Here is a 72,089-nt window from a genome sequence, read left to right on the forward strand (position 1 = left end):
CCCGCAGGCCTTTGCCTAGCGCAAACGGAACGTAGTTCACACTTTAGAGAAATGACGCTCAACACGAACGTTCTCCGGGAACGGTTAATTTAGTATTTGTAGCAATAGCTTCATGGCGATACTTGGAGGCACAAAGGGAAAAATGTTGAGGGTTTTGAAAGTATACACCGGTGGAACTACGGCTTATGCCGATAATCATCATTCTTATCAGCATATCAACGTCCACTGCAGGGCAAAAGCTTCTCCCATAGACCTCCAATTATCCCGGTCCTGTGCTAACTGTGACAATCTATACCCGCAAACTTCTAGATCTGATCTGTTCATCTAATCTTCTACCTCCCCATGCTACGCTTGCCGTCTATCTACTTAGCCGATATCTACCATGTATCTACATCAACAATAACGACCCCGGACCCAAACCATGAGGCAGAGATAATTAGAAGGTTAAGAATGGGGTGGAGTGGATTATATAGGCATTCTCAGATCATTAATGGCAGCCTGGCATTGTTCCTGAGGAAGAAAGAATATGACAGCTGCATATTACCAATACTCACCTACGGGGCAGAAACTTGAAACCTCACTAAAATGGTTCGACCTAAACTGAGGACGACTAAGCGAGAAATGGAACGGAAGATGATAGGTGTAATGCTGAGGCAGTGGAAGAGACCGTAGTGGGTCAGGGAATAAACCCGCGCTAAGGACATATTAATATAAATTAAGAAGAAATGGGCGTCGGGAGGGCACGTGATGCAAAGGCAAGATTAAGGGTCGCAGAGTGGATGCTTATAGTAGCCGAGGAGAGCTATAGAGATTCTGTATAGTAGCCGCCCCATACATGATAATAGTAGTTCGGAGGAGATAGACAGCCCACCAGTAATTACACAGGTAAAGAAGGTTTGCCAGAAAAGCAACAAGGCAAACTAGAGGGTGAGGATCAGATAAAAGCAGACCTCTTGAAGAAAGATAGGCAAATTGTGCTAGACGAAATGGCGAACGTGTATACGCAATGCAGAATCACCGCGAGAACATTGAAATCATGGGAGAACGCGATAATCCTAATTCCTAAAACAGGTGACGTGATGGACTAAAAAAGTCAGCAAGGTAATCGCTAACAGAATTTCCGCAACCTTAGATTTTAATCAATCTAATGCACAAGGAGGTTTCATAAAGACTATTCAGAAATGAACCGTATTCACATGATCAACCAGGCAATAGAGAAATGCTCGGAGTATACTCAACTCCTATACATAGCCTTCAAAGAGCATTTGACTAAGTCTAAACCTAAGAAGTCATTTAGGCATTGCGGATGCAGGCTGTATACGAGCATTACGCAAGACTATTACAGGATATCTTCAATGGCTCCACAGCTACCATCATCCTCCATAAAAAGAGCAGTAAAATACTTATAAGGAAGGGCCTGAGACAAGGGTACACAACCTCTCCAATGTTATTCACAGCATATTTACAAGAGCTATTGAGAACACTAAATTGGGAACATGTGGGCGTAAGGGTTTATGGTGAATACCTCAGTAGCTCCAGATTTGCTGATGACGTGGCCTTCCTAAGTAACTCGGAGGACGAACTGCAGAGAGGGAGAGAGAGATAAAATTTTAGTGGGCCCATGCATTTCAGGTAACGCTTGCAGCCGGTGGCATCCTCCACTCACCGGCGACATCCGCGGCCTTCTCGATTAACCGTACCTGAAGGTCCAAATCGGAGCTGCGGAAAGCGGCCTCCCATTGCTTGAAGATGGTAAAATACGGACCGTGAAATAGTACGGATTTCATGGGCGCTAATCTTTAAAAGGTAGACATTGTCCCGAAGGTTTAAGAGGTGTACAAAAACGAAATTAGTGCGACGAGAAAGAGGCAGAAACAAAGTGTGAGGGATATAGGCTATAGTGAAGAAGGAACCACTGCCCCCCTGGCCCGCTCTCTGGGCCATTCAGAAATCTGAATAAAAGTATTTCCTTCTCCTCCTCCTCCTGCTCTCGCCTATTTCGTCGTCTCGGCGGCGGCAGAGACGGAGAAGTGATCGTTCTCTTGTGGAATCAATCACCCAGGAGCGACCATCGTGCCTCCACCTTTTTCAACTATTCTCCGTAACCTTGGCGCTTTTACGCATGCGCTTGAGCCGAATTATCGAATTAAAGAAAACATTTTGAAATTCTTTTTTACTCCTTGACTGCACAAATAAAAATAATATTTCGTAAAAATTGACGCTTTTTGTTGAACAGAATGCATTGTAAGGTAATAATAAGGTTTTGTAAACCGGATTTTGTTTTGCTTTTTCATTTTCATACACAGTGCTTGCCTGGAAAAAGCGTTCGCACTGCGGTAAGCATAGAAATAATATTGCCGCAATCATTAGTATTCATTGACACGGCGGATGGTCAACCCCCGCACAAGCGCGCGGTCGCTGTTCTTAGGACCCGACGAGTTCGTGGCAATAAAGCCAATTCCTTCATCCCTAAACCACCAAGGTCCATCGTCCTATCGGTGACATTCTGGTGGAGGAGCTGGGTACGTTCACCCTATGTCCAGCGGCTCTCGGCGACCCCGCGAGGCGAGTCCAATTCTAAGCCCAGGCCGGCGCACCTTCTTGGAGAACCAGGCTCGCGCGAGCAGGCGGCTGCAAGGCCGTACTCCTGAGTTCGGACTGCTACCAGACGGCCCCAGGACCACTGTATCTTCCAGGATGACGTCACAGGCACAGCAAACCGATGCACCTTTCTACCCCGTTGTGCACTGGCCCATTATCCCAAGAAAACCTGCCCCATTCCAAGGCGATGCCTTTGAGGACGTTTATGACTGGATAGATCAGTATGAACGGGTGGATCGTCACAACGGATGGACCTCAGATCATTGCCGGCAAAGCTTCTATTTCGCATTTGAAAATACGGCCCGGATATGGTACGAAAACAATGAACGATCGCTAACCTCGTGGGAGGTTTTCAAGGAGCGACTGAGGCGAGCCTTCGGCAACCAATACCGACGGCAAAAGGCTGAAGACCTCCTTCAACGCCGAATCCAGGGCCCTAACGAAAGTCTGATAAGCTTTGTCGAAGAAGTCCTTCGGCTGAGTACCCGCGCCGACCCACAAGCTACACGAAAAGAAGTTACGCGCATTGATGAGGGGCGTGAGAAGTGACATCTTTGGTGGCCTTGTTCGCAATCCACCAACAACAGTCGAGGGATTTGGGACGGAGGCAACGAACATTGAGAGAGCTTTGACAGCCAGGAACGATCATTACCACCGTATGACAGATGCCCCGACGATTTCAGCTTTTGCATCGGCACCCTTCTCAAACCATGCATCCGAGGGATACAACCGGGAGCTCATCCGGGACGTTGTTCTGGAAGAGCTCCAAAAGCTGCTGCCATCCTCGAAGTCGCCACCTTCTATTTCTCTCGTTCAGACTGTCCAGGAGGAGGTGCAACGAGCTCTTGTTCCTGGTGGCCTAGTCGATGTAACCCCTCAGCGCCCGGCCACAACCTATGCTGCCGTTACCAGCCAACCGCAGTTGCTTACTGCTAGGGTGGGAACGAGCGCGCAGCGACGAGAGAGATTTGCCCATACAGGCTACCAGCAACCTAGGCAACAGCAGCGTGGACCCCGAAAGACGGATTTGTTGAGGACGGCCGACAACCGCCCACTCTGCTTCCACTGTGGTGAAGCTGATCATGCGTACCGCCGGTGCCCCTACCGTGAGCTTGGGCTTCGAAAGTACCGTCCCAACGACCCACGCCCGAAGTATGGCCAGCAGCCTCGAGAAAGCGAGGACTACCTTCGACGCTCGTCTCCGCCGCGCGAGGAGTTCCTTCGCCGCTCGTCTCCGCCGCGCGAGGAGTACTTTCGACGCTCGTCCCCGCCGCGCGAGGACTACTTTCGACGTCCGTCCTCGCCGCTACCCCCTACTGTACGAGGAGCTCGCTCGCCGTCCCCTCATCGCCCCGCCTCACCTCTTCGACGATCTCGCCGTGAGAGTCCGTCTCCCGTTCCTCACCAGGAAAAATAACCCCGGCAACCCCTGGAGGTGGTGTTGTCGATGTCGCAAATGGTGAAGAGCCTCCACGAACGTCGCGACGCCCGGACCATACCGCCGACAATGCGCATGCCGTGTCAAATAACCTTGACATCATTATCGACGGCCGCAACGTGACGGTGCTCGTGGACACCGGGGCAGGCTATTCCGCCTTGAGTGGGAAGTTATCTCGTAGCCTGAGAAAAGTAACAACGCAGTGGGACGGTCCCGACATGCGCACCGCCGGAGGGCACACTGTGGCGCCGATAGGACGTTGCACCGCCCGCGTCGAAATCAATGGTGAAGTGAGCCCGGTGAAGTTCCTCGTACTGGGAAACTGCTCCAGGGACGTTATCCTTGGGATAGATTTTTTGACCGAATATGGCGCCGTCATCGACCTAGGAGCGAACAGGCTTACGCTTCGGACACCTGCACCTATTCAAGAGATCCCTCCGTTGACGGCAGCACCGGTACGTGTCGTAGCCGATCACGTGAAGCTGCCCCCGCGCTCCAGCGTATTCTTGTCTGTACAGACAGACATGGCAACTAATGGAGAGCCTCTGATCGAGGGCAGTGTCCAACTTCTTGTAGAAAAGGGGGTGGTCGGCATTTCTCGAGGCATAGCAAACCTTCATGATAGACACACGGATGCCCTTGTTACGAACTTCCGGAACGAACCGCAGCATTTGACGAGAGCAATGACCGTAGATTACCTAGCAGGAATTTCCGACTCCATTGACGATCATTTGCTGTCCGAACTGACTACACAATCTGCAGCCAGGAAACCAGGCTAGAGTGCGTTCATCGAATAAGACGTCCATCCGGAGCTTTCGCCCTCAGAGCGGCACGGGCTATCCCAACTGCTCGACGAGTTTCGGGACACTTTCGCTTCAGAAACCGGTGTTAGCAGGACCAGTGTAGCCAAGCACAGAATTATTAATGATGACCTAACATATCCTGTCCGTCAACCACCCTATCGCGTTTCTCTGAAAGAGAGGGAAGTTATCCGGGAGCAATTTCGAAACATGCTCGAGGATGACGTTATTCAACGATCGACAAGCCCATGGGCCGCGCCGGTTTAGCTTGTAAATAAGAAAGACGGAACATTGAGGTTTTGTGTTGATTATCGGCGATTGAACAAAGTGACTAAGAAGGACGTATACCCCCTTCCACGCACTGATGACTCGCTTGATCGGCTCCGTCATGCTCGTTACTTATCGTCTATTGACTTAAAGAGTGGCTATTGGCGAATCGAGGTTGATGAGCGGGACAGGGAGAAGACTGCATTTATCACACCAGACGGCCTGTACGAATTCAAAGTTATGCCATTTGAGCTATGTACAGCACCGGCAACATTTCAGCGCGTCATGGACACGGTCCTCGCAGGCCTGAAATGGCGGACCTGTCTTGTTTACCTTGATGACGTCGTCATTTTTGCTTGCATTTTCGAGGAGCACTTACGTCGGCTGAGAGCCATGCTTGAAGCTCTGAAAACCGCCGGCTTGACACTAAATCCCAAAAAATGCCGATTTGCTTACGACCAGATCAAATTTCTTGGCCATGTCGTCAGCAACGAAGGAGTACGCGCTGACCCAGAGAAGACTGCTGCAGTGAGCACTTTCCCGAGACGATCAGACAAAAAGGCGGTCAGAAGGTTCTTGGGCATTTGCGCCTACTACCGACGTTTCATTCGGAACTTTTCCCACATTGCCGCCATACTAACCCACCTCACTAAGGAAGATGTTCCGTTTGAATGGAAGCATGAGCAACAACAGGCTTTCGAAGAATTCAAAGAAGCGCTTCAGACAACACCTGTTTTTGGGCACTTCGACCAGGAGGCGACGACAGAAATCCACACTGACGCTAGCAACAAGGAGCTTGGTGGGGTACTTATTCAAAACCAGGATGGCGCTGACCGAGTCATTGCATATGCGAGCCGCGTGCTCTCTAGGGCGGAGAGCAATTACTCCACTACTGAGAACGAGTACCTCGCCGTCATTTGGGCTATCACTAAGTTCCGCCCTTATCTTTATGGGCGCCCGTTCCGCGTGGTCACTGACCACCACTCCCTATGCTGGCTGGCCAACCTCAAGGACCCATCTGGCCGTCTAGCATGGTGGAGCCTGAGGCTACAAGAATTCGACGTCACTATAGCGTACAAGTCTGGGAGCAGGCACAGTGATGCCGACTGCCTCTCTCGGGCTCCCATAGGGTCTGGGCAGGCTGTTACCGACGACGATGACGACGCCTTCTTGGGAGCAGTCAATAGTGCGGACATGGTGACACGCCAACGGAGCGACCCTGAGCTCAGGCAGGTGATCGCCTACTTGGACGACCAATTAAGTGCTGTCCCTAGAGCCTTCAAACGTGTTGTACACCCGCTCACTCTTCGGGACAATGGTCTCTACAAGAAGACCTTGCGGCTGGCCGTCGCTCATGGCTCCTGGTCGTGCCGGACAATCTACGCATGGAGATTGTTGAGAGCTGTCACGATGATCCCACTTCGCGACACCTTGGTTACACCTGCACGCTAGCGGGACTAAGGGAAAATTATTATTGGCCTCATCTTCCCAAATCTGTACGTCATTAGACCCGAACATGCCGAGAATGCCAGCGGCGAAAGAGGCCCCCAACACGCCCTGCCGGACTTCTTCAACCGATTGATCCTCCGAAGGCCCCGTTCTAGCAAGTTGGAAAGGTTCTGCTAGGTCCTTTTCCTTTGTCGATTGCACGCAACCGCTGAATAGTTGTGGCAACGGATTGTCTGACCAGATACGCTGAAACCAAAGCCCTTCCATTCGCAAGCACATTGGAAGTAGCTGCTTTCTTTAACCAGCACATTGTTCTACGACATGGTGCACCAGAGGTTCTCATCACCGACCACGGTACCGCGTTTACAGCTCAACTAACGCAAGACATTCTGCGCCTAAGTCACACCAGTCATCGTAGAACTACCGCATACCGCCCTCAAACAAATGGACTGACAGAGCGCCTGAACAAGACTATTACAGACATGATGGCGATGTACGTCGACGTGGAGCATCGAACATGGGACGAGCTTTTACCTTTTGTAACCTTCGCGAACAACACTGCAATCCAGGAGACAACAGGGTTTTCTCCGTTTCACCTGGTTCACGGCAGGCAAGTAACCGCAATGCTGGATGCTATGTTGCCCCTCCTGCCCAATGATGATGCCCACGAGGGCGCTCGGTTAGTCTCTCAGCGCGCAGAGGAGGCCCGGAAATTAGCCAGAATCCGAATTTCCACCCAACAGTCAGTCGACGCTGCTCGCTACAATCTTCGTAGACGTGATGTACACTTTAGTCCTGGAGATAAGGTGTGGATCTGGACACCCGTTCGACGCCGTGGGCTTAGCGAAAAGCTCCTTAAGCATTATTTCGGGCCGTATACAATACTGCGCCGTATCAGCGATGTTAACTACGATGTACTACCGGACACAGTGCGTTCTTCATCCCGACGACCTTTCCGTCCGGACGTTGTACATGTTGTGCGCCTCAAACCCTACTTTGTTCGCTAGTATTCCAGCCGTCACTTCCAGAGTAGTGCATTGCAGTTTACGTATCCACTCGCATCGGGACGATGCGTTTTCGGAAAGGCGGGTAATGCCGCAATCATTAGTATTCATTGACACGGCGGATGGTCAACCCCCGCACTATCATCATCGTCTGACGACCAGAGGAAGACGACGTTGTTTGCTCTCGACAAGCACGCGGTCGCTGTTCTTAGGACCCAACGAGTTCGTGGCAATAAAGCCAATTTCTTCAACCCTAAACCACCAAGGTCCACCGTCCTATCCGTGACAATATACTGACTCTAGGGGGAAAGCGCGCCGCTCGGCCAAAGCATTGGAACCGTACGACACACAGTAACTAACATGACGCAACAATTTGAAAGTTGCGAGCTGAGCTTGTGCTCACCAAAAACTGTGAAAGTGACGGGTATTGATCTGGCAAAGTGCTGCTGTGCCGTGTCCGCATCCGGCTAGCGAAGCATGCCGAGATTAATTGTAACATGGCGGCCCGCTGGCCAGGCGGATTTTGTGTTGGCGGCGTCGACAGCATTGCTTAGTTTATTTCTTGTTGGTAGGTAACGAACGTGTTTTCGTTTTAGCATGTGACTTATATGTAGTGAGACATTTTTGGGCAAGATTGTTGTTAAATCTTTTATTCTAAAAAGAAAGGCCGGAGGCCTTGTGGGGGGGTTGGGATGGTTGAAGGTGTGAAAATGCTCCCACAACACTTGCGGGCGAGCTCGAACGCGACTGATCGCATGCGCGCGGACGCCAAGTAATCAGCTGATACGCACTGAGGCACACAGAAAATGAATCTACGTCATGATCTCCGTGCATTCTTGCACCGTGTCGCTTTATTTCTATTCTGGGACATTATGGGGCGCGCTCAATGCTTTACAAACAAAGTGAAGTGAACTGTGGCTTTAGCTGAATGTGAAACGTTTATTAACACAAAAAAACGTTACGGTATGTGCTAATGCTAATATTTCCGGTGAGTCACGTTAGTCGCGGTATTTTTGAAGCACAGGAACAAAAAAGCGCGGTCAGTCACAGGCCAACGGAGTAGCAGAATGCATGCCCAGGGCAGTATGGGAAATAGTCACCGGTGTCTCGCATTTTAGTTTCTGTCTGTATTCGTCAAGTTCTAGCTGCTTTCCACCACGTCCAAGGGAAATCTTGACGAACTGAATAGGAGTAGTAGTTTGCCGCACAAAGCGAGTAGAGCGAGTAGAACATTCACTAATTGCTACTGATTTAGAAATGAAACTGCGTTTGGTTACATATTTTTTCGTTGTACCTTCACGCACGTTTGCGTGACAATTCGAAGCACGGAGAGTTCTATGAAGTTACATACATGAAACCACTTAAACGGAACGATTATAAAAGCTGCTTTTATTTCTTTTCTAACGGGAAGGACCGCTGGCTGCCACTCTATAGCCTGTAGTGAACTTGCGGTAGTCAAGTGCAGATCGGAATCGCTGTTTAGAGATCAGTTCAGGGGCACTAGATAAGGTGCTTAGCGTGAAGTAACGAATGACAGCACCGAAAGCGCCCGGGGAGGCAATTGAGCGTGCATCCGAGTTGCCCACGTTTTTCTGAGCTGGACACTTACGCACGCACTGCGCCAGTCAGGTGCAAGGGCCCAGCCCTTTTCTAGCGCACTTAAAAAATAAAAACCAAAATTGAACTACAGATTTACTCTTTCTTTCCTTATTACACTGAAAGTTTTTTAAAAGAGCCATGAAGAGAAAACACAAGTTTTGTTTATTCAAAAGACTGCCTTGTTAGAATCCTACTGACACCACTTTTAACGTCAACTTCGCTCAAATAAGCTACAGAGTTAGGAAAAAAGGGAATGACCACGCGACCCCCAGCTCATTTCGGGCAGCACAATCTATGATGTCATACCAGACAGCTCTGCAATTGGCGAAGGGCGGCAAAAGCAAACCCAAATTAGGCAGAGCTTATAATCTTGCCGAACGAGCTATTTGCGCTTAAATTTAGGGCACATTGTTGGTAAAGCACTAAGAATGGTAAGACAAACAGTGGAAGTTATGAAAGCACACGTAAACATAAAAGTACCGATGCGTATACTGCTGCTGGTAATACGCGCACTGTGCTTGGTTTAGCTGCACAGAACTGCGACGCAAGCGACGATGTGTTACGTGACCGTATTTGTCGAGCGAGCACCATGTTTCACGAAACTATTGTCTCCATGAACAAAACAAGCCAGGTGCAAATATCTTCACAAACAAACCAAAGGCAGAAAAGTGCTTGCCGCGGTGTGGTGGCGGCATCTAGGTTCACTAACGGTAAACAGGGCCCTGTGATGTCATTGCAGACCACAAAAACGCAGGATTTAGCGGGAAAATCAAAATTTTAACTTAAGTTAATTATTTCTCAGTGAATTAAGCATCGTTTGCATTCGGACAATTGCTGGGGGCGCTATAAAACACCAAATCGTTTGAATGACACAAACTTGTGTTTTGTCTGCATGGCTCCATTATAGAGCTAGTAATTGTTACCGACGCAATTATTCGTAACTATTTGGCTTCAGTCCTTGTTTTAGTTAAATAATTACTGGGCAACTTTTCAGCGGGCTGAGTACGAGGGCTTTGGCAGCCATGGGAATTGTACCATGTCAGCGCCCACGATTCTTACGGTCTCTGAGCTCGCTTTACCCTCCTGGCGGTAAACATCAGTTGTGCCTTTGTTTTCCGATAGTGGTCGCAAGCAGTCGCACGTTTTCACCGTTCTCTCTGTCTTTTAATCGTGTAGCATGTGTCGCAAAACTGTTAACGCTGCGTCAGATGTGAGCACCGCTACAGTAACGACGACGTGAGTGTGTCGGTGTCCGAATGTGCGTGTGGAGTTTGTAAGCTGTGATAATGCTTGGTCATGTTGCGTACCACGGTGCCGCGAAAACTATGATGGCGATGAAAATGTGCGTGTCTTCACCTCCTCTTCGGACCAAGCAAGAAGGGTTCCATGAATCAAAGCTATCAACCATGCGGACTTCACCCTAGGAAAGGCCTCGGTGGTAAGAAAAACATTCATTTAACTGCAGTGGTTACACCCCCATGAGTGCCAATTGAAAACGCTGCAGGCCGCATGTTGCGAGATAATGCCGGAGTACTGATTCCTTTGGACCGCCTAATTATGTTGAGTCGTAGTGACATAGTATAGCTGACATTAGGTCGCAGAAAATTTATACGTAATTGCCGTCTTTGTATATCTGCGTCCTTCATGTCTCTTTTATAAATTTCAGGTCCTGGAGATTTTATTAGCTTCGTTTTTTCTTATCCCAGTTCTGCGAGCGCCACTTTAAACCATACAGACATTGTAAATACAGCACATTACACAATAAACAACGGAAAAAATACTTGAAGTCACGCTGAAGCTCGCACAGTTGCCACATGATTTATTTCCGACCATACTTCCGACTCCCCGGCGTATCTTTCTGCCCAAATAAAAACGCTGCTCGGGAGGCTCCAGATAAGAAGAGGTCATAGCGAGAGGCAGCTGCTTTACAAGATTCATCAGCAAACCTTTTGATATACACCAAAACGAAAAAGAAAAAAAAAACAATATTTATAATGTTCACTCACTGTTACAGGGTCTGCCATATATAATTGTTTTCAAATTTTCGACAGTGTTTTAATAGCATGACTATATACCCTTCTTTAGTATAACTGTCAATGGTGCCCCAGCATTCAGAAAGGCAGTCAAAGTCACCAAAGACCTCTCTACAATACTGCATTTTCAAGATGTCCAGGTCACCCAACTGGATGGCATGATAATTCCAAAAATTGTGAATAACGTTCGGTGCCTGACATCTCTCCTGGATGCTGTTCAGAGCTTTGATAGGATTCTTGCGTTCCGCAGACCCGAACACAAGACAGGTAGCACACTGAAGCTCGTGCTATCTGTTCTTGAAGACGCAACAACTCTACAAATGGAAGGCGATGAGCGGCAGGATACTTTGACTTTTTTAAAGAAACAAGTCTTTCTCCTTTTGAGCAGGTAAGCCCGCTACTCTTCACAGCTGTTGGAATTTTCAAGCCTCCTATTTACCATCTGTCTTCATGCCTATACCTACTTTATAAACTGCAGTTATCTTGCATTGCCACATAAGTCCACGATCAGACGTGTGCATAATTTACATGTTAATTTCACATGTTGTTAATCCAGCAGCTGAGCTGGAGGATACTTCTTTCCTGCTGGACGCGAAGACGCTCGTGGCTGCAATGAGGGATCATGAGAAGTCCGTCGTTCTCATGATAGATAAACACCATCTACAGGCATATTTTCATTACAAGGGTGGCACGATTCTCCGCACTGCCAGCAACAATTCAAAATGCAGCACGGACATCTCACGACCCGCCGCGTTGGCTCAGTGGCTAAGGCGTTCTGCTGCTGAGCGCGAGGTCGCGGGTTCGTGCTCCTCTTACAACACCCTCTTTTTACTTCATGAGCTGAAGATTGCACTCAGTACTTGTAATCCTTCAGCTCCAGGTGGAGAAAACATTACATACACTATGATACAACACTTACATGCAGATACACTTGAAACAATCCTTCAATACAACAAAATATTTCTTTCGGGGCGCCTTCCAGGGTTTTGGAGGGAGGCCATCGTAGTTGCGTTTTTGAAGGAGTGGGAGGACCCTTCCTCTCCCGCAAGTTACTATCCCATTTCCCTGACAAGCTGCCTGTGTAAGCTTTTTGAGAAGATGGTAAATAGAAAACTGATGTACTTTCTTGAGTACAATAGCCTTCTCGAGAGCTTCCAGGCCGGATTCAGGGTGGGACGATTCAGCAACAATCAACTAGTTGGATTAGAGCCGTATGTAAAAGATGCTTTCCTCCACAAGCAGTATTGTATGACAGTATCCTTTGACCTGGAAAAAAGCCTATGATACCGCGTGGCGGTACGGCATCCTCAGTGACCTGAAGTCCTTTGGCATGTCGGGTAATACGATAAACACGCTTGCCAGTTACTTGTCCGAAAGAACCTGTCGTGTAAGAGAGGGAAGTGCGCTTTCTCGGCTTTATGTGCAGTGAAATGGCGTGCCGCAAGGCGGAGGTTTGAGTTACACTTTGTTTATTGTAAAAAATAAATTCACTCAGAAAGGCATTTGCACCATCAGTTCCCTGTTCAATTTATGTAGACGACTTAAAATTATCCTTTAAATCTTGTAACCTGTCTATCTGTGAGCGCCAAGCCCAGCTTGGTGTTAACAAGATGGCTGCCTGGACAGATATCAACGGTTGTAAATTTAATCCAGGAACGTGTACTTGTGCTTTGTTTTCGAAAAGGCGTGGCATTCGGCCGGACCAAGACATTAAACTCAATGGTGCCTCTATTTCAGTCAGAAATGAACACAAGTTCCTAAATGTAGTCTTTGCTAAAAAGCTCACACTCGGCCCACGTATCAAGCAACTTAGATATAAATGCTCAAAGGCTATGGCTATACTCAAGGTTCTCTCACATACTTCATATGACGCTGACAAACAACTTCTTTTACGTATTTTTACTTGCCTAATAGGTTCACGATTGGACTACGGCAGCGTTGTTTATGGGTCAGCAAGAAAATCCCTCAAAATGCTGGACCGAGTGCTTCATCTGGGGCTCCGCCTGGGATGTGGCAACTTCCGCACTATCTCGGTAGAAAGTCTCTATGTGGAGTGTAATAAATGGAACCTACAACGTCAGCGAGCATACACAGACCTGATTTATGCTTTTAAAATCTCATCAATGCCTCACCATCCTTTCAAGTCAGATGTTTACTATACATTTATAACTAAACTCCTAAATCGACTTCCATTCTCTGCACCCTTGTCTCACAGAGTTAAAGAGGAAGCGCCTGAGCTTCCTGTATTATTTTTAGATACCATCAAAACTTCTAACAGATTAATAGCACCTTGGAATCTCCCCCCTGTATTATGCGAGACATCTTATACTCATATAGAGAAAAAAACCGAGCGCCCACATGCCCAATTCTGCAGCACTTCTTGTATCTGTAGCAGAAATACCAGTGTCCTGAATTCTATAGGCACCGGTCACTGCTCAGAGGGCGCGACGAATAAGTACACCCTGGGCCACCCGCGGAAGCTTGAGCTAACTTTGGGTCGGTGAGAGCCATACAGCGGCTGCGCGTTCATATATTCGGCACCTCTCGGTTGTTTGTTTTTGCGATTCTGCGATTGTTTCTGAAAGGTGTCTCATGCTTTAAAACTGTTCTGGCAAATAGTTTCCCTATGTCTCAAGTGCGTCTGTGCGATTTCCGGACAATTACGGGGCTGAACTACTACTGACGGCCTCGCATGAGCGAGAAGTTAGAGATTGCACGTTCCCGCGCGCGTGTACGCCGTGAAAGACATTGATGGAACAGACATTGTGGCGAAGTCCCATTCAGCAAGGGAAGCTTATTTGCAGCGCCAATTCAGGTCAGTATGAATTTTTTTCTTGTATCACAGCCTAATAAAGTGACCCCAGCGTATACAACGGTGCTCCACAACAGAAGCGTGTTTGTGTTGTTTCCTCTGTTCGCGCAACCACACTAGTGTTACTTTTTCGGTTGCCCTTCTTCAGCTCGGCTGGTGTTGTCACTATTTGAGAACAAATTCCGAACGTTATTAGTTCATGACAAAGTAAACGCAGTTCCACACAGTTGGAAATCTGCTGCGGAGCTGCGGCTGTCTTTACGAAGATTCCGTTTACTTTCGGCTTCTATCTTGTGAGTAATGTTGGGGTCGCCTTAGCGGCTAATTGTGATTCAGTTTGTTAAGGCCGTTCGGAATTCTCCAAGAAAGTATTTCCACCTCCTCCCGATCCTCTGCTTAAACAATAATAACCTCAAATTTCAGAGTGCGCAAAACGCATTAAAGAAGTTAGCGCGAGTAAATGCAAACTTGCCTTTGACAGCTTGCCACGCTCTCGCTTGGAATGCGTGGCCGAACTCTGCACTTCGTGGAACAAAGTAGGGCAGTAAGCGAGATGCGTATTGACCGTCTCGACATTGTTTTGGCATCTCCCGCTCATTGCTGTGAACACGTAACAATATTATTGTGCCGCCTTTTGGCATCAATTCGGTTCTGTGAATGTTGCTAAAAGAAGGTTACTGCTGATAAAAAAAATAGTGGCGGAAGCCGTAATACCCTGTGTTAAGCAACTACTACGACGGCATGCGATTCATCGCAGCGCGCCATGTGTATGGAACACTGAAAAAAACGTTTTAGTTTTACGGCCCTTCGTGTCTGCACTCCGCATAAACCATCACCGTACTCATAATTTTACTTCTTCAACTGACAAAAAATGTCATGGCTTTTTTACTCCTAAAATCCCATTTCTTGTGACGCCTCTTCTCCACGGCTGCCCGAGAAACCTGTACAGAGCGATTGGCACGCTGCCTTTCGCGATTGTGGCTGTCTTTTACGCAGCAGTAGCGGCGCTGCCACTAATTCTTTCCAGCCCCATTTTGATCCTTTCGGACCCTGCAACTTGAAATCATAACTATGTTTCTTAAAAACATTCCGCCACACAACGTCGAGCCGCACGCAGCGCGCGTGTTTTTACGTAGGTAGGCTAAACGCCCGGTCGCGTCATCCACCGACCCAGAGTTGCTAAGCGGCGGCGAGAGGCGGTGCTGTAGTCGCGCGCGAACTTCGGTTTTCGGTGCCAAACTGACGCCTCCAAAACAGCCACTTCTGTGTCATGCTCTGCGCATGAACACAGCTTTATTGTCAGTAGAACTCTGAATAGTTATACTAGTATCAGAGTCTTTCATTGCTTCTCTGGTCATGAAACTCTCGCCCAATTTTCGTACGAGGGCAAAGGCTTCCGCGAGTGGCGCCACCGCAGATCAGAGGGCATCGGGCGGCCGCCGCTGCTCTGTAGCCAGACCGGCATCCAGGAACGCAGTAGCAGCACGCTCCTTCGCACCAAATGTTTTGCCACTCACAAAATGATAGGTCCATTTGGGCGGCCCACGACACGTAATGCGAAAGCGCACTGCTGATAAGGCGGCGAGCGTATGTTTTCCTTTCTCCTTGGTCCGTTTCCTGCCAAACGCGCTCTGACCACGCCCCCGCTGCCCTCCGATCAACACCAGCGCCGCGGCGCGGCAGCGTACGAAGCTCTCCCATAGCGTGGTGGCGAAGTTTCATGACCAGAAAGGCATCGAAGGACTCTGCTAGTATCTTTACGGCAGAGGCCTATGGTATACTTCTTGTTGCTAATCATATCGTTCGAAGTCATAGTCCGAAATTCATTATCTATACAGATTCCCTAAGTGTTGTGCGTGCATTATCGCCAACAATTTCTTCCAAAAACCATGTACTTAATCTTGTCCTCAATGCCATTATGTCTGTTTATTGTTACAAATTCAAACTGGTTCTTTTCTGGGTCCCTAGGCACTGTGGAACGAAGCCGCTGGTCAAATGGCCGCTACTGCTACACTCTTGAATAGAGTAGACATATTAGGGGACGACCCCATAATTACCCACAAGCGTACTTTTAAGTTTTTAGCCAGTCCAGGTTTTACACCTCATGATTTACCATGCATGATGACACCCTCGCCCTTTACACATGTCGTCTACACTGTTTTTATGCCATTTCACGTAATTTTTTTATATTCTTTACATTTTCTATCACTTCGTCCTCATAAAATAAACTTTCCATGGCGCTCTTTGCCCTTATTTGGCCTTGCACCATAAAAACCCAATCATCATCAATATATCTGTCGTTATTAGAGTGAAAACATCTGGTTGGCTTTAAATAACAAATGCGTCAGCTACCCATTTAATGCAACTGATGTGCTGCACCACATTTTGTTGAAGGATCACCGACGCGAAATTTTCGTGTCACGGTTTTTTCGCTGCTATGCGTGCCTACCAGTAACTAATCATATAGTGGCCCATTAAACGGTCGATTGTAGTGTAAACATTTATTTACAGCATCATTTATTGGTTTAAGTTTTGTTTTCGACCGCAGGAACACCGAGGTAGCCGCCATGAATGAACGGCGCCCTCGAGGTCACCGTTCTTGTCGCAACGCTGCCGGTCTGAACGTGCACCCAGGACGGTAATGGTTTCCACCATCTCCACGCTCCCGCTCACCATGACGTCAGCATCAAAACTGTGACGCCATACACACGGTGGATCAGCGCGCACCAACCGCAGACAGCGCGTTAGCCGCGTGACAGATGCCCTAACGTCGGCAGTTTGGGGTCAGCCGCAGATGGCTTCAAGCTGATTCCGATCTTGAAAAGACATCCGCTCTGATCCTTCCCGTGCATGCAAAGATTAAAATAGATTTAAAATATGCTATACTGAACGTTTACTCTTACCTGTTGCTGGGGATCTCTGCATATATAACGGAAGCCTTTTACATTGTCATCTCAGAGTTGAAGGTGCATGTCAGTTCTTCTTTAAACGAACAGGGTAGGTCAGTTTATGTTCTTTGTTTATTTCATAGGTCAGACGTGAAGCTTTGAAATGTGACCAAACTGTCTGTGCCTAATGCACCGTGCGACACATACGGAAAAATCAGTGCAATAAGAACGTACCCATTGTTTTGCTTTTATTTTTACGCCAGACTCAAATAGGTACTACAACAATAAGATCACCCTGTGCCAACGAGGGCACGATATGTGCCTTCACGTGCTAGGGCAGGTCTGGATATAAAGCAGCAATATTAGGCGGCGGGGGTCTCATCTCTTATACACTCCTGTAAAAGGGAGAGGGAAAAATATGTTAGTTTTTGTGTGCACCAACAAACCTGAGGAATACAAAGCGGAAGAGTTTTGTCTGGATTTTATAGCGTATACATTACCTCTTCTAATAGGCATGTGAGGCGAAGTTGCATTTTATGTATGCCTCAGTGGGTATCAGATGTATAAAAGTAGAATACCAAGACAACTGTAAACTGATGCCATAATAGTGCAAGATTTATTCCCCGGCTTTTTGTAGCAGCACATGCCAATGAAGGTTGAACGGTTCACTTGCTTATACAGCTCTCTTTTGTGTACATACAGCGGATAATTAAAAGCGGGGCACGCCATTTCTACTGTTCTGACTAGATGTCAGTTTTTGCGGCAGGGAAACCTTGAATCATGCTTTATATAGGCGGCATGCCTTCCGTAATGAATAATGCTTAAAAGTGTATCACATTTATTGTACACATCCTTTAAACTGCAACGACATTTTTACCTTTGACGGGGAGTTATCAAGCTATATAGAGGCGCACAGCACCCTTATCAAAGCGTTTATATGAATATCACGTGTAAAACGTGTAGGGCACTGTAATGCCAGTGCAAGCCACCTGACATCTTGACTCCTATTGTGTGCCTTTATGTTAGCGGGAAAGTGTGTGTTTTGTATATTCCTAATTGCTAAATGGCGCAGAGCAGCAATACAGTATCCGAGCGATTTTTCGGACCTGGAGGCGAACAAAAAATAGTCGGAATAAAAGAGCAGTCTGAAAAATCATTCAGTTATTACTCCAATGGGACAACTGCGGTTCCTCAAGCAAGTCCGTAATATCCAGCAAATCCGAATTTTCGGACTCAGAAGAAACGGCCGGCTACTGTAGTTGGATTAGTTAGTGACATTCTCGGAACAAAGGGGGGTGGGTAGCTCTTGGAGTCATTGCTATGGAGTACTAGCTAGTAAGCTTTGTGCTCTTGAAGTGATTAGCCTCCCATTCTGAAAAGTGGCATGCGTTTTAAAACTGGTTCATCGTGAATATAATTATCATCATATTCATAATCAGGGTGGATGCCGTTATTTTCGTCATCATCCAACTGACTTTTTTTCTCCGCAGTAAAAGGCGAAAAATTATTGCATGGAGCTGAGGAGAGACCTGAGCAATGCCATAACAGCGCTTTACTGCAGGCACAATAAACGTTTCTCCAATCCAATCTCCGCAGTACAAAAAATATTCCAAAGATTTCCGCAGCTTCCATTGTGAGTTTGCCGAGTTATTTCTTCCCCCCGACTATTTTAGTCCATCTCTGTTTAAGTATGTATTTTGCTTAATTTCTGCATTCTCCCTTGGCGACCATTCCCTTATATGGACACTCAGGCCGCTCATCTGCATGACGCCACCGCCCTACCCCCCACCTGTCGCTTAAGTGCATCTGTAATTCATTCAACAGTGGTTTATTTCTGATAACGCTGTTACAGCGCTGCTTTCTTACCCGAAGTGTTACGCCTGCAATTTTTCGTTGCATGGCTCGTTGAACAGAAGAAAGTTTGCTGTCAAGGCTTTTAGGGAAATCACAAATATCTTTTTTTATGTCACAAAAAGCTTTCAACTAGAAAATAAATCTTGCTAGATCAATTGTTTATTCTGGTTAGATATTTGCTATTTACGGGACAGGGCAATTTAAAATCTGAGGTGTATGTGTAACATATGAGAAAGGGCAATTTCTTTTTAGTTGTAGGTTTATGTACTTTTACAGTTACATGATAAATGTTTATTTCCGAAAGCCATTGTGCGTTACAATGGCCACAATGGCCACCGTCCTCGTGCAAACTATGGCAATGGCGTACCCATTTTCCATCATTTGCTGCTACTTCTTATGTTATGAAAGGCGAAACCTACTGCATGGCAACGGCAGCCTGCCTGCCGGATGTTTTATTTCTAAGAGCAACATTCTCACACCTGCCATGGGCGTATGCAAGCGCTGCTGTCTATCAGCCCCTTCACTCGCACACATGCTTTGCGCCTGTAATCTTAAACCGCGGCCAGCTGACAATGAATTTCACGTCAGTAATAACAACCAGTGGAAGGCGGCACTGCTCAGCTCCATTTCAGAAGTCCAAGTTGCAGTCGTCCAGCTGCCGGAATACGCCGCTGAGGACCACGATCTTCTGGCCGTCGTCTGACGAAGCGCCCACCCGGAAACTCGCTCTCGGGTGGTTATGCTCAGCAAAGATGACCAATAAAGTTTTCTCACCCTCGCTCTCTCTCTCTCTCTCTCACACACACTGTGTTTTGGACGTCACTGTAGAAGACTTCACCAGAGATAAAAAGTAACAGCAGCTCTATAAGTCCAACCATACTTTGAACAATTATTAAAAAAAATAGATTGCATTTTTTCCGGCGGGTAGATTAACAGTGCCGTTTCGTTCAAATATCCTTTGGTTGAATGTAATCCCTGTCGGTTTACAGTAATACCTCGTTAACTCGAACTCGGATATCTTGAAAAATCGCCTAAGTCGAAATTTTCCGAGGCACCGAACCATTTCCTATACGTCCCATGTATTCGTAGCCCTTTATTTCGAAGTATTTTTGGGTCAAACTGCGGTTATCTCGAAATCTTTACTGAGAGGGGAACGAAAATTTCGCCGCCGCCGACGGTTTCACAAGATTCGTACGATGCTGCCGCGCATAAGTCCCTCAATTTCTTTCTGGTTTAGCCACGCCTATCACAAAGCCGATGTTTTCCCCAAGCGTGAAGTCTGAGCCTAGAGGCATATGAACTTCGTCACGCAACCCTGTGGCACGTCATGTGACGGTAGAGACATGCGCAAAGGTACAGCAGTATGCGCGCGTGACTGGAGAATTTTTGAACGCCGAAATCGTTGAAATAGCAGCAAAAGGAGGGGACGGCGAAGACGGGGGGGGGGGGGGGGCGATGACGACGAACCTCCTCGAGAGGTGCCGACATCTCCCGAAAAGGTGAATTTGCTGCGCTTGCTGTGAAATAAGGTGGAGTGCAGCGGCGGGGAAGATCGGCTGATGATATGCGTCAGGCAGCTAGAAGATTCTTACTAGGCCCGAGTGCGACCGCAAAGCAGACCAGCATTACGCAGTTCTTTTATGCTAAGTAAAATTGCAGGGCTACAAAACCCAGCCCGTGATCGTCTCCTGTGTGTTCTTTTTCTCTTTAAAACCTTTATGAAAAGGAAGATTGGAAGCCGCTGGTGAAGAGCTGCTAAGTAGCGCCTTTTCTGCAAAGAACTCGACATTTCATGGCAATTCGTGCAACTTTGCTTATCTCGAAAATCCGCTTATCTCGAAATATTTCCCGGTTTTTACTACTTCAAGTTAACGAGGTATTACTGTATTTTTACTTACATAGGAATGAGCACATGGTGTGAGAATCGGGGTTAAAATGGTAATGGAAGTAATTCCACTGCACTCTAAAGTGGTCGTCAAACTACGCTGTAGGTCGTGAAAGAGTAAAGCCAAGGTCGCTGAATTCACTAAATATATCCTACAGGAGTCAGCATGACATGTTATGTGTATATTGCCACGTAATCAGTGCCTGTTTGGGTATTCTCTACTTTCTGCCCGCAGCGGAAACGTCCGTTTGACCTGGGTAAGCAAGAGCTTGTCAGAAGAAATGGATTCTCCCTGTAACTTGGTGCTCGCATTTTCTTAGATTGCGGACTCGTATGATGACAACGAGTAACCCGGGAAAGCGAGAGTGCACCTGCACTGTGTTCACTGGTTAATAGTTTCGTTTGCCAGGCTGTCCAATCGCCTGTGCTGTTGCATATATTCACCTTCGGTAAGAGTGTCATCATCAAAGATTATTTTGTATTACTACAGTAAAATCGCAATAACTGGAACTCGTATAACTCGAAGTGTCGGTTAATTCAAACGAATATAAAAATTTAGTCGGCTTGCATGTTTTCAGTGGTTTTTAATGGTGTTAAATGGAAGCTTCTGCATTGCGTAAATTCGGTAATTTCGTGCTCTTTCTTTGTTCTTGCCAGGAAATATCTGCTGCATGTGCGATATATAACTGTTCAAACCTGGTATTCAGCGCCCCTTATTGCACCAGTGCCACTTTGGCCCACTGCCTCCAGAATAAGGATGCCCAAACCCGTCTTGTGCTTTCATTCCTGAGAGCAAGTACCCGACGAAGTAATTGCCATTATCACGGATTATGCGGCTGCAGATGACGATCTGTGCGTATGCACCCTTGACGGTATTGTGAAGAAGGTGTTGCCAGCACATTGCGGCACTGACAGTGAAGAAGAGCCACAACCAACAATGGCATTTCAGAACACGGGCATTTAAGCACATAGCTGAGATACGCAATTTCTTGACCACTAAAAATAAAGAACTCTCGCATTGACCTGGCTTCCCTTGTTAGCATCGAAAACTTAGTTTTGAACTCTTATGCAAAGCAAGACAGTCAACCATTTGTTATTTGTTCACTTGTTTCAGTGGGTGAATGGCACTTGAGTTTTTTTTTGTGAATGTTGCATTGCTAAATATTTGTGAATGTTTCAGTACAACGCAATTTAGTATGCTGCCCCAAGTCACATTTATGAGAATTTCTGATGATTCAAAGCTATGATAAACCCAGTCCTAGGTTCCTCCGAGATTTATTTATGGCGAGTCTACTGCATCTGTGCTTCGAGGTTTTCGAGAGCCATGAGGGTACGGAGTCGCCGCCATGGTTTCTGGTACAGATAAACCTGGATGTAACGAACGACTGTGTAAAGAATTCTTCTAGTGAACGATATTTTTCAATTCCACATTGCCAGCCCCATTGAAACCTATGTTTTTGCGACGTATTGGTAACGAATGCGTCGCAACGGTTAACGTTGATGTAAAGGATTCGCTAAGCTGATGAGCCATTGTTTTATCTACTTTTTCTGAAAAATCGTCCGGATAAATTCACTAATTAACAAATTTTGCTCGCACTGCAAACTCCCGTGCATTTTCACGAGTGAGTGCAGTGTCGATTAGGTGCTAGGCCTACTTTCGGCGTGGAGTCGCGCGTCTCCACTGCTATTTGTGGTGTCGGTTCGTCGGGGATGATTTGTGCTGCCAGAAATCAAAAAGTGTCGTGTTTACAAGACAAGCTGACAATTTCAAAGGCAGTCTCCGCCGGCGAGAAAGAACAGCGCCACCGCCCGGTGCAGTATCCCAGTTAGCACCCTCTCACCATTTTCGAATGCGGAAAAGAGCAGGAAGTTAATGAAAAGGCGCCCTTTCAGCATACGTTTGGTCATTGAAACCCGTTGGAGCACCGAAAAGCATTAAAAGCAAAAGTTACTCTTAAGTTACGTTTCTAAATAGGTGGGTGAGTGACCTTGCTTATTTGGAATGCTGTGTAGCGGCTAACTTCGTGGGAAAGCAGCAGGCGGAAATCACACAGTTTTTCACAGTTAAGTAAACCCTCCAAGGGTGAGTTCACCGTCACTGATGTCTAGCATTTTGGTTACGTTTCTACCTAATTCACGCCAGCCTTTACTCGAAAACTGCAATTCTCAAAAACCAGAATGTAACGAAAAACTGCGAATTTTGGTAGACTTCGTTACATGTAGGTTTAGCTGCACTTGTATTCAATTTTTCTTTGATTCTTAGATAAAAAATGAACACGCCCTTGCTACCCTAACCTTTGATTTTCAAGCTTGCCCTAGGCTGAGCGTCGTTTGACTTAGAGAGTTTAAAACAAAAGTACAAGGGTTAAAGGCACCACACTTGTTGAAGATGTGCTCATGTACTTGCCGTGAGTCTCCCAACCGCCTTGGCACCCTTCGGCCCAACAACTTCCTTCATAGAAACAAAACATTTCGTGAATTATTGGAGATAATCCCGAGAAAGTGTTCATTTATATCAGCATTACTATAGTAATGGTCGACACTATGCCCGCAAGATATTTAGCAGCGCTGACGTTTACCAGAAACTCCGGATTTTCGGCGCATTCGATGCCCTGAAACAAAAGAAATAGAGCTATTAAAGAAACCGCACACCGACCACAGGTATTAGAACATCTGAAAATGGGTAAATAAATCCAAAATAAACCAAGTTCAGTGGCATAACAACTTAAATCGCAGTGCGTAACGTACACGTGGGTAAAAATTTTGTTGATGGTTTCGGTCAAAATCGTAGGTGTAAGCGGGCCACTGCGATGATTTCGTTGGCTTACTTATTGGCAAAAAATGGCGGCGAATATGTAAAACCCAGCAAATTCTTTATGCGCCGGAATGCACCGGAAGAAATGTGCGGATTTCTCAAACACATATACCATGCGGCAGCAACCGAGAAATACAAAACAATGAAAAATAAATAAATTCTCAGAAAAGGGGGTTGACGATTACCATACTCCCAAACGCGGAGTAGGAGCACAGCTGTTTAGCTGTTTCGCCTGTGCAAATATGTTGAGGCAAAATATGTCACACAGATATATATGTCTGGTTACGCACCACTTTTGTTCTTCACACGACGCTCCTTTTTCATAAAACACTCCTTTCCCTATCATTAATAATCCCGAAGGAGGTTGTATGTTCATAAAAGGCGACAAATATATGTTTAGCTTGCTGTAACTACGCACAGATGTCAAAGACGAGGTCTATGCAGGTATTTCGCGAGGTGGTGACAGTCTTGGGAGGCATTAGTACGACAGAGACGAACGGGATGTTCTTGCACAGAAGTAGTAATAAATTCTGTTTTGCTTTGAATTCTTTTTTAAATTTCCCACTAAAAACATGGGTGTAGGTTGATGGCCGCTTCATGCCAGGTTAAGGCGAGGAAGTGCACTACGCCTTGTGTGACCGTGGAAGGCGAGAAGTAGACAGCCTCTACCAGCAAGCTGCTGTTCAACTGCAGCACGCAGACCGTCAACTTCATCAAACGTGCCCAAGATTTCGATGGACATTGCTGACACACCTAAGTATACGTATGTAGAAAGCCAGTTCCTCAGGTCTGTTGCGGTCGCTGCGCGGCGCCGAACTGCTGCTTCACAGGCGCGCACATGTGTATTCTGACACCGGCGGCTCGTTTTGTTGCAGCCTCAGACAAAGCATTTCATTCGCCCCAGGAAGAAATCGCGTCATGGTCAAAGCACCACAGCACGCGCAACTATTGTGTCATCTCCAAGCTCGTCGCGACGTGCCGAAAATGTCTGGTGCGGCCTCCGCATTCTGCCCTCCCGCTCACACTTTTGCCGTTCTTTTATCATTCACTTTCTCGCTGTATCTCGTCTATCTTCGGCGTCCTCTTCGTTCGCTCGGTAATTACGAGACCGACAGCGCCGCTAAACAACAGGATCGGGCGTCAAATAGCTGTCGCTCTTTAAAAAAAAGCACAATATTCATATCTCAAAGTTACCAAACCGCACAGTACGACGATGCCTACGTAAATGGCGTCCCCGTGGAGGTTTGTTTTTAGGCGAAAGACACCATTCGGCCATACAACACCAGCATCTAAGAAAAAATCTGTTGGAAAAGGGGACGTGGAAAGAGGGACGGGATTGAAGATAGGCACTCGCCTGCAAAATGACATCGTAACTAAGAGCTGAGATGGTACATTGTGCTTAGCAGGAAGTCCCTATGCTGACTTTTTGTTTTCTATTTACTATATATTCACACGACACTACCTGAGAAAGCCGTTGCAAACGTCTGTGTTTTTAATTCATTTTTAATTGTGGCATATAACTCGAAATTTCTGAAACTAGCGTACACTACCTTGAGACATTCGTCGCTTACTCGAAATAAATGTTGAAGTTTCGTGTATCGAGCAGCATGACACAGAAAGCGACCCAGAATAAAATAGAGTTGAGTTAGCTGTAGTGAAGTTCCCACAAATAAAAAAGGATATAAAGCGCATGCTGATACACCTAAGCAGCTGATTTGGACCAATGTTATTCCGTGCTTCTATGATTTGCTTTCATTCTCCTATGCTTCGCGCTTCACCACTCTTATTCAACGAAGTTCTCCGCAATCGTTATTTTTAGTTGGGTTCAATCCTCTCACTTCGCTCACTTTCTTCGCCCCCTTTCCACATCCGTTTAACCTCCCTGTGGAGTCAAGTGATTACTTTAATTCTCAACTCTCTACTTTGACGCTTTCTATCTTCTGTTGCCGGCCATACGACCGTGACGCTGAATAAAACCCGTTGAAATGTGTACAGATCACCTGTTAGAATAGACACGCTCAATTGATTGTATATGCATATACGCATAAGGCATCCTGGTTGTAACGTTCTCAAAAGAAATGTGCGTTACAAAGCGTCTCAAGCGAAACTGTCTGCTCCGCTGACGATAATGAAAAGCACAGTCATACAACGCCTCGTTCGAGACTTTTTGAGGGCAGACGATAACTGAAGTGCCCGCTACGGCTGCAGACGGATAGATGCGTGATGCAATCTGTGGAATCTATGCCCGGCGAACCACCGAAAAGAAAGGTGAGCTCAGGGAAACATGTCTCCAGCGATCGTATTGCGCACACATCGACTGGTGGCGGTAGATGGTGCGGTCACTACCAACGCTTCCGTGCACTCTGTCCGTCGCGTGTAAGCGCAGGGCACACCACACTCCGTCTTCGATGGTCATTGAGCGAAAGTCACCTCGAAATAGTACATAACGGTGCTCGGTCGCCAGATGAATGTACACCCAATGCACAGTACTTTTCCAAAGATAAAAAAAAATTGACCGCCATCCCACCCTGCAAACGTGAATGTCCAGCGAAGCTGTATCAAACACGCAACATGCTGAGGGGGGTGGGGGGGGGGTATGTTTTATTATTACTTTAGTGTAATGGTAGTGATAATCACTTTGTGGTCGCTGTGGTAGACCGTGATTGGTTCCGCAAGCATTTTCGCTACATTTGTATGCAACCGGGAAAAAACACGTGAAGGAACGTGCTCCCATTGCAGCAGGCGCGGTTATAAACCATTATGCTGTTGGCACTTCACACGAGACTTTCGAATTACGTCAAACGGCCCTTTCGAAAGCAGCTTCGACCTAACCTTTACCAAGAACGCGCGCGAGGGTGTTTGCCTCTAACTTTTAATAAAAACGTAATCACTTACTGCAGTCGACAAAAAAGTTAGTTGTTGAATTTAGGTCAATTGGGCGGCTGATACCGATAATTATCTCACTTTGTGTCCCCCTTCCCAGGTAACTTAGTTGCAAAGGTGACCTTTGCGTGCCCCCAGTATCGAATTTTAAGAAAACCATTTAGGAATTTTAAGAAAACCATAAAGCTTGGTACTTCTCTCCCAATGCCCCATCCGTCCAACCAAATATCAATTCAACTGCACCTGCATTCAGTCATCCCGCAACACATACGGTAGGGCATGGAAGTGCACGAAAACGCCGGATATCATACCGCCCTAGCCCTCCATAAAGCCGCGGTTCGTGCGGCACTTTCAAGCAAGGATTCCAAAGGGGTGAAGAAGCTTCACGGAGACAGCCGCGTCCAGAGGATCCCCTCCACAGAGAAGATGTTCCAACAAGTTTATCGTTTATCCTCTGTCACCCTTTCCATTCGCTTGGAGTTGCACCAACAGCTGTCAGACGGAATACACGTTCAGTAGGATTGCATAGGTGCAGTTTGTAATCGAGTGTACTCTATGCAGTTCATCATGACATTATGATTTTATAGAAACGCACTGTAAAGCTAATCTTTCTCGCCTTGGGTTTTAAACCACTGAGGATTTCCAGAGAATGAAGAATTAAACAGAGCACTGCAAACTGTGTTTGCTTACCTCGGTGAAATCGGGGCTCATAACACACTCGATGTCGAAGCGCGGGAATCCTTTGGACAGCTCCTTCTGGATGCACTCTAATGCCTGAGAAAAAAAAGTGGTATCGGAAATATTGCCCTAAAATCAAAATAACTCATCATCCTGTACTCACGAGCAGTTCACTTGATTTCTTCAGCAACTGCTCAACTTGCATAACCAGCGGGACGAAATGCGCCTTGCATTCGTTGAATACTGCAGTTTGAAGAAAAGTAAAGATATTAGAATACAGCTACGGTGTTATTATTCTGCGTCACTTCCCATTTACACGCTAAATAATGTTCGGTGCAATTAAGTAAAAGTGCGCACTCCCTGTCAAGGATCCCCTGTTTAGTAACACAGCAAAAGCTCGCTCATTGTAATAGGAAGAAGATGCCGTCAGTGTTTGAAATATAGAAACTTCGAACAAATGAAAGTGACGAATAAAATGTGCTGATATTGAAAAGCAGTAGGTAATTTCATGAAATTGATAATTGAAAAAGCTGTGAGTTCAGCCTGGAATTTTTTCCCAATCTCACAAACAATTGCAGCGCGAAGCCTCCTCTTTACCTTCTTCAGCACTGAAAAACAGTTGGCAGCACTTCATCCGGCCGTGACATTAAGCGGACGGCCGCTGTACGCTTCCCCCTCGTTTTTCTTTTCGTCATTGGCAGCGACAGGTTCTACGCTTCTGACCTGAGCTATGAAATCATGATGCTCTCATTTGTCAGCGCACCACACACACCACTCAGTCATCATCCAAAATGCCCGCCATATATTTATCTTCTTTGTTCCACGGAGGCTTGTGGGTAGGCACGGGGAGCGTTTCCTCCGGTCGCGTGCTAGGCGACAGGGTGCCGCCACCCGCCGCAGTGGCTCAGTGGCTAAGGCGTTGCGCTGCTGAGCACGAGGTCGCGGGTTCGATTCCCGGCCGCGGCGGCCGCTTTTCTGATGGAGGCGAAAAGCAAAAACGCCCGTGTGTACGAGATTTCGGCGCACGATAAAGATCCCCAGGTGGTCAAAATTAATCCGGAGCCCTCTACTACGGCGCGCCTCATCGCCTGCGTTGCGTCGGCGCGTTAAACCCCACAATCAATCAATCAAATCAGCGTGCCGCCGCGGTTGCTCTAGTTCAAAATATCAGTGGCGCAGCCTATTCGGGTTCGAATTGACGGCCTTATTTTTGCATAGATGTCTAGAGAGACATGGCCGCACCAAATACTACATTGTTATTCAATAGATTTAACAAGAAAATGTTCTTAATACGGAAGTGTTTTATCCCGGGATTCACGAAGATTTCACTTACGTCACATCCGTCACGGAAGTGACGCCAGTACAACAAAGCAAGAGGCCTGTAAAGGGTGCACTCCTGCACACAAGGTCATCTTGCGGGGACGCAACCTTTAGTACTAAAGAGTACGATATATTTCGGGTTGTTCGTTTTCGGGTTTTAAACTTTATCAAGTGAGGGTTTTATGCCGGGATACACACAGGTTTCACTGACGTCATATCTGTCACGGAAATGACGCCACTACAACTTTGCCGAAGCGACCCGCCAGCAGGACGTCGCACGCTAAGCACACCCACAAGACATCCGCGCACCCGCAAATCATGCTCAGCTGCAGATATTGCTACATATCTCACTTTCGTGTTTTAGCGATTCCGATGACAGAGGAATCAACCACAGTTTTTTGCTTGAAAAGAGGACAAAATTGCACTAATTAGTTTTGTGTCATGTATGCGATTATCTTTAGTGGTGTTATCTACTTTGTTTGTCGGCATTGTATGCTTTTTATGAAAATAGCGCGCTTGAAACCCTCTGTATTCGTAATATCCTTGTTCGGTTGGATTTTTTTCTCTTGTTTGTTGTTCGGTTGTTGTGCAATTTTCGTGCTTCGCCACCCCTCATGTAAAACCAAACCCATTGGGGTCTTTGAGGTATCTATAAATAAATAAATAAATAAATAAATAGCACACTCACGGAGCACACTGTAGATGGCACGGCGAATTTACCCCGAGTTCCCCGCGCGGAAGTGCCGGCTGGCAAGCGGCAGCGTAAGCGGTACGGCTTTGTCGTCTGCTTTAGCGACACTTGTTTTGGGCCTGTTTTGGCGCAGCTTGCGCCAAGTTCATTGCGCGCTGCCTTCGCATGGCTTGATTTACTTGTTCGACAGTACCTTCAGGGTAACCCGTACCCGAGGGACTCAAGTGGTCGTACGGCAAACATACAATAAGGGTTGGTTTGCAGGGCGGAATAATAAAATATACAAAGCACGTACAGACATCTGGCCGCTAGAGAAACGCTACTTTTTGCGCACTGCTAGCCACGAATGGGACTCTCTTTTATAACTGGGTGAATACCAATTCGGTTGGGGTTTAAGATGTATTACAAAAGGCGAAAGTAGCAACTGGATCGGATAAATAGCGATTATAAAAGTTCCCTCAGCTTTCTCGCCATTCTTAAACTTACTAAACTAACTAGTTTAAATCGGTATAAATGGTAATAACTAAGCTCACACGCCTAATTGTTTCGGTGTCTTCGCTTGTGTCGCGCGGTGGTGTAGCTCCTAGCTAGCACATCAGTATGGCTAGTTTCCGCTGTCTCACCCTTCGAAAGACGCTCATCTCCGTTTTTTCTTTATCCCGACTCACGTTCGGGCTACAGCGGCGGCGGCGGATGCTCTTGCCCTGCCGTGCCCGACGCTGCTGCTACGTCCGGGACGCCACCCCCGCGAATTCCAGGTAACGGCAGGCAGAATCTCTGGTTTCACTCTTTTTAGAGCCACGTGTGTGAATTCAAGTGACGTCGCTTTGGCAATTGTTGTAGCTGTTGTTTGCAGCTTTACTTCACAACTCACAACCACCTTAACAGCGTGGATTGGAGACAATTTTTTTTTCCAAATCTTATGTGCTTGCAGAACGTAGTCAACCAACACATTCAGTACTTAGAATAGCGGTCGCAAAATACCTCAACCAAACATTACAGCTCCATAACCCTTACATAACTGCTCTAAATATTTTTCACATCTTATAAGCCGGATTAAGTAAAGAGCTGCGTACATAGCCCTAAAGCCCCCCCCCCCCCTCCCCCCAACTCCTCCCGAACAAGTCAAGCTGAACACAGCGATACGGCAAGCTCACAAAACCGCACTAGGATAACGCCCAAAAAGTGGCAACAAAAAGTTACTACAACTGGGGGTCCACTATATGTGGGGAGAAATCCAAGAAGCGCATCTAATTTATCAGATAAATTCACACGCCTCCAACTCACCAACACGGATAGAGCGACCTTCTGTCAGCTAGGGTATTAGACCCCCCAACAGCAAGACGAGAGAAGCATTCCCGGGCGCGCATATGCGTTTTTTAGTCAGTACAGCCAGCCGTCATCTGAGCTTGCTTATGGGGGTTATATCAGAGCATAAACGTACCTAAAGCATACAAAACCACACGAAATGAAATACATAACAGCCAAAACGGACCTGCACTGGTTGAAAACCACCGCCCAGAAAAATATTCAACAGAAATATCCGGAACCGACCAAAAGGGCCAACCCGAAGGAACGTAATAGAAGCAGTGCCTAAAACTGACCGAAAGGCAGCGAAGATACCCGAAATCCAACTTATAATGCATAAAAATGTCATAAATAAATTATATGCGTGATAACAAATCCTAATATTCAAAAATGACAAACCCTTGAAAATGAAAAAAAAATCCAGCCGTCTCCACAAAGTGAATGATGATGAGAGGGGCGAAGCTAAAATGCTTATCGGTAAAACCGTGAAACATTCGAACACACATTACATAAAGACTCGACACGTCAAGCTTTCCACCGCTCCGTTGAGAAGCCCGTCGACGACGTCGATGTTTGTGGTGATTATGTAGGGCTTCTTTGGGACGATGAGAATCTCCATGGGTAAGTTGGCGAATTCGGTTTGGGACATTTTAGCCACCTAGGCCGTCGCCTTCTGCAGAGCGTCTTGGGTCGCGTACCCATGGTACGTGTCTTCAGCTCGCAGGCGACGAACGACAACCTCTTCTTCTTCCTCTCCTCCTTGTTGGGTAGCAACGAACGCACTGAACGTTTTGACCTCTTCGGCCGCCAATCATTGGAGCTTGCAGGCGACGAACGACAACCTCTTCTTCCTCCTATCCTCCTTGTTGGGTAGCAACGAACGCGTTCAACGTTTTGACCTCTTCGGCCAATCTTTGGTTGGCCAATCCCTAGGGGGATCCTGCCACAATCATCATCATTCTGCCGTGTACGGCAGCAACGAGGGACGGGACAGGGCCCGAGCAAGAGGAGCTTCGCCCCTAAAAGCGGTAACGAGATTCGAGCCCGGGTTCGGATGTTTGTTTCGCTGGAGCGGAACTACTGCACTATGAGACCAAGTGGTTCTGAGCGATTAAGCCGAGGGTCACAAGCACGTGCACATAGCTTCAAACATGCCCCTAGATGGCGCCATAGGTCCCTTGGCTGTGCTGACTAGGAAACGTATATACGCTTCCCGGGCCAATTCGACAATACATCAGAGTGGCGCCAATCCCACGTAACATGTACGCGATCTATAACAAGGCACGACGAGGAGCGCGGGGACGAGAAATCTATGTACAGTGTGATCAGATCTTCATTTGGTGCGGAGATGAATCTCAATACCCCCAAAAATCTGCCTTCGCTGCCAGTGTGACCGACACCAACAAATAAAAATTAACCGCCTTCACGACCATTACACTATAGTAACAGCTGAAGAAGTTGCTATCGCCATAGTCGGCATCACTTGCGAAGACTGTACAGATATACTCAGAGACTCCGAAGCTGCATGCCGCAATTTCTTAATCAGATGAATATCCTTGCCAGCCTTCGCTATAATAAAGCAAATTAATCAAATTCCAGTAGTACAGATTTTCTGTTGAGCTGGCCACGAATACTTAAGAGAAATGAGCCGGCAGTCACCGCTGCCCGCGCTCATGCACACCGGGCCCTTTCCAAAGAAAGTGATAAAGTGCAAACTGACGACATCGTCAAGTCTATGCCCCTGCGAAAAAACACCAAAATACTCGCCCACTACCGGCACGGGCGCGCCAACAATACCAAACACCGTAAAGTAAAAAACTGCGCACTTTTGGACGACCACAAAAAGGGGGAAACACAGGACAGGCGCAGACTTGCAACTAGCATTTATTAAACCAAAGCCACATATAACTACACCCGAAAACACCGCCACTGCGCATGCTCAAAACTCAACAGATGGCACTTCGCATAATAAATACACTTAAGACAGCTGACATACGGAAGTATAACATGGAGAGGATCGAATACGCTGCAAAGAACGGAGGTGTCCTGAAAGCAGTGAAGAGGCGTTTTGGCGTGGGGAAAAATCAGATGTACGCACTTAAAGATAAGCAAGGCAATGTCATCACAAATAGGGATAAAATAGTGACAGTAGCCGAGGAGGTCTATAGGGATCTCTGCAGCAGCCGGGACATCCAGGAAAATGCCGAACGACAAAGTACTTCAGAGGAGATAGACATACCACCAGTAACGACCGAAGAAGTAAGGGAGGCTTTGAAAGAGATGAAAGGGGGCAAAGCACCTGGTTAGGATCAGATAAGAGCAGACCTCTTGAAGGGTGGCGGAGAAATTGTACATAAAAACTGGCAAACCTGTATACGCAATGCCTAATGACCGCAAGTGTACCGGAATCTTGAAAAAACGCGAACATCATCCTAAGCCAAAAGAAAGGTGCATTAAGGACTTTAAAACTTACAGGCCTGTCAGCTTTCTGTCAGTAGGTTACGATTTACTTACAAAGGTAATCGCTCACAGAATTTCTGTGACCTTAGATTTCAGTCAACCTAAAGAACAAGCAGGGTTCCGCAAAGGCTATTCAACAATGGCCCATGTTCATACGATCAATCAGGGGATAGATAAGTGTGCTGAGTATACTGAACCCCTATATATAGCCTTCATAGATTATGAGAAAGCATTTGACTCGGCCAACACCGCAGCAGTCATTCAGGCATTACGGAACCAGGGTGTAGATGAGCATTATGTAAAAATACTAGAGGATATCTACAATGGGTCCACAGCTACCATCGTCCTCCATAAGGAGAGCAGTAAAATACCTATAAGGAAGGGCGTCGGACAAGGAGACACAATCTCTCCAATGTGAGTCACAGCATGTTTACAAGAAGTATTCAGAACATTGGATTGGGAACAGGTTGGAGTAAGAGTTAATGGAGAAAACCTGAGTAACCTCAGATTTGCTAATGACGTTGTCTTGTTAAGTAACTGGGGGGAGGAATTGCACAGCATGCTTACGGCACTGGACAAACAGAGTATAACCATGGGCCTGAAAATAATATGCTGAAAACTAAAGTAATGATCAATAACCTCGGGACAGAACAGCGGTTTCAGATAGGTGGAGAGGCCGTGGAAGTAGTAAGCAAATATATCTACTAAGGCCAGGTTGTGACCCCGGATCCCAACCATGAGGCAGAGATAATTCGAAACATAAGAATGGGGTGGAGTGCATTCGGCAGGCATTCTCAGATAATGAATGGCAGCCTACCATTGTCCCTTAAGAAGAAAGTGTATGACAGCAGCATCTTACCGGTACTCACCTACGGGGCAGAAACTTGGAGGCTAACAAGAGGGTTCAACTTATACTGAGGACGACTCAGCGCGCAATGGAACGGAAGATGATGGGTGTAACATTAAGGGACAAGAAGAGAGCGCAGTGGGCCAGGGAACAAACGCGTGTTAAGCACATATTAGTAGAAATTAAGAAGAAGAAATGGACGTGCGCAGGGCATGTAATGCGAGAGCAAGATAACTGTTGTTCATTAAGGGTAACAGAGTGGATACCTAAAGTAGGCAAGCGTTGCAGGCGCCGGCAGAAAGTTAGATGGGCAGATGAGATCAAAAAGTTTGCGGGGATACATTGGTCACAGTTAGCACAGGACCGGGGTAATTAGAGAATAATGGGAGAGGCCTTTGTCCTGCAGTGGGCGTAGATAGGCTGTTGATGATGATAATGATGATGATGATGACTTCTCATAATAGTAATACAAACCAACAAATCAAACAACCTAACTCCAGTCATCAATAAATTTCATCTCACTGTTGTGCAACCAGATCGACGTTTCGCTGAAGCACTGATGACCCAGCCTTTTTATGTAATATGCTTCACGTATGTCCCTCGCCCGGCTATCAGGGCACCGACAAAAGACCTTAACCTCCTTCAAGAGTGGCTTATATGGCTTAAACGTGCATGCCGAGCAGTGAGTGGGGAGATGCCCTCTCGCGCTTGGTGCTGCCGTTTTCCCGACGAAATTTCGACCACATTACTTTAAGGTCCCAAATTCTGCGTTGAAATCTCTCTGGAAACTCATGAGTGGCCGAACCTCAACCGGAGACGGGCCAAGAAAGCAGAGGCAGGGTACCAAGTGAGGTGCTTACTGGATGGCGTGGACAGCCTCTCCAAGACACTTGGGAAGTCTGGCGACCAGTCAAAGCGAAAGGACCCCACGTCAGGTATTGTCCGAATTTTTCAACACAGGACCTCAGATTACTGCAACAAGATAATTAAGGGGGGTTTTCCATGACGCAATCAGGGTTTTTTTACGACAAGGCTTCGGCCGCCGCCAGCAAGAACATCGAACCTGTGTCGGGGAAGACTGCAAAGATTAAGGCAAAGGCCGTTTCCCTTTGCAAGGAAATGGAACTGCACAAATTGGCTTCCGCGGTAACAGAAGCAAAGGAGACTGTTTGAACGTGTTTTTCACCGTGAAGACGCACAAAGAGGGTATCCCATTCCGGTCGATTGTGAGCTAAAGAGGTACCTGGCAGCACGAGGTTAGCAGGTTTTTGCAGAAATCTTTGAAGGGCTTAAACACGTACGACCCGTTTGAAACAAAAAAACTTGGATAGTATTATTAGTTTCTTACAGTCGAACGATGCCATTGACATGCTTTTTTCATTGACGTCGAAAATTTGTTTTATTCTGTCCATCACGCTGCATTGTTTCAGGATGGTAAAAGATGTATTGAAGTCAACGGTGAAGTAGCTTTTCAGAATTCAGCCGGGCTCACGGGAGAGAGGTTCTTAGAGATGCTACAATTTTACTTAAAATCTACTTTTATTCAGTTTGACGAAGCCCATTACCTGCAGAAACAAGGTATTTGCATATGCTCCTGTGTTGCTCCTTTGTTGTGCAATGTTTTTTTATCTGAATTTGACAAAACAGTCAGCGAAGGTTTTGACAGTGACCAGGTTCTTACTGTTTTCCGTTATTTTGATGATTTTCTTCTACATTTACAAATCGAGCCATTTCAACGTATGACGACGCCATCGCAGATGCATTTCATGTCTTTCGGCGCCATGTCAAAGGTCTAACCTTCACGCATGAGCTAACAAATAACAGCACGATTCAGTTTTGAGACATCACCATAATCTTCTGTGACAGTCATCTGTGCCGGAAATATAACCGAAGGTCCAAAAAGGAATTGTTGCCGTGTGAATCGGCACATTCTAAAACGGTGAAACGGGTGATAGCTCCCCAGTATACCGCGTGAGCTGTTAAAAGATCACGCTCACACACAGTGCCCCAAAGCTTTAATGCACAAATTGCAAGATTAGAGGAGGCAGAATTGTCCAATTCGGTGGTGTCAGCAGCGATGGAGGTGGTGCTAAAGAAAGTGAAAGCCGAAAATACCAGTCGTGAACCTGAAAGAGAACGCGAGAATAACAAACGTGAAGTTGTGCCTTGTGTGCACAAAGCGCCCCACAATTTGAAGAAGGTCATGAAACGGTATGGCGTTCAGGTGTAATTTTCAGCACCGGTCAAGCCGGGCAGGATGTGCTCGCGCATCGAAAAATGTCGCGCTGGACTAAAAGGGTGCGGAAAAAGCACACCCATTCATGCGCTGATTGCTGCACGGGCGTAGTTTATCAAGTACCGCTGACACGTGGCAAGGTTTACGTGAGCCCTAACGGGCAGATGCGTGAATGTGAGATTACGAGAGCATGCATTATCGATACAGATCAGCGCGAGAGGGCATCTCCCCACTCACTGCTCGGCATCGACGTGTAAGCCGTGTAAGCCACTCTTGAAGGAGGTCTTCTGTCGGTGCCGTGATAGCCGGGCGCGGGAGAGACATGAAGCATATTACATAAAAAAGCAGGGTCATGAGTGCGTCAGCGAAACGTCGATCTGGTTGCACAACAGTGAGATAAAATTTATTGATGACCGAAGTTAAGTTTTTTGATTTGTTGGTTTTTATTGTTGTTAGGCGAAGTACCATCGATTTAGTTTTGAGCATGCGCCGTGGCGGTGTTTGCGGATGTACTTATATGTGGCTTTGGTTTAATAAATGTTAGTTGCAAGTTTACCCCTGTCCCGTGTTTCCTCCCTTTTTGTGGCCGTCCAAAACTGCGGAGTTTTTTACTTTACGTTGAAGATGCGCCAACTCGCCCGCCAACAACTTCTAAAATACCAAACACCCCAGCCATATATATCCAGAACCGAAGCTACAATAATCTGACCACTGCAAAAGAACTCTCACCCCCAGAATACACTACTCTATGCCATGTACCCCACCCTCTACCTCCCTCTGGCAAATACTGCCCCCCATCCTGGCACCCTGTTCCATGCGGTATAGGGATGTCAAAAAACGCCGTCCATTACTCCTAATCTCCAACCTACAAATGAGGAGTGGGTGGCACAGCGGACCAGCCCCAACCTTTCCTTCCAGCGTAGCCTGGTGGAGAGGGTGCGGGTGGCCACCGCAGGACACGGTACCCCGGAATACAGCAAAAACCCCCACAAGGCGTTTGACCGGAAAACAGCACCTAATGCTCGCCCAAATAAGATTTACGCCTGGGGCAATCGCGTAACCACCAAAAAGGGAGCAGACGTGTACAACAGGGCGCAGCAATATCAGTTAACTCTCTGGAATGACCGAACCACCCCAACCATAATAGGAAATAGTGTATCCAGGGGCACAACACCTGATCTCAACTTATGTTATAACATCAGAAATCTGGAGTGGCTCCAACTGGATTAGACGTTAGGGAGAGATGACTATATAATACAATTTGTTGTTGCCCATTACAGAACCCCGCAACGCCTCGGAAAAGCAAAGATCAATGACGGCAAAGCATTCCGTGAGAAGACCCAGCCGCCACACTTGGATTGCATCGAGCAATGGTCAGAAGGAATTATCCAGTCGGTTTCCAAACACTCCAAAATAATTCAGCTTAGCAACGATAACCCTGACACTGATCCGCACCTCCTACACCTATGGAAGGCTCGCAGAAGCCTATTCCCCCAAGCTCTGTGTAGCTCAAATTACTGCCGAGGCCGCCGAATATGCACATAATCTCAGTAGACAGAATTAGAACCAATTTTGCGACCAACTACAAGGCACGCTGAGCAACCGCCGAACTTGGCACATTCTCAAAAAGCTCATCGCAAAAACAAAAACGAAGGCGGCCGCCACGCCCCATATACGCCGTCTCATTGCCGTCACACGTGAAACCGCAAAGGCATTAAATGTGCTAGGCACGATGGTGTATATGACCAAATTCACTCATATTTTAAGACTTTAATGTAGAGAAAAACGTCTTACAAGGGCTACGAATGTTTTCTGTGAAAGAAAACGTTATGAGAAACAGTGTTTTCATAAATATGGTGTGAGCCAATTCTAAAAGTCGCTTCATCAGCTGCCATCGCCTGCAAGTTGTAGCTAAATCCAAAAAAGTATAACGACTTTTGCCGCTACTTCAGGAAACTTCGTCTTCTTTAAAACTTCGCCACTAAGAGCCCATAAAAAATCGCCTTATTTCGAGGTTAAGCTACGTTTCCGCGGCAACACTCTGGTGCTGAGAGTTTCGTTGGTTTCATTTGGTGCTCATCGCGTTCGAGGGTAGGCATATTTGAGGCTTTCGTGGAGGTAAGTGAGTTGTGCGAACCTTTTTAAACCAAAAATGACATTAGAGCTAATGGAATTAGATTTTTGCGTGTAGCAGCGAAATAGTGGCATTAAAACCTAAGGCATTGACCATTTAAAGTAATTTTTTGTGCACGTGTGGCGCGGGTATTAAACGTCGAAACGACATGTCTCAATGCGCTTTGTCGGCTGTCCTCTTTAATCGGGTGGATCGGGTCTGGGTTGACTTGTTACACAGACAGTAGGACGCCTACGAAGGGGAACAGAAACGTACCACAGGTTTGTACGTGAGAATAGAGGTCAAGGGTTCCCAGGTTTTAAATCATTCTGGAACGGATGCATGCCCTTAGTTTGTAGGAAGTGTCGGTCCAAACAGAAGCGCAAATAGGTGCCAAAACAACGGAAAGCTGCTTCAGCCACCGTTACCGCCTCAAGTTCCTGCTCGTCGAATAGCGGGGAAACCCCCCCCCCCCCCTGGTCCCTCCTCCCGCCCCCCTGAATAAAGAGCAACTAGCCCGCTTGGTACGCTGGCGTAAGCCGATATCACTTCTTCAGATTAAGGGCTTTCAGAGGGACATTTTGGACTGTGCCCGTCACTTCTAAGCACGGGCACATGACCTGTTACCGGTTTATGCATGCGCAGCTTTATAGTGGAGAATAGTGGGAGCTGGAGGAGGGCGTCCACGCGCAGCTATATGTGTCATGCCCTTACTGATGAATGACATATCCTGTTGTGCTGGCCCGACGTTTAAATACAGACGTCAAACTGCTCAATGAGACCTGTCCTGTGTCCTTAGTGGTAGTGCGGATAGGGTTGGTGTGTTACACAAACAGTAAGATGCTTACGACGCGGGAGGGACACAGGCAGCTCCGTGTTTGTCCGCAAGTACAAAGCCTGGGTCCTGCGATACTTTATTCAGATTATTGGCGAGGACGTATGCTCCATCGCAAATTACAAACAAACGTGTTTACTTTCGTGTACTCCGTGGACGGCGTCGAGCTTCGCAGGTCATCCTTCTTCACAGAGTGGAAGGGCGCTAATTTTTTGTTAGTGTGGAACTTCTTGGAAGCCGCACACAGAGGGCGCCGCCAGCACTGGTCTTGCGTTTAGGTAAAAAATGTCTTTAAAGCGTGTATTTTCTTTGATATCCCTGTAATCAAGCAGCCATAAATTTGTAATAAAAGGAACAATGCAAATGTCGCTTATGTATTGATGTGTTGTCTCAGCTATGACTGTTTATTTTCGCTCAACAATGTTTGCACATAATAACATTGTCACCAGATGTAGTTATTTAGAGATGCTTCGCCTACATAATCGTCTCGTTCAAGGAGTCTTTAAACTTTTTACTATGCGGCTCAATCGAGGGGCAGAGATACAGACGGACAGACAGGCAGACATACAGACAGACCAAATTTCCGTACGTTCTTTCAAACGAACGTACGTACTGTGTGCTATGTATTGCTGGAGCGAAATTCTATATTTCACGCCACCAGCATCCGAAACGCATTGCAGCGCTACCACGCAAAAGAGCCTCTGCTGCTGAAAAGCACACTATGAGTGGCCTATTTTAACAGCACGCATCTTCGCCATCTTCGTTCGCTACCACGACTTGATACGCCCTTGGTACACGAAAGGACCGAGTGGATTGGCTTTGGCTGCGCCTGTGTCGTGCCATTTTAAAGCGTTCTAGCAGGACGCGGCTTACCTATAAATTAACGTTCAGTGATCGGTGAACGAGTGTGTTTTTTGTTAATCTTTATCACGCCCTCGCCACACATTCTGGCCAGCTCCTTGCATCCTTGCCGCTTCCCCTCACACTTCTTTGCCTAGTATTTTCCTCCTCTTCACTTTGCTGAGCTAAGCTTTAGGCGACGTCAGGCATGGATGAAACTCCTGCCTAAACAGCTCCGCTGTAAAAAGAACAAAACGAAGGTAACCGGTAACGCGCCCCGAGAAATAAAATTGAAATTCAGCCTTTCAACGGGATCAATCTGAAAAGGCGAGCAGCATGCGGAGCCGAAGCGACACCAAGTGGTCTGCATGTTTACTAACAGAGTATCAATCAACTCATGCGCGTGTACGGAGACGCATGCAGATAAAGCATGCTGTCCAGCCATTGTCTCAGCTGGAGAAGCGTTTTCGCAGGGTAGCGCTGCCATGCGTTTCGGCCGCTGCTTCTGTGTAATCCAGACTTCTGCACCCCGGAGTACTTTATTTTCTCTGAAATAGGCCTGAGGTTTCCTTTGCGCTGAATAATGTTCACAAGTATTAGCCATGCCAAGTGTTCTAGTAGTTTTTACTGGTCTTGCCTACAAATACATTCCGTTCAGCCTTTCTTGACCTGATTTTTGGCCGGCTGGTTTCGTAGAGCAAGAAAGAAGCAGGTAGACATACCGATGAAATTATTGCGTTCAAGAAGCACAATAAAAACTTCAGTATTAGGAATGAGGCAAAAGTGTTAGTGCTGTTCGAAGTAATATTCACGGGAACGTGTTGTGGCCTGGGTCTTCTCTTAGCGGAAAATATATGGCGTGATGAATTATTCTTCAACTTCTTGGACTTCATCAAGAGGAAGAAACGTCTGTACACATATCAGAAACTTAATTTCCGTGTCACAAAATGCGTGGTTGCTGAGGGGATATGGTAACTGCTTTAGAACCGCTCGGGCCCGGTCGGGCTTTACTGTGTGTCTGTTTACTTTGAAGCCTGTGCTCAACGTGTCGGAGGACGGCCGCATGCGGGCGCACAAATTTGAACGCAGGTTTGTGGCTACTGACTAACATTTACGTCAGAAATAATAGGCTAATCTTCCTCAGGCTTCTGAAAAAAAGATTGTGGCACCTCTGAGCGAGTCCCATCGGTACGCTACTAATTTATTTAGAGGTTCATTTCCTTCTCCTACGTAAATGGTAGAGTGTCCTATCATCACACTAAAACACGGTGCTATCCCGGTGACTCAGGCTTTATGCTTGTGAGACCGGCCTGTTTAAATCCCCCGTCTTCTGTCTGAATCTAAAAAAGAATGCTATGCAAAACAGCCAGAGTTACAGCCACGTGTTGTTGATTGATTTCTGGGGTTTAACGCGCCGACGCAACGCAGGCGATGAGGCTCGCCGTAGTGGAGGGCTCCGGATTAATTTTGACCGCCTGGGGATGTTTATCGTGCGCCAAAATTTCGCACATGGGGCCGTTTTTGCTTTCCGCCTCCATCAGAAAAGCGGCCGTCGCGGCCGGGAATCGAACCCGCGACCTTGTGCTCAGCAGCGCAACGCCTTAGCCACTGAGCCACCGCGGAGGGTAGCCACGTGTTGTAGACATTCCGCATAAACTTCCATTTCTTACATTTATCCGCTACACTTCTTCAGTTAATAATCACGCACAATATTTAACGATACATTTCTTCGCGGGCTTATTGCCGATTTGGTAGGTTTTAATCAATAAATATTGCACGGGATGTACATTACCCTTTCTGCATGAAGGGGTCAGCATGGAGGGGTCAAACGTCTTCACGACCTCTAGAATGAGCTTTGGATCGAAGCTGGGTGGCGCCGATGACACTTTTGTCGAAAACGCGAAAACGAAGGCCAGCAAGTGCTTCACGTAGGCGACCATGGCGACTTCTTTTTTCAAAAGTAAAAGTGTTCTGCTCTATTCCCCAGCCTTATCCCACGCTACCTCTCTGGTGTTTTCTCAGCTTTACAGGAAAAGGACCAACCCATATTTGAACTAAGCTTCACGACAGTTTTTGATGAGTATTCCGTGCAGCCTGCCTGGCGTGCAAATATGCACAGAAGCGTGCACGTTCCTGTTTCAACACTATACGTCAAACCGGTATTTCCCCACACCTTCGTGGCAATGTGTCGGTAGAGCACTGAGGCCTAGGGCAGTGCAATAACTATTTTATTATGGGACACAATTTCGAAAAAGCTAAATTGAAGCACCTGCTTTAGCAGCCGGTAAACATTCGCAGTTTTGTTTTAATTAGAAAATTGACGTTCCAAGAAAGCGGAAGCCTAAAAGAGGAGACCGAGAGAGAAGAAAACCAACATTTGCTCTAATTATAATTAAATGACTTTAACAGATCGGGGAACACCCGCCGCGGTGGCTCAGTGGCTAAGGCGTTACGCTGCTGAGCACGAGGTCGCGGGTTCGATTCCCGGCCGCGGCGGCCACTTTTCTGATGGAGGCGAAAAGCAAAAACGCCCGTGTGTACGAGATTTCGGCGCACGATAAAGATCCCCAGGTGGTCAAAATTAATCCGGAGCCCTCCACTACGGCGCGCCTCATCGCCTGCGTTGCGTCGGCGCGTTAAACCCTACAATCAATCAACAGATCGGGGAACCTGCTTTATACACGGTGGTCGAACGCAAAGCAATGCAGTATAAAAGAAGGGAACAGAAGGAAACAAAAACCCTCAGAAGTTCATTCTTTCAACGCACAGGAGCGGTAACGGGACACACGTGTCAACTCGACATTATCTCTTTCTCGAAGAGTGAGACACTTTTCAACATAATCTTCACCGCGCTGCACCGCGCAATCTGCCTCAAAATTCTTGCGTGCATTTTGCTCCCGATATTGCCTTAAGATAAGATACTGTGTTTCTCCAACTACGGCGTAGAGCCGTATCTTCTAGATTGCGTAGCAAGGTGGCGGCCAACAGACCCTTTCACAAAATTGGTGTGCGCAGGCAGGGTATCATTAAAGCAACGGCCCCTTTTTTTTGGCAATTAGTTGGGATGCTGTGAAAAACTGGAGTCCACCAATTGCCTCACGTGCTTCGTTTTGCAGACCTCATCAGCGTTGTGGATAGAATTATTTTTTCTGCACTAGCGTGCAAAATTGTTCGATGCCGTGAAGACGACAGGAACGTCGTATCTTCCCATTATTTTTTAATAGTGTGCGAAACTTTATGTATAAAAAGAAACTTGGATGCGTATGCAGAAAGGTTAATACGATCTACAACGTGGATCAGGCCTGCGAAACGAAGCACCCGACCGCCTATTTCTTGAATGCAAATTTTGAGTCGTATACAGCATCCCACTTAAAAGCAATAATGTTACGTACTCTAAACGGGCCGTTGCTATAATTGCCGCCTACGAGATCACGCCAATTCGCTAAGAGGATCTGTTGGCAGCTGTCTTGTGGCATTGCAAAATATGCGGCTGCAGCACTCCGTTGCTCGAGAAATGCAGTATCTTAAGACGACATCAGTAGCAAAAAGCGTGCGAGTCGTTTCACATTGTTCTGTACGGTGGAAATTGTGTTATAGCTCCAAAAGTCTCGCACATCGAGAAAAAGATTCTCTACCTTTCACCTTGAAAACTGGCTACCGTTACCCTTCCTGTGCGCTCTAAGGAATAAAATGTGGTGGTTTTAGTCCCTCCCTTCCGCCCCCCCCACCCTTTTTTACGTTTTATTTTCGGCTCGACCAGCGTGCATAAAGCTGGCGGCCCGATCCAGTAAAATCATTTGGTTGGTAGCAATGGCTAGCGTTGTCTCATTTGCGTTCCGTCCCTGTTTTTGCGTTGCATGTTTATTGCGGAGTCCTTCACTTACCAGATTTAGTCTAAACTCTTCTAGAAACTCTACCGATCGATGTCTCGATGACATATCCCTTATTAGATGTAAGCGCCGTAATCGTTGCATAAAATAGAGGTAACGAATAGGTGAAGCCCTCAACTCTGTGTGAAATATTTCTTTACACTTCGTTCAGAGCCAAGGGATAGTCATGCCAATAACGGCTGTATCAGAACAAAATGCTGTGGGGTAGTCCGTTTTTCCAACAGCTTCATCAGGCATTCTTAAAACAAAAAAACGAGAGTTTTACAATCGTTGAGGTTTTGCGGTGTAGAAATCGTTGCCTATATTTTGTATTGAATAGTAAAGTTTCACCTAAATCTTCGACGACTACATCCATGTAAATTAATGAAGGTTGTAGTACGGACAATGACCTTTTTCGTGTCATCAGACTCATTACCACTTCCGTAGCTGCACTAGAAGGCTGGGGTAAGATCGATTGATTTACTTCTTAAAAGGCCACAATATGCTGTCCAATTTCTAGCGGGCCTGATTCGCTCGAAACAAAAGTGTCGCGGTCTGTACGTAGTAAGATAGCGTGTTTATTAGTAGTTATGAAGGGCTCATCACAACGCAACCAAGAATCACTCCTAAAGCAAAACGGTACAGGTACACCGATTTCCAGAGATACTGTGTCCACCCGCGATCATGGAAACGAACTGAAAGAACCTCGTGTCTTGACTCGACGTTATTTGAGGGAGCTTCTCGTCGCTGGACCGCGTGTTCAGGGCATGAATTCCTACGTATGCGGGTGCTAGTCGTCACTAGTAAGCGGGTACTAGTTGTCAGTGGGTACACCGTAAACTGCATGCAACTTTTTTACGTAAAACAATTCTTAGTTTAAAATAAGATATTCAGTCTTTTGATAGGCGAAGTCTTTGTTTCCTGTAAACTCCTTCTCCAACCTATTCAAATGTACATATCTCAGCCGTTGCCGATCCGAATTTGGGCAGATATTATAAGTCTTAATTGATTGTAGGGTTTAACGCGCCGACGCAACGCAGGCGATGAGGCGCGCCGTAGTGGAGGGCTCCGGATTAATTTTGACCACCTGGGGATCTTTAACGTGCGCCGAAATCTCGTACACACGGGCGTTTTTGCTTTTCGCCTCCATCAGAAAAGCGGCCGCCGCGGCCGGGAATCGAACCCGCGACCTCGTGCTCAGAATATTATAAGTCTTAACAACCTCGCCTTTCTTTTCCCGTCCCGACTAACTCGCCCGGACAAAATGAGTACCCATAGGGACAGTATGGATCTAGTCCTGAGACAGCAGAGTACTTCATAACTTAACAACATGCTGTTATGCACCATTTTAAGCTCATCCGCACTGGCGAATGAAGGAAGTACAAGAGAGATGAAGCGTACTCTGAGGTCCTTTTTTGTGCGCAATAATTTGTTTAGAGGTCCCAGTATAAATACCCATCCCTAAATGCCTTGAAGTAAAAATTTTTGCTGAATAAGCAATTCGGTACACTGGCGTAACACAAGTCCTTTGACAGAGAAGCCACCGAAATTGTCTGGCGAAGGTGAATATACGGGCGCCTTGATTACAGGCGCAAGTATAGGCGTGCCGTGAACCCCTGTCTCCTAATATATTGAGCGCGATAATTTATCAGCCCGAACAGTGGTGTCTGTAAAATGTCAGCCGGTTCTAATTATCTTGTTTGTCAGTGTGACTCTTAAGAAATGAAACGGGATTTAGGACATGTACACCCCTGTAAAACATAATTAAAGCCCTATTTCTACGCAAAAGGATTCAAATTACTCAGTATTACGTAATTTGGTTGTTGGTATCTGTGTTTCGCGGTCATCTACGCTTTAAAAACCAATGCCTTATGTGCTTCCTTGTAAGAAAAACAGCTGTTGTTTCGTTATTAAGACCTTAATTGCCCTTTTAACAAGGAAATGCAGTTGTTGTCGTGGTTGTGTGATAAATATGCACATAACTATGAAAAGTAAATAAAAAGACATGTGGAATCCGGTGAGATATGGTCCCGGGTGTTCACCCTGGCATCCCGATGAACTACTACTGTGCATTCTCAGCAGGTTGTCAGCAGTACAAAGAAAGTGTTGTTGTCGCTGTTTACCATGAATGCGAAGGTTTGACAAAAAAAGTTGTAGAACTGAGCGTGCCACGTGCCACCTGAGCAGTATGTCCGTTGAGTACAAAGGGTGACACCAACCCCGTCGAGCTCTGATTGTAGGAAATCGTTGACACGTGCTATCCACTTTCTGGCGTAATTACCAAAGAAATTCACAATATTTATGAAATGGAACAGAAAAAAAACCCGTAAAATGGGGCATGCCGTTTTGCACCTGAACAAAACGGCAGGTCAGTAGAGCAGGTGCGCAGCAGCCACGCAGAACCCGGATGGTAGGAGAGCTGCGTCATGTGTCAGTGTCCTTGGTGACGTAATTAGAGCCGTAAGACCGCGGAAGAAACCGAAGAAATGGACGGCCACAACGTGTAGCGGGCAAAACGCCGGTCAAAGTAATTAGCACCAAAAGACAAAGCAAACATACTCAAATAAGATGATGCACCGTAGAAGTTATTTATAAATATTGCTAGGCTATCGCCTTCGAATGATCTAAGCAGTCTTACCCTGGTATTCTGAGTCCTTCCTTTACCCGACCCTCCAGTGGAGGGGATCCTTGAAATCGATTTGCCCATGCATTAGCATTGCGGAATCCTCTCCTCAGCCGAGTGGAGGAAGCAGATGGAGTGGAGGAGGGACCCCTCTCACCGACGGCGACACCTCGGTTTTCATCTCCAGCGCGGCAGCCTCACCTTTTTGACGGTACTGGCAGCCGACGACATCGCGGACGCCTACTGATTTCTGATTTCCGAAAGTAATTCGGAAATCAGAAATACGGGCAGTAAGGCAGCGGGTGAGCCTTTGACAACTTACCTGATCACGAGGAAAGGAAAATAGTTCACCGGCTTTGTCATATGGTGGTAAGGAAGAGACTGCCTTTGATTGGTACCTCCGCTTCCCAAAAACGTGATCGGTCTATCTGTAGCGAACGATGAAGTTTTGGAAAAGTATATCTGCTTTATTAAAAGGCGTAACAAAATCTCGAAGCACGTATTCGAAGTCAAGCGTGTGACGGAAAGCAGTCCGGTGGGGATGCATAGTCGACAATAAAAGGTCAGTAAACGGACCAGACATTTAATAGATAAGAAAGTTAACTTTTCGGATCCCACACGCGAACCCTGGACCACGTTGGAGACGAATCGTTTTGTTTTACTATATGAATATTTTTTCGGCATACTGGCCTTTAAATATCCACCAGGAAACGGGTACTGCACAGTCAACCGGTGTTATCCTCATGTTTAATGAGGTACCGCATCACGTCACTGGCATACAGTCAAGGACCAAGTTGGCCGTGACTAGACCAGGGCTGTGACGGCCAAAACTTGTGGCTTCTTCCCTATACCTTTAAAGTCACGGCCAAGGTAGGTGTGTGTTTCTTTAGAGTACCAGACTCTGCGCTCTCTCCATGGACCGTCATCATGGTTGCTCAACGTTCTCCGTCCAGAGAGCCAAACTGTGATAGCCAATGAGAAACGTTTAAATTTCAAACAATTCTACGTGGTTATCCTGAGACAGCATGGTACTGGTTTCAGAACTGCTTCCGCCGAAAAAGATGTTGTTAGGGCGGCTCAGTTTGCGTTTGCGTCGCACGCAGTGCTTGCGAGCAAAAATGAGCCTGGGAGGCAGTTCCACAACGTTCCTTGAGGAAGGAGATCAAATGTTTCACTGCCCACACGGAGTTCAGAGCAGTAGCCATCTCAAGGAAATCATCGAGACAGTGCTTGCTTTGCCTTAATGGCTCGGGCAATTAATGGAAAAAATACATCTGAAAAACGCACACTGATTGTACTTCCTTATTGTTGTGAAGAACCCACAGTGGTGGCTCAGTGGCTAAGGGGGTGCGCTGCGAGCACGAGGTCACGGGTTCAATTCCGGGCCGCGGCGGCCGCTTTTCTGATAAAGGCGAAAAGCAAAAACACCGGTGTGTACGAGGTTTCGGCGCGCGTTCAAGATTCCCAGGTGGTCAAAATAATCCGGAGCCCTTCCCTACGGCGCGCCTAATCGCATGCGTTGCGTCGGCGCGTTAAACTCTAAAATCAATCAAGTTTATTGTTTTGAAGAGAGGCAGAAAGAGGCTGGTTGTAGACCAGAAGAAGCAGGTTTCATCTATGACTGTATTACCAAGGACAACATGCAGCTCTCTAAACTTGATTTCTTGTTTAGTAGTGATCAACAAGCCTTGGAGGGGCCTTCATTTCTCCAGAGCCATCTTATTCCTCGTTTAGGGTGGATTTCTTGAACCGACATGTATGACTGAAAAACGTTTTTGTGCAAAGCTGGCAGTTGGGACGTTCAGTGGTTCCCTTCCCGTGGGAAGGCTAACAGCACAGTAACTGTTCTGATTTCCTCAGGGAGAGTTATCTAGACTTCTTACCGCGTAAAGAGTCCTCAAGCTGCAAGGGTCAGCTTTTTTTCTCCTGTCCTCTTTGGTATTGTATTTTTTACGGTACTGAGTAAAATAAAAGACATCCTTACTTCTTTTGGAACCGATTAAACAGTGTATTGAAGGATCAGGGAAGTAAACTGAGTGTGGTCGAGACACGATGACAGGTATAGTCTGAGGTTATGCGGCTACATTATTAGTGTCGCATAAAGCACCAGCGGATAAAGTAAAGAAAGAAAAATTCAAGGGGAGGGTTAGGAAAATACCGAGAGAGTAGGCGTTGCGAGCAGTAGAGAACAATGGTTCTTGGGAGTTAGAAGGCGTGCCCTGGGCAGTAGTTGGTCGAACGAACTAATTGCTCGCATGTGCAACCGAGGTGCGTCCAGATAACAAAAATCCTAATTATTTCCAGGTATTTGCCCCTACATATATATTGAAGCTGGAGCACTTAGTGGGCGGGAGGTTAACCATGCGTAAGCTTTCTGGTATGCTGCGCAGTTCAGATAAAGTAACATTCTTAGTACGACTCCGCATTATTCTTCCTGGAAATGTTTTAGTAGCTCTGTCGCGGTGGTTAGAAGTAACGGTTCTGAGAGGCATTGGGGTCCGATTTAACACACGGTTTTCAAGTACGATTGTCATAGATCACCATGACGGCCTAAAGCAACTAACAGTTGCCTGCTAACGGCATTTTCGCATCCCCGGAAATTTGCACTAAGATGTACCTGCGAATAAATTTGCTGTTTACTGTTCAAAACATTGTTTTTGATTGTTTTTTTACACGAATGGGATTTTGGGTTTTTGTCTTTTGGCCTAATTCTGGCGCTTGACCCCTCAGATATTGTACTAGTGTTGTTTCTGATGACCTTGTTTTCCAGTTTTTTGCTAAGAAATAACTTGGACGTTTTCAAAATGTGGTAGGTTTTAAGCACCAATCTTTGTTCTCGTATGTTGTACCTTTTAATAGGACGTAATTTTCTCCGAATGCGAACTAATCCCCGAAGGCATTATAGGGAAAGACACTGGGCAGACTTCTACGTTACTTTAAAGATTCTCCGTACTATCAGCTCAAAAAGTGTTGCACTGTCTGGACATTTGTTTGATAAGTTTCTGCACCAAGAATGAGCACATAACGCGACAATAGGGTGCCTAAGATCCCTTGTGTCTAGAGCTGTGATTTGCAGTGACGGCGGCCTCCTCTAAGGCCCGTTTCCAGCACCGGCCGGAAAGGCGGCCTCATACGGGCAATGTTCATCGGACAATCTTCCGATGAACATTGTCAGCTGCGGACAATGTTCATCGGGGTCTCCCTAGCGGTGCGAATACGAAGAGCGGCGAGGCTATGGATATAAGACTTGCGTTTGGGCGTTGACCAACTAGAGAGGTTACCATGGCATACAGCCATTCTGGTATAGATAACTGCAGACTTCGCCGGTTGCTCCTACATCCCTGTACAAGCGGCGACGCTTTGGTTTCGCGCGGGTACCTGCCAATATCGGCGAGCCAAATTCGCTTGTGCTTGGGAAGCTGCATCCGCCCGAATGTAGCATTGATCCCGGGCGGGAAAACCAAGCAGAACTGACTGCGCGGCCTCGGTAGGTTTAACTGAAAGCGCGTGTGATTGCAAACTTATCCTTGTTTGAGGCGGGACGGCTGGAACTCTATCCGTTGTCGAGTAAACCCATGGAGTCAAGAATTCTGAAGATATAATCTCCGAAAATGTTTGAGAGGTGCTAAACATTACAGATACTTGACTTTTTACGTCACCCGCCGCGGTGGCTCAGTGGCTAAGGCTTTGCGCTGCTGAGCACGAGTTCGCGGGTTCAATTCCCACCCGCGGCGCCCGCTTTTCTGATGGAGGCGAAACGCAAAAACGCCCGTGTGTACGAGATTGCGGCGCACGTTAAAGATCCCCAGGTGGTCAAAATTAATCCGGAGCCCTCCACTACAGCGCGCCTCATCGCCTACGTTGCATCAGCGCGTTAAACCCCACAATCAATCAATCACTTTTTACGTCAGCGTATATCTGCTCCGCTTTACTACTATGTCTGTTTATGTCTGCTGCATTGTGTATGGCGTAGGGTAGAACTAAAGTAGATTTCCTTATACTCACGTCTAATGGTGGATAAGGTGTACATTATGTTTTCCCATATTCTTTGTTACCTCCCTGCCGTTGGAAATTTTCGCGTGAAATTGCTCGTTTATGTTGCCGTTACTATTATTATGCAATCAAAATCGTTACTGTTATTATGCAATCAAAATGGTACATAACGTGAAAGTTGCGCGTAACAGTCGAGGGAACTGGAGAACGATCCATAAATGCAACCGCATACTGCTCAAGCTGGCGCTGTTAGTGAGGCTACTGAGTCATCTACCAGGCAATGAATCCACACCTTGAAATAGAAGTACCCGCAAGACAAGCTAATCCACAAGCCTACGTTCTCGCATCACCCTCCATCCAGCCACAATCTACGAGCACTGAATGGCTTGCCTGTCAAGCTCAAGTTCAGACCCAATCATGCAACACGACCTGCTGACTTGGACCCTGGCGGCCAGCCTGGGTACATTGGACTAAGTCTTCCGCTGCACGGGTGTGCTAACATGTACACACGGTGCTCGTTCAATGAAGATTTATCACCCACTCGCGTGTTTTCGTAGTGACCGAAATTATTGTGCTCTCTGTGGATTCACAGCCACCTTTGTCTTGGCGCATGGTTGTTTTCTTGAACCGAGATATATGACACGAAAACGTGTTCGGGTGAAGCTGGCTGTCGGAACTTGCAGCGTTTCCCCTTCTCGTAAGAAGGCGAACACGGTGTTAGCCTGCTATGATATCTGGACCGAGCTTTATCTATAGTTCTTTACGAACAGGTTGAGCAGTCTGTTGGATCCGGGAGGTATACTGAGAGTTGTCGCCAAACCGTCAAGATAAATTCTGAGCATGTGGCCCCAGCGCCCCAAGTGAAGGGAGAAAAATGCAGGTCAGAAGTCAGGAAAACACCATCGGAGTAGATGTTGCAAGCAAGAGAGGAGAATGGTAGTAGGCAGTTTCAAGGAGTGCTACAGGCACGAGGTGCCCGAGCGAGCGACTTGTGCGTAAATGCTACTGCAGGTGCAACCGGATAAGAAATACAGCTTGATTATCTTAAAGGGATTCTTACTGCATATATTGAAGGTGGAGTACTTAGTGAACGTCGAATCGGGTGGATAACTAAGGCGTAAGCTGTTCGTATGTTCAGAGGTTAGGTTTACCTAACACTCAGCTCAAGACTGTTGATTTGGCCCTGTCCCGTCCCTCGTTACTGCCATACACGGTGGAATGATGATTATTGTGGCAGGATCCCCCAAGGGATTGGCCAACCGAGGATTGGCCGAAGAGGTCAAAACGTTTAACGCGTTCGTTGCTACCCAACAAGGAGGAGAGGAAGAAGAAGAGGTTGTCGTTCGTCGCCTGCGAGTTGAAGACACGTACCGGGGGTACGCGACACATGACGCTCTGCAGAAGGCGACATACAAGGTGGCTAAAATGTCACACACCGAATTCGCCAACTTCCCCATGGAGATTGTCACCGTCCCAAACACGCCCTACATAATCACCGCAAACATCGACGTCCTCGACGGGCTTGTCAACGGAGCGGTGGAAAGCTTGACGTGTCGAGCCTTTATATGATATGTGGGCGAATGTTGCACGGTTTTACCAATAAGCATTTGAGATTCACTCCTCTCATCATCATTCACTTCGTGGAGATGGCGGGATTTTTTCCATGGGTAAGAGTAGCGGCTCTGATAGTCGGGGGGGGGGGAGGGTAATTGCACCGCGGTATTCCGTCAGGCGGGTCTGTTATGGATCAAAGCGACGCCACGAAGTACCGAGCACTTGTCTAGGTAATTCATCGTACAAGGGCGATCAACCCAGCGACAGAGCTAAAGAAGTGACGAAACACACCCGAGAACTTCAACTCAGTTTATGCCGCAGGAACTTATTTGTCTTCTAGCCGCATGTATGTGCTCTCACGACTTCCGCCAAAGCATATCAGCGAATTTTTTTCACGTTTGGTAATCAAAACAGCTCTTTCTGGCGGTTCTGTATCGGAATTGCAGCTGTGTTTTTTGTCTTCTGGACCAATTTAGTGAGAATGGCCCCGCAGATATCTCTGCTAGTGTGTTTTTAGACGCCCCTGTGTCTGCTGCCTATGTTTATGATTGCCATATTTTGACAGTTACTAAGGCATAAATTCGACGTTTTTATAACGTGGTACGCTTTCAGCTCTATTGCATCACATTCCTAAGCTATTCATTTTTAGGGCGCAAATTGAAATGAATGTGAACTAAGCAGGGATGATATTAGTTGAACAGGCGTTTCACTTGACCTTTGTATGAGCATTATTCCTTGTTATGTCAAAGGATTTGCGTGCTATTCATTAAAAAAGTGTTCCGCTCGTCTGTAGTCTTGTTGATCGGTCGTGTAGAACCCTAAGAAGCCCATTTCAAGGCAACAGGGTGCCTAAAGTCCGGTCTTTCTAAAGGTGTGATTTCAGGTGAGGCCTGCCTCCCTTGGAGCTAGTTAGTAAGCACCGGCGGTAAAGACTCATACTTACGTAGGCTATAGCCAATGTTCATCGGGACTGCCTCACCGGTTAGAATTCGAAAGGCGGCGCAGCTATGTAAATTACATTTATGAAGGGGCATTTACCCCATTCAACGGTCACCGTAGCATACAGCCCCGTTTGTGTGGGTAAGTGCATGCCTTCCCGGCTGCTCGTACTACTCAATAATCACAGCGACAAGTGGCCGGGGTCACAAGCGACAGCGCAGTTCAGTGGAGGTTAGGAGAGTTCGTTCAACCCGATGAAGCAGGCGCCTCGAGCTGCACCGACCAGTGCCGACTTGGTACGTGTCAATAAGGGGACGTGTGTTTTAGAACGTCCTCACCTGTAGCGCACGAGTCATGCAGGACCTCTATCGTTTGAGTAACCCAGCGAATCTAAAGAGTTCTGTAGGTATATTCACTAAACGTGTGTTTTAAGGAATGTGCTGTTCACTTCGTCATTAAAAGAATTTCTCAAGTACTTATGTCTGCTTGTGTTTTTGAATGCGAAAGCCGGGGTTTTGCAAGAAGATTCATTACTGGTAAACTATAATTCAGTTTGTCTTTTTGCTTTCGCTTCTTGATATTCTGACGCGATGTAACAGGAATACAGGCCGCGAAACACAGCCACATCCGTAGGTAAAAGAAAACTTTACAAACGTTTTATTGTCACTACGCGCTCAAGCGCAAAACCACGCTTCCAAATTACAAACCGAAACAACTTTCACTCAAAAATGTCGAGTTTTGCCTCGGTTCACTAGCTGTGTGCCTACTGAACAAAAATTACTTTGCCTATCATGTACACAACACATAGGTTAGATGAAACAGGTTTCAATAATTGTGTTTTATTTTTACACGTAGGAATTTGTTGTTGAAGGAAGGAATCAATTGTAAGTTTAAGACCTATGTTCGTGCAGTTCACAAGGCTAATCATTTATGTAGCTTATTTGTGGCTTTCTCCTTTTAATATGGAGTTTGAAAACAGTTCGTGTCAGTTCAGTCGAGAACTCAGCTCCCAAGATGGCCTTAAATGTTTTGCTTTGTGACCAATATCCTTTAGGCTCTCTATACCAGCAGAAACGAAATTGTGCTATAGCCTGCTCGGTTCTACTTTTAAGGAGCATAGTTAAATTATGAAGATATCTTTGGAACAATGGCTAATATATCCAGACTACATTTTTACACAAAACACCAAGAACCTAAAAATGGAAAAAAATATACATGTAATTGCCACTCTTTTGCTTACTTTAGAAGGAGTCGCATAGGTATTCTGTCGAATATTTCTCCAGAAAACCTGTTTATGCATAGAGTTAGCTCTAACTGACTGTCCGAGATTTCTTTTTTTTATCCATTTGTTGGGTCCTCCAAAATCTGGTTCTAGACCAGTAATCGTGGTATCTACAAGAGCGACTTTGTAAACCTCACCAATGGTATACTGTTTCCATTGCATGCAGTCGACAGCAGTTTAATCTTGTGGCTTTATGAAATCTAAACAACGGGCAAACTGAACCATATCACGATGAACACTACACTACGTTTCAAAATAGTTGACGTAAGTAGATGGAGTTGACAGCTCTCAACGGATGTGCCGTTCCAGTTTTAGAAAAAACTGAATGTGAAAATATTTTTAATGAGTGTGGTTGATGACACCCTCGTTTTGCGTACACGCGAAAACTCCACAAAAGATGAGCAAAAAATTTTGTAAATATCGCCATCGGTTTCTACTTAAAACGGAACAAATGCTGTCTAAGTTTGTGTGGGGACGCCATATAGTGTGCCAAACAACAGCTCGCAATTAGCCTGAAATTGACAGCTCGGGGGACGCAGAAAGAACTTTATTTGAGGCAGTACTGGTAGACGGAAGAGTAAGACTTCGAAAGTCACGTCGATAGTCACGTGGAGACATCAGCACATGGGATTGAGGAATATGTTCTGGTACTTAGCGAAAGTGTTGCCTGTGCGTAGGATTCGGAAGTGAGCAAATCGGCTACGCATTGCTCTAGTGTCCTGATGACTACAGACCAAGAAAGTCGGTTGCGTTTTCGTGAGAATGCTGTTATGATATTTTCACGTATCGAAAGATGACGCAGCTGTCATGAAAGAAAAGCAGCTTTATTGGAGTGAACTTCTGCTACCCTAACAAACAAAAATACAGATGCGGCGAAGCAGCAGTCACCAATGTGACGTGCGCGGGCGTGTGTCTGCGAATAGAGTGACACGGTGTCTGCTTGGTGAGTTTTATCTTTCGGGGTGATCGTTACCTCGAATTGCATCGTGAACACTGTAGATAACAGAATATTATTCAAGTCCAGTACCGACAGGGCAAAACACTCTCTCTATCAAATGAGAAAACCCCGGCAGCATAAAAGGAAAGAATGGAACCCGCCCTTTGTTCGGCGCACATATAACACTGACGGGCGCGGCCAGGCGGTAAAAGACAACACATACATAAACAAGCCAATGCAAAGTTTGTGGCACTACCCCCCTCTAAGAGTACATTGAACTGACGCTAAAATAAAACAATTGTCCGAACAAAGACAACGTACGTCATCTTGCGTACAAAGGCTTGATCTGAACCACGTGGATGGCTTTGCGTCGTTTGCTTTGTGGTGATGGGCCGGAAGCACCGTCAGAGGTCCCCTCCCAGGTGAGTTGCCCAACACGTACTATACAATCCTGTACGGTCCGGAATACTGTCGCAAAAGCTTCTCACTAAATTCGCGTCGTTTAATCGGGGTCGAAACCCACTCAAGGTCAATTGGCGTATCGACATCGGAGGTTGCAGTATCCGGCATCCGACAGCTGCTGGTCTGTAGTACGTACGCGTGAGAGCTGGCGGGCGTCCTCCGCATGCTGTAGGTATCCGTGGACGCCCGTGTTGAGCACGGCAGCTTGGCGTCGAGAATTGTCGTTGGCTGTCGATCGTAACCAAGCTCGAATGGATCCATCGACGTAGTTTCCTGGACAGCTGTAGTGTACGCGAACGTGACATCAAGGAATATTTTGTCCCATATTATATGATGAACGTCGACGACCATACACATCATATCGGCCATTGTGCTGTTTAGCCGTCCGGTTAGTCTAGTTGTCTGAGGGTAATACGCCGTCATTTCCCTGGCAATTCCTGTTGCTGCAACGTAGTACGCCTTGAATGAGCTCCGCAGTGACTGCCGCTCTGCGGTCCGTGATTAGACTTCAGGGCCTCTATGTATAAGAACAATTTTTTTATGAGCTTCGTGACTTCTTGTCCATACCTTTCGGAAGAGCGGCGGTCTTTGCGTAGCCCGTCATGTCTGTCGCTAGAACAACCCACTTGTTTTATAATCGTGACGTAGGTAAGAGTATGTCCTTACAATCTGTTGAAAAGTGCCTTTATGGCCCGGCGATCGGCTGCAGATGTCCGGGGGACCTCCGCGCACAGTCGCCGCGCACAGTCACGGCCGTTGCGGACATAGTGGTGGACGTCGGATGTAAAGCAGGGCCAGTACTACTTCGCCTTTATGTTTCCAATCGTTCCAGCTCTGCTGAAATGTCCGGAACACCGGTCGTCGTGACACGCTTTCATAACTTTGCCACGAAGGTGTGCGGGGCTCATAAGAAGATAATTTGTTCTCGTTTCCAGGTGTAGATTTTCCTACACGAGAACAAAGTTATTCAGGCTGAATGCTGGTAAGTTGGGTTTGAAGGTCTTAAGATCAACGACGTTGCGTCCTTCGAGGCAGTCGATCATGATGCGTAACTCGGGGTCGGCGCGCTGCTGGGCGGCTACGTCACCCTTTGTCACGACCCCGAAGAACGCGCTGTCTTCATGGGAGTTGTGGTGCTGGGTCGACGGGACGCGGCGCAGGCAGTCGCGTCGGAGTGCTTCCTGCCGAATTTAAAGACAATGATAACGTCGAACTCTTATAGGCGCAAGCTCCTGTGCCCAAGACAGCCGGAGGGGTCCTTCAAATTGGGGAGCTAACGCATAGCATAGTGGTCTGTCACAACCTGAAATGGTCAACCATACACGCATCGGCGAAATTTTAAATTGCCCATACAAAGCGAGACACTCTTTCACAGAGGCTCAGTAGTTTTTCTCTTCCGTCGACAGACCAATGCCGGCAGAGGCGATTACTTTTTCGCGACAGCTTTGCCTTTGGACGAAGACGGCACCCAAACCTACATCACTGGCGTCCGGGTGAAGTTCCCTTTCAGCGCTTTCGTCGAAATAAACGAGCACGGGCGGATTTAGCAGGCCTTGTTGCAGCTCGCAGATTGCTTTTTGGGGGCGTTTTCTCTGGTGAAAAGGTGCTATCTTTCGACAAACGTGTGAGTGGCTCTGCAATTCGTGCGACGTTTGCAAGAAAGCACCAGTAGAACGCGTACAGTACGTGAAATCTTCGCAAGCTCTTCTTGCCTTTCCTTCTTGGGAAGTTCGCTTTGGCTCGTCCGTGTCAGGCAGGGCTCCCGCGGCGTTGAAGACATGGCCCAAAAAGTTGAGTCGAAGTCGATGACCTCGACCACGTCCCTTTGTTCTAGCGTGTTTCTTCGCGGAACGCAATTACAGCGCCCTTGTTTAGATGCTGGAACTGCTCGGTGAAATTAGTTACCAATATGTGGGATTTCCATCGCTCAAAGCGCGCAATGCAACTTGGGATGGACACACCGCGGTCGAGAAGCAAACTTTGGTCACTCCCTACCATAACGTCGTCGCCAGGGACAGCTTCTTCACACTAGACGGTGATTATCAAGCCTGCGCGGGTGCCAGAGTGACGTGATCATCGGTTACTCTTACAGCAGCACGATGTAAGGGGTTCGGTTCCGGCTTCATGAAGCTATCGCAGGAAAAAGTTACCGACTTGGTCTGCCGATAAATTATCGCACCATGGTTCGTCACAAAGTACACTGCGAGAATTACGCCTCGGGAGCAGTTAGGCAAAAGGACGAACGCAGAAGGGTACGTGGTGCCGTTTATGGTGAAGCGCGATGGGCCCGTTTCACTTGGCGTTAAGAGATGACCACCTGCTCTGCGTGTGTGCGCACCGTTCAATCTGGTCTCAACTTTTTTAGCTTACACGAGAATGATCCCCTGGTTACTGAGTAGTCGGCTTCCGTGTCTATGAGGGCGGCTACATCAGCGCCATCGATGATAACCGGAAGTAGGACGCCGCCTTCCTTAAGTTCCGGATGCGTCGGGGCGTCGTATCTCTGCTTGTGCATGTTGACGGTCGGACACTATGTGTCGTCGTTGTCGTGGTATTCTCAGCGGCAGGCCCGGGCATGTCGGGTACTCGTCGCGCCATGTGGCGGTCGTCGTGTTAGGGAGTCACGTCAGGGTTACATCGGGTGTTCAGGCTGAGGGCATGTTGTGAATGATGGTCTTCGGTGCGTGCTTGCGTTGTTGGAGGCTTGCCGGTTTATCGCCATAGAGCAACTTAACCTCCAGAAGATTCTGCTTTTAGTTTCTCCTACGTGGGCTGGGGGATCTTCTACGTGTGAAGTCTCCGTTGATTCGACGGCTTGGTGATCGCTATGGGTAGGGCTACGGCGACCTGTTGAAGCAAGCTTAACCTCGGTTGGTGTTGGAAAAGCTTTCTTCGATTTCAGTAGGGCGCAGGCCGGGTAGGCGTTGTGGTGCGTCGATGGAGCCCTCGCAAACCGAGCCTCTTGTAAGGCCAGTGAGGGTGGATGTGGTTGGCCTCTCCGTAGTGGTAGCACAGCGGACGATTATCGGGCGTTCGCCCCAGGTCGGTCTTCCTCGGCGTCGGGCTTTCGACAACAGCGAATCGGGAGGGCGACAGTGAATGGCGGTACGGCAGGGCCTTTTGACGACGAGTTGGTGCAGGGCGGAATCAACGAAGAGCTGCGGAGTAGGTCATAGCTTGTGGCTCACGGGGTGCTTCTGACGGCGTAGAAATCCCCAGTGCCGGTTGAACCTCTTCTCAGATGACGTCGGTCAAGGCAGCGACTTCAGCTGGAGGCGTCGTTGGAAAAATGTTCCGTGCCTGACCACTACTCGAATGGTCTCGCACGATGTGAGGGAGCTTACAGTTTCGGCTCCGATGGTCCCCAAGAACAGCGCGTTGACAGGGTTGTCCTACTGCCTCGTTCGAATTCGGTTACCGTCTTGGAAGGGGGGGAGATGTTGCCGACAAGGCAGGCAAAAGCTCTTGGTTTGCCCCTCGCGTCAAAATCCTTAGTTTTTTGCTTTAGTCATTTCCGGGTCCACACGGCGACGGCAAAACAATTTCTCCTCCTCAACAAAGACCACAACCCCTTCGTTGGGGTGTTGCCTGCGTGTTTCCAGTAAAAGTGCGGCTCGTTCTCTGCGCACGGCGATGGCGAATGTTTTAAGGAACTCGCTTTTTAGGAGGCTAAAGTCGGTTAGTGAGCTTTCGTGGTTCCCGAAACAAGCTTTAGTTCTATCTTTTAAATAGCAGAAAACATGGCAGAAAGCTTCTTCGTCATCCCTTCTGTTAAAGATGCGGACGCGCTCCAGTTTTTCCAAACAGTCCTCCGGGGCTTCACCGGAAAATCCGCGGACCGATGGTGGTTCCAGGCCTATTTAAGGACGATGGAGGGAGTGGCTTCTCGCACCATGTTGTCTGTTGCAGCGGTCTTTCTCTTTGCTCTTTCTTGTAGAAGACCAAGCACAGCCGGTAAACCTTGCAGTCGGCCCCTGCACCGGCTTCGGCTGGCTTGCCCGCTTCCAAAAGGCGTAGGGAGCATAAGGGGTGCGTACCCAGCATCCTCATCAGATGTCACGAAGCCAAAGACGACGCAGTTGTCTTTAAGAAAAGACAAGTTTAATGGAGTGAATTTGTGCTCACTTAACAAAGAATACACATAATTTATAGGTGGCGAAGCAGCAGTCAACAAATTGTGCGCAGGCTAGTGTTGGCGAATCGTATGCTGCGGCGTCTGCTCTGTGGAAATTTATCATTCGGGGCGGGTGTTTCTCGAACCGTCGAATTACATCGCGAACACTGTAGGTCGAAGCAGGCTATTTTAAGCCAGTGACGTTAGGGCGAAACATTCTCCGCATCAAATACGATGACCAGTGCGGCTTACGAAAGAAAGTATTGAACATGCTCTTCACTTGTGGCACATAACATTGATTGATTGTGGGGTTTAACGCGCCGACGCAACGCAGGCGATGAGGCGCGCCGTAGTGGAGGGCTCCGGATTAATTTTGACCACCTGGGGATCTTTATCGTGCGCCGAAATCTCGTACACACGGGCATTTTTGCTTTTCGCCTCCATCAGAAAAGCGGCCGCCGCGGCCGGGAATCGAACCCGCGACCTCGTGCTCAGCAGCGCAACGCCTTAGCCACTGAGCCACCGCGGCGGGTTGTGACACATAACAGAAATCGGCCCAGCGGGCGGTAAAAACAAAGCATACACAAGCCCAATGCATGATTCGAGGCGATGTACGCAAACCTGAACACAGAATATTTAGAAGCGCAATACTCGAAATCAATGTTTTTCACCGGAGCAGTTATATAGGGTGCTACATCGATAAATGAGCGTCTTTAAGGTAATTTTCTATTACAGAACCACCATTTTGTTCGCGTGCGAACTTTCGACGACGGGCCCATTTGCTGGTTTGTTCTGTCTAACACAACTCACTACTTGCATAACCAATACATTAATAGAAACGATGTTCGCCTTTGGGAGGATGTCAGTCAATTTGAAGGCTCAGTCACAACTCGGGACGGCAGCGCCACCTGCCGTGCATACTACGAAACGGGCGGTGGCGATTCAAGGTAGAAAGAAGCGAAATAAGGCGACAGAAGATCAGAAAAACATTGTCGTTGATAGTCTATACTGGCCACAAAAAATTACATCAGAGTTCATAGGAATCGTAATATAATTATTCCCACGTTTGATTCTTACCAATATAAACATTTTAGTGCTCGGCACTTTGGCGTCCGGTACAGTGGTTTGGTGCGTTGGCGGCGACGCCAATTTCCGCCTAACCGAGAGAGTGAACAAGGCACTGAACGAATGCCGAACGAAAACGAAGGAGGAATGGCTGGCGAAAGTGTGAGGGGAGGGCGACACTGCGCTGCTATGGCGTCATCACCCAGCGAGTCGCCACGGTTCAGCATGTCTGACTGCCTCTCCTCACACTTTCACCAGTGCTCTTCCGCCGTTTGTAGCTCGTCTGAACCATGTGACATGTGTGCGGGAGGTTCAAACGTTTTGCTCTACAGTGTCTCAAGCCTTGCAGCACCATCGCGCACCGCAACAAGGCAGCCAGAGGAGACCAAAAACCCTCAAAACTACAGTAGCACCACCGGACACAGCAACAAGGTACAAAGAGAACAAAGATCTGCGTGGGACGCACGGAGCAGGGCGAGAGGTCGCGGCCTGCCGACAGCGCCGAGAGCATTGCGTACCTTCCTCGGTTATAATACGTTTCTCGAAATGGCGTGGTGCATCGCCTGACCTAACATCATCATTGGACGGAGCACACACGCCTGGCTGGCTTGACAGCGATGTTTTCTCTGCAAAACCGGCAACGCCATGGCCCCAGCAGGTCTGAAACTTGTAAATCATGGCTTGTTGAATTGCGGTTTGAGCTATTATATAGTATAGTTAGGTTCCGATTAACGTGAGTTCCGTGAGTTCCGATTAACAAATAAACGCAAGATATCTAGAAATGTCGGTGAAGATGCACTTTGGGGATAGTAGTATCCAATTTTCGGCAGAAATGTGGTCGTAATAAACGCAAAAAATGCATTGTTTTAAGTGGACGTGGGCCGGGAATGAAAGTAAAAACGTATTAGACCGAAAAACGCATTATGCCGAATCTTATCAACGTGATTCCACTTTAAACATCTTAACTTCCCATTGTGCGTACTTTCGGTCAAATGCGCGCCGTTACGCTGATAGTTCTCTTTTACAATAATTTTTCTGTTTCGTTGTTATATTAGGGCTTTTTTATTTATGTTTTCGTCGAATGACGGTAGTGTAGGAGCTTCTAGCTTTGTTCATAGGTTTTACGCTCCATCATGGTTAGTGCTCCGGTGAGGCGGGGAGTAGAGGGGTGGTGGGGGGGGGGGGGTCTGAATTTATTGTTTATCTAGTGAAAGTAAACCGACACATGGGGAATTATTTCCTATGTTGTGAAGTCAATCTGTGGCTCGATGTTCAGTACAGATACCAGTTTTTGCATGCATAGACTAGGAGACATCCCGAACACTAGGGTTTAACGGCTAGAACTACTAAACAAATTTATTCTTTTAAACATATGCTTCAGGTTCACAAATCAGTATTCCCAGTGCGGCGTACTTTAGTCCTAATCTATAAATAGCAAGAAAAATATCTAACCTCCACACTTTAAAGTACAGTGGACTCTCGTTAAACGGAACATCTAGGGACCGGGGAAATATGTTCATTTATCAGGAGTTTCGTTTAGAATCAATTCCGCAACATACAATCATCTTCACCCAACTCGATCCCGAAGCAGCGTGAAAAGGCCACCCTTCACTGCATGAGAAACCTTCTGTGCCGAGTTGAAAGACGAATTCTTCTGCTTGCACACGAATGAGTGGCCCGCTTATTGGGATGTTCTCACTGCGGTCTGTCCACAGCCAAACCACGAAGCGCTTTCATAAATCTTCGTGGTCAGCCACTCGCAGTATTTTTCCGTTCAGGACCAAAGCCTGACGTTTCGAAAACCTCCCGCAGCGTGTTCTTGTCTCTATTATTCTCGTCAGGCTACTCTTGGGGACGGCGTACTCCGTCGCGAGCGCCATTTTTGTGAAGCGACCACTCTCGAAGTCCTTGATTACCTTCATCCTCCTGGAAAACGCAAGCGCATTGCGCAATCGTTTCTGCGCTTCCATCATATGTCGGCTTCGCGAAGAAATAGTCGCATACGACAATGCACAAAATCACAAACCACCTCACAATGTCAGGGACACCGCACAACGTCAGATAAAATCAGAAACTGGCGGAGGCGAAAACCAGAAAATATCCGGGACGAAAAGGGGGGCGGGAGGCAGTGATGCGTACCGCGATGGTGCTGCGCTATCCAAAATAGTTGCGGCATCGATTCTGTTTTCGGTTTCATTTACGCGGTGGTCGGAATATGTCAGTTCCGATTAACGATTTTTTTTACATTGCCCTAATACAAAACCAACCAATTGTGAAGCGTTTGTTCTGTTGAAACGGTAGTTCCGTATGACATTATCCCATTTATCGAGATTCAACTGCCCATCGAGGAGCGATTCCGAGCGCTCCTAGAAATGAGTCGATGTATATACTTTTTCAATCAACTTCTTACGAACTATGAGGATCCGCTAAACTTTAGCCGTGTACTGTGTACGCTGATCAACAGCATGGAGCAGCCACAATTGTAAAAGATCAACACCAGTGTGTTTGGTTCGTTCTGGCCGAGCGGTTGCTTGCTAGTAAGCGGCCGTCTACTAAGCCTCCTTGCCTCCCCTTCCAAATGCTGGAAGTCGAGTTGTAGTCAACGCACGTTTCTCAGTGGTATTTGCCTGGAGCTTCGCTGAAGTGGGCGTGTTCCCCTGAACGTATTCACCTGGCTTAGTGACCGCCCCGACCATTCGGCCTGCGCTGCACCCATGTCCTTGCATCGATCAACAGCTGTTGCCAGTGCGACCCGCACATCTTTGCTGGTCTTCTATCTGACGCCGTTGTAACTGGTTGGACAGTTACAACGGCGTTGGGTTTTATAACAGCAAGAATGACACGCTTAGTCCGCAAAACGGGGAAATTTATCTCCCCAAGTAGCCAAAATCTCGTTTCTGAACCATGAGAAGAAAGAACGTCCCCGCCTGGTCCTTACTCACCAGTCAACTGCTTCAAATTTTCGTACGCCTACCGCACGATCCGCAATGAACAAAACAAAACTACATGAACGACAACTAACACGTTGGAGAATCCCACACATCTTGCATAGGATATATTTGGCCCCCTTCTAGTGCACTATCAACAAAATGCCAGGGTGTGGCAGATCTTTGAGAACATATAAAAGGACTCTCTCCTTTCGCATTTATTAATTATGCAGTACAGAACCCGACGACCATCTGCGATATCATCTTGAATTTGTCAGCGGCTGGAATAACTTCAATCTCTATGCCTACAGCCGTTGGCATGCGACGTGCGTGTTGCTGTAGATGGTCACCTGTGGGACACAATTTTGATGCTGATGCTTGAGGAACTACACGGGCAAACATGGCTGAGGTTTTCGGATTCTCTGTGCAATGCAGCTGCTTCCGACCTCAGGAGGTTGGAAGAAAGAGGCGGTCATCGACCAATTCCACCGTGTGGCATAAATAAGACCATGCGCATAATTAAGACCCTGGGTGTGCTGAAGTTGTAGCGATGCTGGGTGTACTGACACTCCTACGATGCCACACGTCCGGATGTCACACCTAATGATGACGTTGTTTATTGCACCCCAAGCAACCCCACATGTGTTTGGCTCTACTAACAGTGCATCGCCCACCGAACGCTTCCTATACCCCTTGGCGCCAAACCCATCTGGCTGGCACTTCTACCTTAACAGAGGCCACATATTTTAACTTTTCCGGAAAAGCCAGTGGTGTAACAGCAGCGGTGCCTGCTCTTCCCCTCAAGGTGACATGCTCTCTAATTACAATTACCAGGGGTATACAAACCACAAGCAACTATTCCTTCATGGCGGCCCCTTTCTGCTGTTGATAGCGTCGATCTCCACTAACGCTCGCGGCCCTCAAGATGACGTGCACGATCACCTACTCGGCGCTCATTAACTGCTCTTCGCCCGTCATCTGAGTCCCCTGACCACCGAGCGATAGCAAGGCGCCGCGGTGTTTAGAGGTAGACGTGCACGATCACCTACTCGGCGCTCATTAACTGCTCTTCGCCCGTCATCTGAGTCCCCTGACCACCGAGCGATAGCAAGGCGCCGCGGTGTTTAGAGGTAGACGTGCACGATCACCTACTCGGCGCTCATTAACTGCGCTTCGCCCGTCATCTGAGTCCCCTGACCACCGAGCGATAGCAAGGCGCCGCGGTGTTTAGAGGTAGAACTGTGTCACATAGGAAAACTGACAGTCCTGCTTTGAGACGGTGTAATATGATTACTGCTTCAATTGAAGGGACTCGTTCAAAAATACTTGTGACTGCTGGCGTCCGCATTTATATTATATGCAAAAATATATATTCCCGATTACGGCAGTTTAAGATAGCTGATGTTGGGCCTAATTTACTTATTGCCTATGAAGCCACCATTAAAGGGACCATTGACAAATTTTTGTCGAGTATACGCTCTCGGTCCCGATGCAAAGGGTATCACTTAAAACACCTTCAACCTAAATTTTTTGGTAGGGCCCTAGAAAGTTTAAAACCGGAATTTTTGGATCAACCGCCCTTGCGTATGCTTCTAACCGCAAAGCTAAAAACCACGACAGTGATCGATACCGGTCGCATACTTTAACTAAACAGGAGATCAATGACGAATAAAAAAAACGGGCCCCCAGCTAAAACGGTATTAAAATCCGGTCTTAATTTTTTTATTTATAAGGTTTTTACTCACACTTTCAAACGAACACAGTTGTTCCTGTACTCTCATTTTTGTGCGCACACTATATTGCGCCACATTTTATACTTCAGAATGTTTAGTGTCAGGCTAATATTATTTACACCCATTTATTACAAACTTATTCTGGTTACTTCATTATACAAATCCCTGGTTTTCTTGTGAAATGGAGGACATGGACTCCCCAAAAGCTGCCGGCTGTTCTTTTAAACCCTCTGGGTACTGCATCGCCCTCCTCTTCACCCATGGTATTTGTCACCACGTGGGTCTTCTAATAGTACTCCGTGTGCTCATCAACTCCTCTTAGGCTGGTGTTTTTTGTTGCCGCCGTGTGCGAATACATCGTGTTATCCACCCGCTCTCTCGACCCCTGAAACAAATTTTCGCTCGGATGCACCATATCTCCATTTCGCAGCAGCCGCACATTTTGTGACGAAACCACTATTAATGTTACGCCTGATAAGATACTTGAAGAACAAGTGTTCATTCAACGTGGTGGCCATTTCGCACTGAAATGAGCTCCTTAACCGACATGGCTACTCCTCTTTGCAATTCACTCAGCACTTCTCGCTGCCATAAAAAAATAGTTCAGAGCACACTTCGCTACCAATAGGTGCCAATGTTGTGTCTCATTTTCACGACAAGCTTCTAGTTATCCTTCAGCTTGGTCCTGTCTCAATTGACTCACCTCCTCTTGATGGAAGCTTGGCCACACATTTAGCCAAAAGCTTGCCGAAGCAGAAGGATGCGCTGATTTTTCTGTTGTACAAGTTTCGTTCGACGTTACGCCTTCGACCCTGGGAAAGAGTTTATCTACGTCTCAGTAAAGTCGAACGGACAGTTCACACATTACTCGCCGCCGCCTTTAAACGTTCCCTCACCATAACGCAGGTGTATTGAAGAAAATGTAGATGCCAGGCTCTAGCACGACATTGTTCGTTCATGAGCAAGTTCCTGGTCGTCACTTATCTAGTTTGAGAAAAGTGTGGGTGTGTGCTATTTTGCCTGGACTACTTAGGGCTGAACTAGATAGCACGCAAAGCGGGGCAGCTAATGCACCGTATATCTGATAGCTTGGATACGCTGGAGGGCGCAGAATATTTTTCCTCTTTATATTGCAATCAGGCTATTGGCAATTCACTTGCACGAGAGAGACAACGAACTGAGAGTTTTCGCCGCCCCTCATAGCCCCTAAATATTTGATTTGAGTTTGGAGTTTAGCAGGCCCACGTTAGACAGGCAATGACGCGCGCCGTAGTGGAGGGCTTCGGATTAAATTTGACCACCTGTGGATCTTTCACGTGCAGCGAAATCTCGAACACTTGGGTGGTTTCACAATAAGAAGGGGCACAGACCCAGTCAAGCCTTCTTTCTCTGGCTTTTTGTCTGTGCCCCTGGTATCTGTGTTGTTGTTGTTGATACCAAATAAAGGTGACTTGACTTGACTTGACTTGCCTCCATCAGAAAAGCGGCCGCCGTGCTCCGAAATTAAACCCGTGTCATCGTGCTTAGCTGCACAACGCCATAGTGACTGATAGTGATCCACCATAGTGATCCACCATAGTGATCCACCACGGCGGGTGCCTCTACAAATCCAACGAGGCCCCCTTTAGATTTTGCGACGTGCCAGCATCCTTTGATGGTATGATTGATTGTGTGCTTCGGGACCCAAGTGGAAGATTTGTCTAATTCAGTTGGACGACATGGTTCTTTTAATCTACACTTGATGAATACCTGCTGGCCATAGATGGAGTTTTGACGTGCCTTTCAAACACCTGCCTTCAGCCTCGCACAGCGAAATAAGAGGTCGCTAGTAAATAATCAATAAATGTGCTTGTTCATGTAGCCAGTATAGTTTGTATTCGACACCATCCAGATAACGTCATAAGAAATTCAATGTCATCAGATTCAACGTCATAAGAAATATCCCCCACCCACTATCTAAAAAAGTATGGAGTTGTCTCGGCTTTGCACTGTACTTCTCCCGCTTACTCGGACTTTCACAATAATTGCTTGGCCTCACCAAAAACTCTACACTAGTGATGCTTAGTTTGTGTTGTCACAAGGCCGCGAAACCACCTTCTAGCAGCTAAAACAACCACTAATTTGCTGACCTGCTATCTGCCATCTCGATGCAATAGCTTCAGCAATATTTCACCGAGAGGCGAGTGCTCAGGGCACTGGTTACGACTTTCTGTAGCGTAAGGCAAAGTCGCATACACAGCGTACGGCAAAGTCGCATACACTAGCTGAACTTTAACAAGTGCCGAAAAGAACTCTAACACGATAGGTGTAACTGGTCATTGTGTTGTCCGTTGAGAGGTTCCGGCCATATCTGAATGGACATAATTTTGCGGTAATGCTGTCGTCCCTCAAAAGCTCCTTGCGGTAGCCTTATTCGCGTTACCCAATTGCATCATCTTAATTTCGAACTTCCCCTCTACCCTCGGGCACGTCGCTTGTGCCGCTCCTACAAATTTTATTGGTATGCCAAGGTACCTTGGGTGTCAGCCCGACTATTCAGTGCCAAATTACCGCGATGAGGCAATGCGCCAGACAGCCATAACAAAGGTAAGAGCTCTTGGTTCCGGGATTTTAACGCCTAACATTACCCGAATTCTTGAGTCAATGTGAGCAGGTTGCCAATACTTTACTTGCCAGCACAGAGGGAGAGGTCGTCGGTGCATGGCGGGAGCTTATGTTCGTTGCCTAGAACATTTCACTAACAACCTCTTCTGCATTAAAGATCTCACATAGTGGCCCCAAATAAAGGGCGGGAAATAAACGAGAAAGACGTCATTCGTGTTTTACGAGATGCAACATTGCAACAGACTCAGAGATGTGCCCATTAACAAATATTTTTGTAGATCCGCTGTCATAAAAAACACGGGCTTTAAGAATGACAGCTCAAGCTATCTTGACATGCTGCAATAGTGAAAGCAAAAACGAGTGGCACATGGGGTTTAAAGCCTTCGAAAGGTCAATCTGAAGTGGAATCAGCAGCTCGTATGCGTCATAAAAAGAACTCCAGAAGGCCACAGGACACGATTTCGACTTTACACATAAATGTCTCTTCCCTCGGGGTGCTAAGCGCCTTCTACGCGTGAGGGTATGAGGCGATGAAGCTTGTTTCTTCGACTAAAAATCCAAATCACGCGCTCAGCCCCAAAAAGGGCAGAAAAATGATTGTTGAAACTCCAAATCGTGTTCTGTAAACTTTTAACCCCGGGTAGTCTTTGGTCTTTATTGAACGTCCGCGCAAACCGCATTGTAATCGAGGGCCTAGAGAATCAACATTACCAATCGAAGAAGGTTACACATGGCGGTCACATATATCCTGTAGATAGGGAGTGTCATTGGCTCTAATTGGTCTGATAAAAGCAGCCATTCTTTTTGTATGCTTTCGAATTAAACTGTACGTCTCTAGATGAATGGCCGGGAAAAGAATCGGCATCAAGGTTACGAGTAGGAGGTTTTAAACAGCGTGCAAGGCAAGCCTACATCACTCTAAAATTCCCCTAAAATTTCGAAATATAGAGCTGATTAATAGTGTTTTGTTTTTGTAAGCTCTATTACGCGTGAACACTGGTCATCTTGGGGAGAGTAATAAGCGATACAAAGCGGCGTAAAATGTCGTTGTTTCGGCTGGAACATGTAAATTACTCACTGAATAACTTGTTATTACATTGCCGAGAAGTGTGATTTTTTTTTCGTGATGCTAACAAGTGTTTTAGTTGTTATGATCTGCGCCTGAATGTCGGAATCAGCAGGGGGCGTTTTTCAAACAAATTCTTTCGAGCAAAATGCTTACACTGCGTGACTTGGTAGGATCGCAGAACGGCACCACTGCACCTTAATGTGTAGTACTGATACAGCTGACACTCCACAAAAGCAATTCGTTCAAGACATCGGCGTGGTGCCTCAAATTACAACTCTTAGAGGTGGTGGAAGCTCCAGAAGAAGAGCTCTTGTTCACTCCGGTGATAGTAGTGTACTCCAGCTGTCTGAATTCAATTCTTCCAGATTCTTTCTTCAACAACCTTAGGCGTCATATGAACAAGTAATAAACAAACAACGGTACAGTATTGTGCGTAAAGTGCTACCAAATCTTTCTTTCTTTAAAACAGGCAAATACAGTTTCCAGACACGTAAAATACGGCCGGAAAACAGGATGAGTGCCTCTACAAAGGTTTCAGGCCCAACCAAGAGGGCTGTGGAAGCGACCGGTTTGACGTAACACTAGGCGTTAGTGAAAGCGAGTCCAGAAAAAATGTAAATTCTTTTCAATACGAGCCTGGTGCCTTCCTCGAAAATGCGTGTACGAGCAAGCCTCTACCCATGACAATGTAGTAACAAACGGCCCAGCAGTTGCAACAAGCAATGACAAGACAAAGCTTCGGCACCGAAAAGTGCTGGGACATGCGCGTTCGCAGTGCCCATATACGTAATTGAAGTCGCTTTTTAAAAAATTCGCGCCAATTCAACCTGGAATGTGATTTTAAAGCAAAGCGGTAAACGGCACCCACAACGATTGCGCATGCCATGTCACTCAAATTCACTAACGTGGCTCTACAAATAGTGAAACCGGAGACAACTAAATGCACTTAACCGCACACTTTATTACTTCAAAGAGATAATATTTGGTAAGGTTATATCAATGCCTAATGCGTGAACTGTGGTTGGTTGGCTCGTATTGATGTAGCTCATGAGTCGAAACTCTTTTTTCATAAAATTAAAGGAAGCTCAAACCAGCTGTTACACGATGTCACTTTTCCGTCTCGGCAGCAGATACGGGTAAAAAGGGGGAGGAGAATTAGGAGGAGGAAAAGGACTAGGGGAAATACTTTTATTCAGATTTCTCAACGCCCCAGAGGGCGGAACAGGGGAGTGGTCCCTTCACTGGAGCCCGTATTCAGTCCGTATCGCCTGTGCTCTGTCCACCAGCTGAAGCTGGGCAGGCAGAGAAAGACTGGACAGCTGCCTCTTTCACTGCTCTTGTTCGGTAGTTGACGGGAAGAGAGGAGAGTGCTCAGGGCTAAAGTGGCACACCCCGATTATGTGGCGGAGTGTTCCTACTTGTGAGCATAATTTACATTCAGCGCATTAGCGATTCGGGCGCATTAAGTGAAGACGCATCGGGTGTGGGAAGGAGCCGCATTGTAAGAGGCGTAGGGTAGTTTGTTGTTCACTTGAAAGGTCAGGATAAGGCGAGGGTATGATCTCTTTCTGAAGGCGATAATGCTTGGTTATGTCCCTGAACGTGACAAGCGGTTTACTGTTTTCGAGCAGCTCCATAGCCTTGGGGGTAAAAGCGCTCGTTTGTTGGTGGGCGTATTTGCTGCCCTTCATGGAAGCGTAAGAGGACATCCAGATGACCTGAAAGCAACCGGTTGGGGAGTGGTTTTTTAGCATACGCAGTGCAGCTCGGGACACCCACCCCGACTGGCAATTCTGGTAGACTTGTTGGGAATCTGTGACTATCTTCCGAACCCCTGGTTGAGTGACTGCCAAGGCCATGGCTGCCTCTTCTACTTCCATCATGTCTTGGGTCTTGAGTGAGCCATATGCAAGAAGGTTGGTTCTCTAGGTAGCCATGATGATAGCGTATTGCTACCCTCGATGCTGGGAGGCGTCTGTGTAGATTACTGCCTGAACCCCGCCGAGGGTGCTGTGGACCGCTTGAGCCCGTGCTTGTAGGCGGCCCTCGTCGTGTGACCGGTTCATTTTTCTAAGCAAAGGGACACTCTTTAGTTCTTGTCGCCAAGAGACTGGGGAAGTACATCTCGTGGTGTGACATTCTGTGCTGCCCAGCCAATCTGGTGAAGTATGGGGCGACCCACTGCAGGTCTGCTCAATCGGAGCTTCTGGTTAGAAAGATGACCCTCTATTAGCTCCTCCACCATGTTGTGGAGCCCCATCCTAAGCAGCCTCTTCGTGGACGCACTCATGAGAAGACCGATGGCCTACTGAACCACCTTTCTATTCATTATATCAAGCATCTTTATGTCCTCTTGGCCGAGAAGAAGACACGGGGGTGACGGAAGTGATTCTCGAGAGGGCAAACGTTGAAATAATCCAAAGGTATCGGTTTACTTGAGGTCTCGCTTCTTGGTGGCAACTCGCCTGATTATGTGTATGATTTCGTTGATGCTGTGTTTGAGGTGCTGCAAGCATACGTCACTCTTGGTGTTGGCCTGCAGATGTAGGCTAAGGATATTGATGCTAGGGCTTAGAACGATGGCCTGGCCATCAAGGAGTATTTGAATGTCTTCCTTGATGTGGCATATGGCGTGAGGGCGGAAGACGAGGATCTCTGATTTTTGTGTTCAACAGTGGGGGCCATAGGCTTTAGCTTATTGGCGTACTAGAAGTTTAACGTGAAATACCCAGACAGTGCAGCAAATGCTAACGTTCCGGCCATGTCACTGCCGGATGCACATTTACCTTGCACTGCCCCAGATGTGCTAAAAACCATGATCGTTCCCCGTGTGGCGTTAATGATCGTCGCTGTACCAACTACACCAAATAGCACGAGTCAACATCCGTTCACTGCCCAGTTCATCGTAAGCAGAATGCTATCAGTATGGTCAAGACGGCCAATAAAACTGGCTATAAGTCAGCCAAGGCGATTGTGCAATACCACAGGAGCTCAACCACAAAACAGACTCCAAATAGGAATATGATAATGCCAGAAAGTTACATCTACGTCAATGTGGACAAGTTTTTTCTAACTTTACCTCTATGTGAGAGCGGGTAGCCGGAGAAACTCTACGCGGGAGCAGTAGCACTCCAGCTTTCTCTTGACGCTGCCTATGCACCTGCACCGCCAGATACGACTGCTCATAATTAATCAGTTGTACCCTCGGTTCCAACCCCAGCCGGAGCTCCTCTCTTCCCTACAGCAAAGTTGACTACTTTTC

The 72,089-nt window shown here is 47.0% G+C and overlaps 1 protein-coding gene across 1 annotated transcript; it reads right to left on the bottom strand.

Moving 5' to 3' along the window:
* Nucleotides 1-17,129: 17,129 nt before the first annotated feature.
* Nucleotides 17,130-41,668, bottom strand: LOC144167416 (uncharacterized). The gene is made up of 6 exons (XM_077696685.1): nt 41,449-41,668; nt 27,170-27,249; nt 27,019-27,102; nt 23,210-23,242; nt 23,038-23,082; nt 17,130-17,286 (listed from the first exon to the last, which is right to left on the bottom strand). The coding sequence occupies exons 1-6, from the start codon at nt 41,594-41,596 to the stop codon at nt 17,254-17,256; spliced, it is 423 nt and encodes a 140-aa protein (XP_077552811.1). The 5' UTR covers nt 41,597-41,668; the 3' UTR covers nt 17,130-17,253.
* Nucleotides 41,669-72,089: the final 30,421 nt, after the last annotated feature.

This window comes from Haemaphysalis longicornis, unplaced genomic scaffold (assembly GCF_048455015.1).
Source record: "Haemaphysalis longicornis isolate Haplotype H1 unplaced genomic scaffold, Haemaphysalis longicornis Haplotype H1 scaffold_2, whole genome shotgun sequence".
NCBI classification, from domain to species: domain Eukaryota; kingdom Metazoa; phylum Arthropoda; class Arachnida; order Ixodida; family Ixodidae; genus Haemaphysalis; species Haemaphysalis longicornis.

What these genes read in the sequence shown, in the direction of transcription:
- LOC144167416 (XM_077696685.1), bottom strand. Translation starts at nt 41,596, where the DNA reads ATGGTCGCCTACGTGAAGCACTTGCTGGCCTTCGTTTTCGCGTTTTCG. An exon ending in GACCCCTTCATGCAGAAAGG is followed by an intron (nt 27,250 to 41,448) that starts GTAATGTACATC and finishes TTCAAACTGCAG; the next exon opens with TATTCAACGAATGCAAGGCG. An exon ending in AGAAATCAAGTGAACTGCTC is followed by an intron (nt 27,103 to 27,169) that starts GTGAGTACAGGA and finishes TTTTTTTCTCAG; the next exon opens with GCATTAGAGTGCATCCAGAA.